Source organism: Cydia strobilella, chromosome 19 (assembly GCF_947568885.1).
Source record: "Cydia strobilella chromosome 19, ilCydStro3.1, whole genome shotgun sequence".
Lineage (NCBI taxonomy): Eukaryota > Metazoa > Arthropoda > Insecta > Lepidoptera > Tortricidae > Cydia > Cydia strobilella.
The window spans coordinates 390445-462533 of record NC_086059.1 but is presented as its reverse complement, the minus strand read 5'-3'; the positions used below and the strand labels follow the sequence as shown (position 1 = coordinate 462533).

The window sequence follows — 72089 nt, the reverse complement described above, 5'->3', positions numbered from 1 at the left end:
GATTAAACACAGCTTTGCCAATGGGCATTTTATTTCCTCCTTCGACCCTTGCCCTTGTACAGTAGCCCCAGTACCTTTACTTTTTTCAAGGAGAAAGGTCGTGGAAGTTTTCCGTGAGATGCGCACCAATCATCAAGACGATCATCTAGGTCGTGTCAAAACCATAAGAAATTATTATATTAATAATTATTTTATTTTTTATAATTAGTGTCAACCTTTCACTTTCACTTTTTGTCTTATAGTCTTTTTACACTCAATGTTCCAATATTTTCACCAAGGTTATCGGCCAGTATTTCTGGCTGGCGCAGCGCGCCGCCAGTGCAGCGCAAGACTGCACTGGCAGGGTCGCCATGTGATGTGGGACGTAAAGAACTCGTTCGTACCGAATATAGATTTATTCTGTCTTAAGTAACAAGTACAAGCCATTATATGCTAAACCATGCACGTGTGTGGGTAAGGCGTAGTACACACACAATAAAATCTAATTTGGGCTACTCGTGGACACTGCAGCCTATGGTCGGTTGCACCAAACCCTTAAAGCGTTCGGTAAATTTTATTGCATGAGAAGTTTCATATTTCACTGCTGAGTGACTTTGATCAGTCTGTCAAATGTGATTAATGCAACTGGCCTTTAGTGTATCTACTATGCAGCCGTTTAAATGTTTCTTTACAAAAAACGGTTTTAAGATAATAACAGATACAGATAATAACGTTCAGGTCAACATAGCCACTTGTGATATAATGTGTCCCGGTAATGGCGCGACAAATTAAGCTCCCAGAGTCCTGCTTATTGGATATTGTGATGTAGGCCGCTTCGAACTTATGAATTGAAGAATTTGATATCATTGTGACATCATTTATAGAGGCTTGTATTTGTAAATAAGTTTTTTGTCATAAACATCTTTTTTGGTGCATGCTTTTCTGGTTGATTGTACTTTTCGTTCAACAGGCGATTAATACTAATCGAGAGAATTCAAACAAACCAAACCATAATAAGGTTGCGTTGTTTTATCACTGAGTTCCTATGGGAACCTACTGCAAGATCACATCATCAGATCAGCTCGATAAACCACGATAGTGCATTTGACTTTCACCCAAATTACGTGTACACATGTAGGTATACGACTTTGGGAACAAAAAGTATTTTTTATGAAATATTTTGATTTGTGTTTTTGTAAATGGTCCACAGGTCACACATTTAAAAACTTAAATGGATGTTAAATACTAAAGGAAAAAATCGGGCAAGTGCGAGTCGGACTCGCCCACCGAGGGTTCCGTACAGTCGCCATCAGATATATCGGAGCGGCCGAGATGCTCAAAAATATCTGAACACGCACTCTAGCGCCTTGACAATAGAGGCGTGTTTAGATATTTGCGATCACCTTGGCCGCTCCGATATATCTGATGGCGACTGTACAAAATTAACTTATTTTTTTTTTTACTTTTTACAAATTTATAGTTTGAGATCTTTCCAATTGTAGACCTGAGTATATTACGGTTTTCATTTCAGCTCGATACCTACACGTGTTCCCGAGATAAAGGGTCTTGACAGACAGACGGACGGACGGACGGACAACAAAGTGATCTTATAAGGGTTCCGTATTTTCCTTTTGAGCTACGGAACCCTAAAAGTGACAAAGCCCTACGGTCATCCAGCCTTCGCCACTGGAGGGCTTTGTCTCTTTTTCTTCAGTTATATGATATGACATCTATTTCAATTTATGAATCAATATCAGATTTTTGAGATTCGAAAGACGCTTCCGCAGGTGACTGTTATTAGGAAAACTGACTCGCTATTAGCTATGGAAAGAGCCAATATTGTGCTATGAGCAAATGATCATAAATAGCGTAGTTTCCTTATGAAGCTCTATTGTGACCATTTCCTATTCTGATGAAGAAACCTAAATAAATACCTAAATATAATGTTACACCAAACCGTCTGTTATTGTAGACGTAGGTACCTATTTGGTTTATATTTTGTTACATACTTGTTCTAAAGTAACTCCCATAGTAAAAGCTGCTCAGTATAATCCCAAAACCTCCCTGGCAATGGAAATGCACTTATTTTTTTAGCCACCGTGTATAAAAATAAATCACAATGAATATACCTAATGGGTTGTCCAGAAAAAGTTTCATCAGCTGTTTCCGTTCTTATTTCTACAGATAATCACTCACCGACATACATGTCATAAGTAATAGTTGATCGAATACATTGACAAAGCTTTAGCACACAAGAACTATAATCATAATATTCTAAGAATCGATAATAATTTATTAAAATAAATTTAATTAAACAATCATTTATTTCAGGCATAATGTAACCACCCGCCAGTAACTTACATACCTAATAAAAATTTATGTTACCTACAATTACAAGACAAACTAACATGCAAATTAATTGACTAGGAGCTTACTTATCGCTAGGACAAAACCGGATGAGCCTTATAATTTAAATACAACACAACAAATAATAATATTATAATTAAGATATAAATTATCCTGATCGTTTAATGACCTTATCTTGATTAGGTTTATGATAAGTTTAGGTAGTAATACGGAATGATATGTATACCCAAAATAACCAGATAGGTACTTGAAATTTGAAATGACTGATAAATTTGAAAATTATGATAAGATAATTCATTATCGCATATTAATATGAATTTTTGAATTACTGATTCAGTATTGATTCAAAGGGTAATAGTGATATAGTTATTTTTATTAAATAAATTATTTTAAAATGCTTAATCCGACTGTGATCCTGTGTATAATGATATTCATGTCTGTATCTGCGATTGTAAGTTGCTTTTACATTTTTTTTTTGTAAAATTTAATTATGCACATTCTTTTAAAGACTACTAATACATAAATCTGCCACATTTATGTCCATGCCAATATGGGTTCAAAAATAAATGTTATGATGATATGCATAAATAAATATATTGCTGGCCCCTTTATTTTAGAAATTATTCCTGGGGGCCGATTTTTGAATTTCGAGCGCTCGATTTCGTCACTCAAAAATCTGTGGCAAACGGCGACAACAACAACAACAACACATTACATAAGTAATGTACCTTTTAGGTTGTTGTTATTGAAATAAAGAAATTTATTAAAAAAAAAAAATTATTAACTACTCGTTTTCAATTTTATTTGTAGCATTTAAATGCATTTCAGTGCAGATATATTGAAGGGAACCACGCGAAACCGAGAGCTCGAAATTCAGAAATCGGCCCCCTGATGTTTACAAAGTTCCATTAATTGGGACAAACACATTTAGAGTTAAAGTCTCACCCAAGGCAGTATTTTTTCCACTTTTAAATTTATTCTACGCTTAACTCATTTAGAAAAAGGACACTACAATAAAAGTTAACGACTCTGGTCGAGTTTCAAGTACGAACTGATGAAACTTATCCCGCGTAAGGGTGCAGCGTAAAAATTAGCTTAATTAGCCTCATGCATGAAGTTTATATTTGAACGAAATATGTTTTATTCGGATGTTTGTTACCGTTATATCATGTTACAAATGCATTTCCATTGAATTGCTTAAAATTATAAATAAAAAGTATAAAAATTTGCCCGCGAAAAGCTAGTGAGCGAAACTCTCGAAACGCCACGTGACGTCACGCGTTCGACAGATTAGTGTCATTAGTAGCAAACGTCAGTTGGGCCGCCCAACGTGTGACGTCATCACGCTCTGTCGAATTCGCGCCAAAAATTATGAGCGTTTCAACCGCTCAAAAATTTTCAACATTTTAAATATTTTTTAATAAAATAATGTTAAGGTTTACAAAAGTATTTTTATCATTTCCGGTGTTCCAACGATATAAATTATGAATCCAAAAATAGAAATAAATTCATGCATGGAGCTAATTCTCATAACTTTGCGATGTCTACAGAACGAGTTAACGATAGTATTATAAAATGTGTATGATCCAGTTAAGATATATTATTTTATTTATAAAAAAACTGTTGACTAATAGTTACAGTTATTATATGTTATTTTTTTTTTCTTTTTTATTGTGGGACGTACCACATTATTACAACCAACGGCAAGGTGGTCAAGGTTGTGAACCTTAATATGCAGATGTCTCTAGTGACGTCACAGTTGCAATGATTAAATTCGCGTTGATTGACGGATGGTCAGCTGGCGCAATTGGTAACGCATTGGACCGGCACGGCAATCCAAGGATGTGGATTCGAGTCCCACGTTGACCAGAGTTGATTGATCATCGTTGATTTTTTCATTGTGATTGATTAATATCTGTACAATTCATAGATCGTGTAATTATGCTTATTATGTAACATGCTTATTGTATTTTTGACCATTAAATTATTTTCTCAATTAAGTATATTTGTAAAAAATGTTGTAGATAGATTATAGTGCTAAATACAGTTTCATATTCTGTACAATATAAGCACAATTTCACAGCAGGTATGTTCTAAAAAATCTTCTTCTGATTCTCGAATCTCAATTAAAAATTACATACTTGCATTTCTTCGGGACAATTTTTGTTTTCGTATTAATTCCGTACAGAATGAGAAGCACTTATAACTTCATAGACAAATTTTATCCAAATCTAACGAAAAAATAAAAATCGTCCCATTAAGCTGCATCGAGACTATCGTTAAAGAAAAATACACAATTGAAATGAAAGCTTATATAATATTTCCCATTTCAGGTATTGTTTATAATCACATGCGTTAATTCAAAGAAAAAACCGAGACATTGTGAGAACGGGGACATTGAAGATATACCTGTTCCTAAAGAAGCACCTGTTTCAACTAAGATACCTGCTGAAAATATACCAAGTCTTACTGAAGATATAACTGTTCCTGTTGAAGAAATTCCTGATCCAACTGTAAAGATACCCCTTCCTACAGATACCTGTTCCCGTGGTGGTTGTGACTGACACACGCCATAAATCTGAAATGAATGTGGGTTAGAGTTAAGTGTTAAATTATTTACGATTGTCCCATAATACCGTTTAACAACCCAACACTGTAGTAGTCCAAAAGTTCCCAACTATGATCCAGAACGAACTCAAATACATTATTACCTTTTTTTTATACTACGTCGGTGGCAAACAAGCATACGGCCCGCCTGATGTTAAGCAGTCTCTTTATAGCCTATGTACGCCTGCAACTCCAGAGGAGTTACATGCGCGTTGCCGACCCTAACACTCTTCTCCCTCGAGCTCTGGCAACCTTACTCACCGGCAGGAACACAACACTATTAGTATGGTCTAGTGTTATTTGGCTGCGGTTTTCTGTAAGGTGGAGGTACCTCCTCAGTTGGGCTCTGCTCTAGATCTGGAATGACATCCGCGGTCCGGTGCCCTACCACACAAAGCGAGATGTCATTCACAGTGCCCATACCTCTCTTTTGGACGTAGTTTAAGGACATACCCGGGTCCACCTAATAATGAAGACAAATAATAATTTTAATCGAAATAAAACTATCGTGAGACATATTTCAAAATATTTAGATCAGTACGGTTTCGGTACGAATCCGAAACATGTCGCCAAAAGCGATTTAAAATAATAGTGAGCGAAACCGTACTGATCTAAATATTTTAATAATTTTATTATTCAGGTGTAAATATTTCTTAATTGTCACAGTTTTAAGGCGAAACATTTTCACAAAAGGAAGTAAAAACTCATTAAACACCAAAAAGTAGATTGACACCTAATTACCGTGTTGTACTTTTGACACATAGTTGTAGAACTGGACTATATTGGGTGGCTTAAAACTAATATCAAATCAAATTAAGATTTGAATCTAAAGGGGCCTGACTATTGACTATCAGTCCTCCGGACGATATCGGCCTGTCAGTTAGAACAAAAATTTGGCAGTTCCGAAAAACTGACAGGCCGATATCGTCCGGCGGACTGATAGTCAGTGGGCCCCTTTATACGGCTTCAGGCCTGATTTCTCAGAATGTATCGATCGAAGACAATATTAAATTTACTATTGGCCAAGCACATATGTCTTTGCTTTAAAGTTTCAGAACTAGGTCAATTCTGCAGCTCTGGACACGATCCTTAAATGTACACGAAGGTAAAGACATGTTAATAATAAAAACTTTCAATCACAAAGAGTTTCATTTCACGAACGACTTGGCTATGAAATGAACTTTAAATAATTTTACGGTTTAGACTCACTTATTTTAACATACCGCGCGAGTGACTAAAATAAGTGAGTCTAAACCGCGAAATTATTTAATGTTATGTCTCACAACAGTTTAAATTCGATGAAATTAACTCCCTGTCGAAGACACAATAGCTATTAGTAGATACTTCAAATGAAAGAGTTGACAGGCTTTTATAATAATAAGGTAATACGTTAAACTCTTTAACGATATCTAGGTATAGTGAGGTATTGCATATTAGATATTAGTGATTATATATTAGTATGTAAGACTTACAAGACAATCTGGACGTACTGACATCTGAATGATATTTAAATGATGTCATTCAGTTATCGTGCATTTCACTCGTATTTCTCCCTAGATGTTTTAGCGCGAACGAAGCACAATAACTGAATGACATCATTCAAATATCATTCTGACGTCGCGTCAGAGCACCGGACATCAAAAAGATATCTGAATGACGTCAGTTACCTGGTTATCTTTCGCACGCGCGCGATGAAATCCGAACGAAATGAACGCGCAAAATGATAACTGACATCACTTAGACCTCATTCTTAATATCAGGTGCACGTTCGAATTCAGACTGCACCAGCATTACTGCAGAAATATTACAACACTGCCGACTGCATTGCTGCCTCATATATCAAAAATCCGGGCAGCGACATCGATTTTGACATTTGCGGTAGTAATGTAGTCGGCAGTATTGTCGCGCTGCAATACTGCTGCAGTAATGCTGGTGTCGTCTGAATCCAAACGGTACCTTAAGACGAAAGGGGACGACCGCCTCGAAACGACCGGTTTTCCATACAAACGTAGTCAACATTATTGAGAATATTTTTTACAAATTTTGATGTATTTTAGTCATAGATCCGTTTGTTTGTTTTTTTTTATCAAATGGGGTTGGCAACTGTCAAAGGTTTGCAGAGATGGCGCCATTATAGCTTGCACCCTTTTCTATGAGATTTGGCTTAAAGGGCTGGCATCCAGAGCATTAAAAAAACAAAAATTTGACACAATAGGGTATTTGACTGTGTTTAAACTAAATTATTTTAAGCACCAAAAGATTAATAGAGAAACGTAGACAGCAGTTATATTTAGACACAATTTCCATTTTAAAACCCGTATAAAACTATAAAAAGTAGGTAATTTGATTGTGACGTCACATGCTAGTGTTTCATATAAATTCCATAGTAGCAAAATCGTTTTGACAGTTCGAAAAAAGAAACTGATTTGACTAGTAGTCAAATACCCTATTCTAGGGATTGACAGCGCAAGCTATACTGGCGCCATCTGCTAATTATCTCGACCGGCCAACCCCATTGTGTACAATTATTTTCCATAATGTCAATATCCAGGGAGGAAAATGAGGACTACGTTTGTATGGTGAATCGATAGTCCCCTATCCTCTTAATAGAGACGGAGACAACTAAATTTCAATTTTCAATATCCGCGGCACTCGTAATATGTAATATAAAATGTTTAATATAAAATTGAATATGAAAATATTTTAAATATAAATTACCAGTTTTTACCATTTACTAGTCTCTGCAACAAGGACAAGAACAATCCCGGCAACGAGTAAGAAAGAGATGCCAAACGAGATTCTGTTAAAGTTGGTGCAATTTAAAACTTCTCTGTAATATATAGTTGGGATAAGTTTATCGAAACGTGATGTATTGCACTCTAAAGAGATCTAAGACTTTGCTTGTGAGGAGTCTAAGGGCCACCCCACACTAGCGTCTCCCGAGCGTCGGGTCTAGTCAAATCTATGGCTGCTGCTTGACGCAACGTTGGCGCAACTGCGCAGTAACGCCATTTTCTATAGCGCTGACTACTGTCCGCGAGCCAATTCCGTGCATTCGTAGGTCGAGGAAGTGGGGGGGCGTACGTACAAAATGACACGTCACCATCACTCTGTCATGACGCCCAACATTCCTAACATTCCTCAGCCGTGCACGGAATTCGCGCTCTCACACTAAGTTTAGGCCTAAGAGCGTTTTCACATTGCCCGATCCGATACCGGATGTAGGATCTAAGAGCGTTTTCACATTGCCCGATCCGATATCGGATGTAGGATCCGACATCCGCGTGCACGTAGTCAGGCCGCGGGGGCGCGCCCGGGCGCCGTTCTTAGCGGTCACCCACACTACAACAAGCCTTATGCCTACACATAACGCACACAAAGAAATGTGCCATTTTCAACCAAAAGGGTACTTATTGTCGCTTGTCAGTAAGGCGCTACTTCCATATAGCTTCAATTAGAAATCAACCTTATCGACAAGCGACAATGTGGTACCTTTTGGGTGAAAACGTCACAAATATTATCGGTCCAACAGCCGACGGGGGCGAAATGGCAGAATTTATCGGAAATGCCTTTCCGATATCCGATGTCGGAAGGCGCCTATGACAAAAACAGCTGCAGGAGTGCCATTGGCATTAAGTCTGCCTTATTTGCGTTATTTATAGTTTTTTAATATACGATTTATTAAATGCATAAATATAATCGCACTTAAACTATCGTGAGACATATTTCAAAATATTTAGATCAGTACGGTTTTTACTCACTATGGTTTTTACGCGCTGATGGGGCGTGCGCAACGAGCGACGAGGCGGGCGGCGCGGGCAGTGCACGACGTACAACCGCCGCGGACACTCGTGCCTGAGGAAGGATTCCCAAAGAATCCGAAACTTGTCGCCAAAAGCGACTAAAAATAATAGTGAGTGATCTTACATTTTACTTACTTCCGACATCCGATATCGGATCGAACAATGTGAAACATGCGGTTCCTAAACACATCATAGACAGCTTATAAATTATAACATTGTGTATAATTAGGCATTATGTAGCAGTCACATAAACTACTATTAAATCTAATTTAACTTGACTAATCTAAACTGGGGATACCTTAAATAAAATAAAAAATAAAAATAAAATAAAATAAAATTCATTTAATTCGGACAATTCGGAATCCATATACAATTTACGTATCAAATATTAAATATTAAAATTAAAATTAGAATTAGAATTAAAATTAAAATACAATCAACTTTAAAAAAATTAGATATAAAATTCAAAATTAGAATTAAAATTATAGCATTGTTTAAATATAAAATTACAATTAAAATAGAATTAAAATATTTTTTTTTTTTTAAATTGATTGGATAAAATGCCAGTAATGCTAATGCTTAAGTTGCCAGCCATATATTTTATGAAACGTGCACATAAAAACCGCAAGTCGGTCATCTAAGAAATACCGTACGTTGGTAATGCTTAAAGTTTCTGGACCAAGCAATATTATCTCTAAGTTGCTTAGTTCAGAAATATTAAGCTAGCAATAAGTATCATAAATTACACTTGAATCCTAATGTTTGCACTAGGATACAATTATAATATTGGGCATTTTCTATGAAAAGGGACCTTATTGTCGATGGAGGTATTGTTTATAAGTAAATAATTTTTGCTTTTTTTTATAAATGAACAAAATCTTTATTTACATACAAGATATATACAGTAGTACTACGTAAACGAAATTAATAACTAGCTTAAATCTAAAATAGGCCCTTGAGGCATTGTACCAAGGATGCTGGCGGCATTTCCTCGCTGTATCGCAATGCTGATACGTTGTGCGAGGAAGCCGCCAGCTCTTCGGTCACCAGTTACGTCAACCAGACGCTTCGCGATTCCTACTTAGTTTGGGGTCAGATTAATCTGTGTAAGATAGCCACGAATCCTGAAACTTTCAGTATGCCCTAAGTACGTCGTCTCGGGTGAGCAAAATGGTCGCCCGCGGGCGCGCGTTACTGGCGCCGCCCGTGGGACATGTGATAAATGTCTTGGTTCGAGGATATTTCTAGAAAAACGTTTGGAAGACGGTTTATCACTGTAGCTACGTTTGTACCTGTACGTTTCGGGGTAATAATTCTTTAACCACACCCAGCTGGTAAAGGAATTTGCAGCTTCTGATTGTTCAAAAACTGATAAGAAAGTTGCATTTTATTTATTCACATGTGAGGCAAAGTGATCAAATGCAAATTTTGAGATGTTTTCTTACGTTTTCTGGTAGAATTAACTTTTAAATTATGATTTTGAATGATAAATATTTTTCCCCTCACTGGCTCGGAAAGTAGTTGTCTTTTATCCTTCAAAACAAGCGGGGAAAAACGCGTTTTATCCACTAGTGGGGAAAGTAATTTAACCTTGGATGGAGCTTGACAGATAACAAAACGTAAAGCGCTCATAATAATGGTTCGTTCGATATTTATTATCATTAAATAAATGGTTTGAGAATCTAATAAAAAATACCAGATTTAGCTTTATTTAATGATTTTAAGTCATAAACCTTAAAATTCTATAATAAACGTTTGTTTTTTAATAATTATGTTAAATATAATTCTGAACGCACAAGTTAAGTCGATGCAATTTCAAAACGCTCCATTGACATTTCATACGTCAGAAATGTCAAACCGTGTCCACCTTTAAAATTCACCTCCGTAAATTCATACTGGCTAAGCAAAAATGCAACACTTAGGCAACCGTGCACACTCAGTCACTCACACACAAATCGCATAGACGCTTACATACATACATACACACGAACATTCATAAGACTTAGGTATAGGCTAATTTTAATTAAGTAATTTGATTGTTATTTGTATTTAAGCTTTCCCTTATTTATTTTTTTACATTGTGTTTACTAGTCCATCTACTGGGCCTTACTGAAAATCAGCGTCGCGGAGTGTGCCATGTTGGCTCACACCGTGACACCAAGCTGAGTAAGGACCATTTAGCGCAACCTCATTCTGTTTAATTATTTCTAGTTTTAGTCTTGTTATGTTGTGCTAATAAATGCTTTTTCTTTCTTTCTTTCTTTTTTCTTTCAACATTGTCAACAAAAATTTTACTTAAAAACTTCTCACGTAAAAGTACAGAATTTCCAGAGTTTTTTTTATAATATCGTAAAAAAATGAGTGATTCCAGTTGATGAAGATGATCTAACGCCTGTGGATGTTGCACTTTCCTCGCTATAGTGAGGGGAAAAGTTTTGTGTTACACACGGGTGCAAATGTATTTTACTTCTCGTGTGTTAAAACACTCGCTACGCTCAGGATTCTATCTTAAACTCTACTATAGAATCCTTTCGCTTGCTCGTGTTTCAATTCCACACTCGCGGGTAAAATACAACTTTGCACCCTTGTATAACAAATAACTATTGCAGTTTCTGATTGTTCAAAAACTGATAAGAAAGTTGCATTTTATTTATTCACATGTGAGGCAAAGTTGTCAAATGCAAATTTTGAGTTGTTTTCTTACGTTTTCTGGTAGAATTAACTTTTAAATTATGATTTTGAATGATAAATTTTTTTATAACATTCATTTTGAATTGATTTGCTTTGATTTTGTTTGATATTTTGCAGTAAGCATTTTCCTTGTATTGGTGTGGTGAAAAATGTTGTGTCATTTGGTGGCGGTCCAACAGCTGACGGGGGGCTCCGACGGCTGAATTTATCGGAAGTGCCTTTCCGATATGGGATGTCGGAAGGCGCCTATGACAAAAACTGCTGCGGGAGAGTGCCATTGGCATTAAGTCCGACTTTTTTGCGTTATTTATCGTTTTTTTAGTAATAATGATTTATTAAATGTATAAATATATACGGAGAAACACATATGTCTTACATTTTACTTACTTCCGACATCCAATATCGGATCTCACTCAATAAGATTGTTCCCATCTCCCACTTCACTCACAGGCATCCATCAAAGTCATCTAAACTAAATGTTCTCACAATAACAAATAAAAACCGGCCAAGTGCGAGTCGGACTCGCGCACCGAGGGTTCCGTACATTACACAATTTAAACAACGTATTTTTATGTGAAACGTGAGTGAAAGGTAAATTGCGGTTTACGATTTATGACGATTTAAAAAAAACTACTTACTAAATCTCGTTCAAACCAATTCAATTCAATTCAATTCAAATAGTTCTCGTTCAATTTTTGGTGGAAGTTTGCATGGTAATGTACAGCATATATTTTTTTTCCAGTTTTATCATTCTCTTATTTTAGAAGTTAGAGGGGGGGACGGACACACATTTTACCACTTTGGAAGTGTCTCTCGCGCAAACTATTCAGTTTAGAAAAAAAAATTTATTAGAAACCTCAATATCATTTTTGAAGACCTATCCATAAATACCCTACACGTATGGGTTTGATGAAAAAAAAATTAGTTTTAGTTCTAAGTATGGGGAACCCCCAAAATTTATTGTTTTTTTTTTTCTATTTTTGAGTGAAAATCTTAATGCGGTTCACAGAATACATCTACTTACCAAGTTTCAACAGTATATAGTTCATATAGTTTCGGAAAAAAGTGGCTGTGACATACGGACGGACAGACAGACATGACAAATCCATCAGGGTTTCGTTTTTTGCCATTTGGCTACGGATCCCTAAAAATGACACTAATCTCAACCGAGTGTTTCCAAGACTATTGTTAAGGCCCGTTAACTCGGCCAGTGTATACATTGCCTGTAGGACCTCCATATATTACGACTCACAACGGGTTCAATAGAGGAAGAAAGCTAGGGTAGCCAGACGTTCCGGATAATTCAGGACGTCCTGATTTTCAATAAATGAAGGTATTGAATATAAATTCCGGAAAATTAGGGATAGAATATAGTCCCGAATTTTAATAATTATCACCAAAACTTATTTACTAAGCGTTTTTTTGAGTATCTACAAAGATAGATATAACTCCGTAATAAATGGATACAGTCTAAGGAAAAAACGTGCCTCGAAAATCGCGAAAATTTGATTCTCGATCAGATGGCGCCACTGGCTTTGGCCTACTCTCGTATAGAGGGCGTTGACGGTTTCAATCAATCAATCAATCAATCAAATGTTTTATTCGTGATAAACTTAAAACTAAAATTACATACAAAAGTATAACTAAAGCTATAGGAACTTATAAAATTGGTAGGATTGGTAGGATTGGTGGTTGGTAGGATTGGTAGGATTTGTGGTTGGTAGGATTGGTAGGATTGGTGGTTGGTAGGATTGGTAGGATTGGTGGTTGGTAGGATTGGTAGGATTGGTGGTTGGTAGGATTGGTAGGATTGGTGGTTGGTAGGATTGGTAGGATTGGTGGTTGGTAGGATTGGTTTCGTTTGTTATTTATAATTTTAACGCATATCCGTTAAAGAACATGGGTCAAAATCACACATCCCACATCTATATAAAATACTAGGTGTGTGGTCTAGGTACTTCGGTGTATGGTGGCGCCGCCTATTAACTGTTTTTTGATGGACACTTTTCATATACCTATAGAGATTTTCCTCCTTTTACTTCTACACTCCATACTTCTTACATTTAGTTTCGATTTCGACACTTGAAAAAGATGCCAATGAGTGGCATAAATGTCAAATAAAACAGTCGTCAACAGTTAAGAAGATTTAGTAATAATCCCTTATCTGAAATTCTGAACGAGAACTTTCTAAATGGAAACCTGCATGAGAATTTTCGTATTATAGTTTCCAGAAATTTCGGAAATTTTGATTATGTTCTGCAAGTTACACGTTGCTATTACAATACCTTTAACGATAAGTACCTTTTTACTATTATATTAAATATCAATCCCTTTTGAAATTAAGCCCGCCATTCGTATATTTTTTTTCGTTTTGCAATAAAATAGAAGTAAATTTTTTTACTCGTCCCGAATTCCGAAAATTCCTAAACTGGTAACCAACATGTAATCTGGCCATTATAAAAGCTGCCATTCCACAGAATTAAAAATGAGAGTTTCAATATCATTGCGTGTGTAAGGAGCGGTTGGCTATAACTTGGAGACCACGGACACGAGCGTTTTTTCAACGCGCGTTAAAAAAGCGCTTGAATCCAAAATTCGATTCGAACGCCTAAAGTCGAAAATCCAACTTGATAAAAATAAGCGCCACCGCCAGCGTGTGAATAAATTACACATGACATTTGTGTCATTCAAACGCTTTTTTAACGCGCGTCGAATGAGGCCTGACTCCTTAAAGTCGTCGTCAATAGAACTTGCAAATAATGTAATCAAATATGACAGATTTTGTTAGCGTTTGACACATAACCTAACATTTTTAAGAAGGTTATTTTTCCTGAAATATTAATAATTAACATTCAATTTAACTAAAAATGAATATAAGTAAAATATTTAAGTATATAGACTGTTAATAAGGTCATGGTTGTCCTTTTAAAGACTTCGATATTGTAGAAGTATTATGGAAACGCATTTTATATATAATTAACAATATTTATTGCACTTTTACATGAATGTATGTGACATTAGTCGTATTGTTTTGTAGCGAATGATTATAATGACATATATTTGAAATCATATTTTTATAAGTAGAATCCGCGCTAGACCACAAAGGTTGCAACAACATTATTTGCAAGATTTATTGACGACGACTTTATCGGTGCATCGTTTGAAATCTGTCTCATAAAATAGGTACAACCTGGTAACCCTACTAAGGGGTCAGGTTAGCTAGCCATATAAATATCATGGCGTGTGTAGGGAGCCGTTTGCTATAACTTATTGCCTGCGCTGTTCGCTGATCGAAAAGGTGTCGAATTTAAAAAGGGGCACATCTGAGCACTTATTTGAATAGGTTGTTATACTAATGTAAAAAGGTTATGTATGTAGCGCACATGCCAATTTTCTTTTTCTTTTGAGAAGAAGTATTTGAACATATATGTATACAATTACAAGTATTTACCTAAGTACCTACTATATTAATACTGGTCGTTAAGCGAAGATCGTGGGTTCGAACCTCAGCTCGTACCAAGGAGTTTTTGGATCTTATTCTTATTTAGATCCTTATGATATATCGTTTAAGACTGTGTGTTGCAATAGTCTATGCTGGGCGGCAGTATTTACTTGCTTACCATCAGATGATTCGTCTGCTTTATCTTTTATATCATGATCAAAATATTTTAGTATTATTTGCAGAATATGATTTGGAGAGTGTTGTATCGGCTGTATGGGTTTTACGGCCGGTTGCCACCTGACGCCAAGGTTGTGGCTACTGCTAGCCTGGGAGCCGCCGTTGGCTATGCTCTTCCGCCGCCTTCTGAGTGCTCCAACCTAAACGCCCAGCACGTCGCCAGCTTCTGCTTCGAGTATTCCAAAGAAGCCTGCCGACGGGGTTTGTTACGAAGTGTCCTTCTCCGGCCTTGTGGTCCGCGGGAGGTATTTAATTTCCCTCCTACCCTCCGGTGTGGGTACCTGCTACAGATACGCCCAACCGGTGAGCATTCCCCTATCCGCCACCCGGGGACGCGGTCTCTTGGGAATTAGGCTACCCCGAGACAGACGAATGTGGCAAACAAATGCAATCTCTACTACCCGGATGGAACACAAGTACCAAAAGTCAGCCAATTTAAATATCTGGGTTCGGTTATAATAAATGACGCGAAGGTAGAAGTAGACGTTTCCCATAGAATCAATGTCGCATGGCAAAAATGCCCATACGTACAAAGGGTAAGGTGTACAAAACTGCGGTGAGACCAGCAATACTGTATGGTGCTGAGTGCTGGCCGGTTAAGGAAACGCACGTCAAAAAGCTACATGTGGCCGAAATGAAAATGCTTAGATGGTCAGGTGGAGTTACAAGAATAGATAAGATACGAAGCGAGTTTATTAGAGGATTTAGAGGCAGCTTCAAAGACACTCCCATCTCCGAAAAACTTACGGAAACGCGACTAAGGTGGTCAGAGGAAGGCCCCCTCTGACGTGGTGGACGAGTATGGAAAAACTATTGGAAAAAGCCCAACTACTCAACCCGACAACTCAAGACAGATCGTCTTGGCGCCGAAGGATAAGGAGAGCCGACCCCACCCTAATGTGGGATAAGGCAAAGGAAAAGAAGAAGATTATTTTCAGAATATGCAGATTTTAATGACTTTCAAACTGAAGCTGAAGGGCTGCGCAGTAACTTGAAGGCGGTGCAGTGTTCTGTTCTCCTCTGTTCACGGAATACAATAATTAATATGGCATGTTCCTCTCTCACTGTTAACTTCGACAAGATCAAGATAACCCAAAAGATTAGGGTCACCCCATACTAGCGTCTTTTAAGCGGCGGCGCCTAGTCAACTAAAGCCTGACCAGTAATATATGATCATTGTCAAGAGGGCGCTGTTCATTCTCATGTATGGGGTGACAGTTCAGTACAGTATGAAAAAAATAGTTCCAGTGAAATTCCGCAACATGGCGCGTGATCATATATTCCTGGTCAGGCTTTACACTTGCCTGATGCTCGACGCAACGTTGGCGCAACTGCGCGGCGACGCCATTTTCCATAGCGCTGACTGTGTGGGGTGGCGAGCCGTAAACGGAGTTCCGAATGTCAGTTGCAATATATATTGTACAACTCCTAACGAACTCACATTGGACTTCGGTCGACCGAACCGACCGACCGACCGGTTCGTTAGGAGTTCGCCTCTACCTTTCTACAGCGGAAAATACCTACTATAGCTTCTACTTAGTTTAACCTGCATAACAATAAAGTGGTATCATATAACAGCTTGTACGAGTAGGGTAAACTTGCATTATTTGGTGACACGCCTAATTCGGTGATACAAGTTTTGAAGCATGACACCCAGAAAAGCTAGTGAATTAGGGCCTTTTAAATTGGACCTCACGGCTTCACGGCTTCGGCGGCTTTACCGTGAGGCCATTTAAAAGGCCCTAATTCACTAGCTTACCTCGGTGTCATGCTTCAAAACTTGTATCACCAAATTAGGCGTGTCACCAAATAATGCGCGTTTACCCTATGTTATATTAATTAACACGGGTAAACGTCAATCTTTTAGATTTACAACAGCAGCGTAAATAAACTGAAATAAATATCATATACGAAGGAAAAAATGATCAATGCCTCCAGTGTCCAGAGCTGGAATCGAACCAACCATGACGAACCAGCCGAGTGGTTCAGGCTCTGGACACCAGAGGCTTTGGTCATTTTGTCCTTCGTATATGACATACGGATGACATACGGATCTGAGACGTGGGCGCTAACGATGGGCCTCATAAGAAGGCTCAAGGTCACGCAAAGGGCAATGGAGAGAGCTATGCTCGGGGTTTCTCTGCGTGATAGAATCAGAAATGATGATATCCGCAGTAGAACTAGGGTCACCGACATATTTCGCAGAATTGCAAACCTTAAGTGGCAGTGGGTGGAGCGCATTGCTCGCAGAACTGATGGCCGGTGGGGCCGGGAGATTCTGGAGTGGCGTCCGTGTACTGGAAGACGAACTGCCGGTAGGCCTCCAACGAGGTGGAGCGACGACCTGGTGAAGGTCGCGGGAATTCGGTGGATGCGAGCGGCACAGGATCGGTCGGAGTGGCGAGCCTTGGGGGAGGCCTATGTCCAGCAGTGGACGTCTATCGGCTGACATGATGATGATGATGATGATGATGATGATGATATGACATTTATTTAGGTTTATAGTTTAAATACTTTAAATAGTAGTGTGTCTACTTGAAACAACACAAATTAATTTTTATTCATAGAAAGTAATTTCATTTGTTCTTAGCACCACACTTTGCTGTGTAGAGTAACAGCGTAGATAAAGTCGTCGTCAATAGAACTTGCAAATAATTTAAACAAATATGACAGATTTCGTTAGCGTTTGACACATAACCTAACATTTTTAAGAAGGTTATTTTCCCTGAAATATGAATAATTAACTATGGATGGTATAGAAAGGATGCCAATCTCTTAAGGCAGAATTGTTGCAAAAGTGATCGCTTTTAGCTTTAAATAATAGTTCCTAATCTCTCCGGTGGCGCTAGTTAGGCTCTGGGACATAAGGCAATAAATAACCCGACCAAATTACGTAGGTTGTTTTCGGTAGTATTTCGGTGTATGGTGGCGCCGCCTAATTACTGTTTTTTGATGGACACTTTTCATACATAGAGATTTGGCTCCTTTATATAGTCTCCATGTAATTAACATTTAATTTAACTAAAACTGTTGGAAATAGGCCACAAACGTAAGCGCCTGCTGTTTTACCACATGCAATACGTATGACGCAGCGCATGAAGTTTCTCGAGTTCTAGGGGATCTCTTGCCATACTTACACGACTAGCTACGTTTCATGTTAATCTTCATTTAAGTTTTTAAAATATATTCTTTTTGTTTTTCCCTCAAAACTCGTATTATTTCATTAGGTTATGGGCCCAGCACGCTTCCACTGCGCAAACTTTATATAAATAAAATATTTAAGTGTATAGACTGTTGATAAGGTTGTTGTCTTTTTAAAGAGCGAGAGATTACGAAGTAATCAAGGTAAAATGGTTTGTTTACAATATTTGCAAGTTTTATTGACGACGACTTTAATTATTCATACCTAATTTAATATTCCAGGAAACAATCAAGCCATATTTCAAACTCCGGATCTTAACCAGTCACTGTACATCTATTAAGGCTTTTGTTCTATCTTAGTTCCGGTGCCTGTCGGCAGAATTAAGCCATTAGTGAAACGCAGAATGCATCTCACTAGATTGAGTATTAAGGACGATTTATACATACATACATACATATAATCACGCCTATTTCCACGGATTTCCACTTGCTACGATCCTGACATACCTTTTTCGCTTCCTTCACTTTCATAACAATCCTCATACACGCTCGCCGGTTTAGGGTGCTCTTGACGTGGCCTTTCTTCAGGATTTTCCCGATCTGATCAGAGAAAGTCCGCCGAGGTCTGCCCCTTCCAACTTCCTCTTCGAACTTACGATTTATATTATCGTTAAATCATAAGAGCATAGGTATTTTGTGAAAAATGGTTCCTTAAAATTGGAAGCCATGTCTGTTGCCTAACAGACCAATTGAAACGTACACTAGCATCAAACCGATATTAGAATAATATTGGAGTCATATCAGTTAGCTGTCGTTCATGTGGTCGTATCGCTCGGCCGTATTGACTGTATTTAAAATAAATTATTTTACACCATGCATGAAATACCATAAGATTAATAGAGAAACGTAGACAGCAGTTATTTTTAGACACAATTTATATTTTAAAACCCGTATAAAATTATAAAGAGTAGGTAATTTGATTGTGACGTCACATGCTAGTGTTTCATATAAATTCCATAGTAGTAAAATTCTTTTGGCAGTTCGAAAAAAGAAACTGATTTACTAGTATTTGTTATAGTATTTCTGATAAGTCTGAGCGAAATCGATGCAAATTCTAATATCGGTATAAAGCCGGTGCACGTTCGAAATGCCCTATGACACGTTCTAACTGTATCTGCACAGTGTATATATATATGGCGATTTGCGCTAACCAGATATAATTGCATATTTACAAAAGCAAGTACGTTGAAGACCGCTCAGCTCTCTTACGTCAATCTAGTGGCAGCCTTAATAATATTAACAAATATTGCAATGAGTACGAAACATGTCGCCAAAAGCGACTAAAAATACCAGTGAGTGAAACCGTAGTGATCTAAATATTTCGACAAATATTGTGCTTCAAATACTGTGTATCAAATTTTACGGTATGGACATGCAACTGTACCGTCATACTTAAATAAAATAAAATAAAATAAAAATAGCCTTTATTTCTATTATTACTACCTTACAATAGCTTAACTTACAATTTAATTATGTAGTTACTTTATACTTAAACAATTAATTACTTATATTATATGATTGTTCTTCAACAATTACATATTAGTAATAGTAGTCGCCTCTGTGGCGTAGGCCTCCCCCATGCGTTTCCACATTTCTCTGTCGCGGGCCTTTTGCATCCAGTTGTCGCCAACTATTTGTTGAAATGTATCCCTCCATCTTTACCTCGGATGTCCAGGATTTCTATTTCCATCATACGGAAACCAAACCGTCATACTTAGGTAACATTAAATAATTTCACGGTTTAGACTCACTTGTTTTAGACACTCGCACGACATGTTTCGGAGACGCAGCATATGCAGATGCACATTGCACAGCATGCGCAGGAGATGCAGCTGGCGACGCGGCGCGCGGCAGTACGCAATACACGGTCGTCGTGAACGCTGCTTGCACTATTAGTGCTTGAGAAAGGAGACCTAGGCTCTCCGAAACATGTCGCGCGAGTGACTAAAATAAGTGAGTCTAAACCGTGAAATTATTTAATGTTAGTATGTCTCACAACAGTTTAAATTCGATACTTAGGTAAATTATTCGAGTCGATTTCTATAGTATAGTATATAGTATTTATAGGATGTTATCTGTGGCGACCGATGACTCGGCATTTCGTGGTCCTCGCTGCTTGCTGAATAGGCAACGTCTTAGCATGGGCGACAAGCGATTTAATGAAAATCCGGTCGTGCGAGTCAGACCCGCGTTTCAAGGGTTCCGTACATTACACAATTTTTGACAAAGTATTTTTTTATGTGAAACGTGAGTTAAATGTCTTTAAAAATCCGTAGGGGTCGGATCAAAAACTGAGTACTTACATAATTAGTCCAACTCACGCTTGACTGCACATTTCTAATAGTTTTCCTGTCATCTATAGGTAAAGAACTATTTTGTGTATTTTTTTCAAACTTTTAGAGTAATTCATGTTTAGTGCTGAATTGTAAGCTAATATTGTGATTTCTGCAATTATCTGTAGGTAACTTGTTTTGTGGGCCAAGTAAATAAAATAAATACGATGGTCATTTTGGCTACGGCCCGAGTTCCGCTTACGTCTAGCCACAGCCTTACTTCCCTAATATTTGCCCATTAACCTGACTTATGATGTTTATGAAAGGCTCGAATACGCAGTTTTACGGTAAAGGGGTGTTTTATTATTGCCTTTCAAACAGTGCTTATAATAATATTAATATATGTACAATATCGCAACGTACGAAAAACCCTGCGTCGATTAACAAAAAGTAGCACATATTCATATTCTATATATTTAAGATACTTACTGATAACATATCTACACATACATTCAGTTTTTGGGTTTGGGTTTTTGGGTTGGGTTAAGAATGTTAGGGATGATGATCATGACTTGTATCATGGCCCACATGTGAATTCTGATAACTATCACATCCGTGATGATGACATTCGTGATGTCTGTAGTCAATATAGCTGACCGGCAACCCAATGGCCCAATAGCCAAACTCAAGGTCGTTGTTACTTCTAGTCATTTGGATGCTTGGTTGGTTCTCTGATTCTATGTCTCCATGGAATTTCTTGCACCACCAGCAGCAATATACGATTGAGATGAATATGAACTGAAAGTATAAAAAAGGTGTTGTAATTTTTGAAGTTTTGAAACGAAATGAAATCTTTCTTTCAAAATATTTATAACACAAGCCTCCTTGGGCTTACCGTTGGACTTAGTCAATCTGTGTAAGAATGTCCTATAAAATTTATTTATTATTATATTTTTGTTAGTAGGTAACAATGCACTTTTTAATTAAACGACATATGTTAGTCGAGTATTGTAATTATATTTTAAAGAATTGTACCAACATTAACCCCCTTATTTATAAAACTTTACGGGCCTGATTTAGTTAAATCATGTTTTATCCCTTTCTTACAAATACAGTCAAAATTACAGATAAAGACAAACAATTCTTCTTCCCAGAACGTGCAGAATGTGGAATGAGTTGCCTCCTGAGGTATTTCCTTTGTGCTACGACATGGGATTCTTCAAGAAGCGGGTATTTAGGGTTCTCAAGGGTCGGCAATGCTTAAGTGGCTCCTGTGATGTTGCTTACGTCCATGGGCGACGATGACTGCTTCCCATCAGGCGGCTCGTCTGCTCGTTTGCTGAATATCACATTAAAAAATAAAATAAAACATAGCTGATTCAGGCCAGTAACGCGTTTATGAATAACGCCATAATAATTTAATGAGGGCCTTGACTAATGCCAACTTTTAAAAGTCTTTATTAAAATATTTTGATTAAGATAACAACATAAATATGAAATGCGTGTAATATTTAAGTGGATATTATAATAAGTACGGTATAGGAATAATAATGACTTCGTGTGAACATTGCACGAATGGATTAATTTAAAATTTAAATTCAGAACGGGAGTAACTTCTGTTCTGAATTTAAATTTTAAAGCCACAAAGATCAACTGTTGATCTCCTTCTGGCTCTTGGTGACAGCAAAAAAAAAAACATAAAATAGGCCCAGAATTCTAATTAAAAAACACCTGTACAACTCGAAGATATTAAAATTATTTTAAACGGTTAACTCGCGTTTTATCAAGCCGAATAAACGTTTGAAATGTTTCGATCCGTTTTCGAGGATCTTCTACTAGGAGCACCGGCTTCACCGTGTAAACGTTGCGCGCTCGATTATGCATATTCTTGGTAATTTTTACAAACGTTTGCGTATCAAAGCCAAAGGAGGATAGTTTGAAGATAATACTTTTGTCCGTTGTACAGTCGCCATCAGATATATCGGAGCGGCTAAGGCGCTCACAAATGTCTGAACACGCCTTTATTGTCTGGGCGTTAGAGTGCGTGTTCAGATATTGTGAACACCTCGGCCGCTCCGATATATCTGATGGCGACTGTATGAATGAAAATTTCATTTAACATTTTGACACTTTCGCCTTGAAAATTGAATCATTTTTAATTTGTATAATGAAAAATATGCCATGAAATAAAACTATGCAAACGGATTATATCGCGTATATTCGACGTTCCCGACGTTCGTCAGGATGTATTATAAATTAAATATACGCGATATAATCCGTTTTCATAGTTTTATTTCATGAATAACTATCGCGGTAACCGAAAACAATATTATGAAAATATGCCATTTTTTTATATATTTTCTTTTCTCTTTATTGCACAAAAACACATACTAAAAGTAACATACATTAGGAAAAGCTAAGTACAAAGCCGGACTTTATAGTACGTATCAAAGTTATCAATACGTGTAATAACCTATACCTATTTTTGAGCCAGTGTATTAAAAGTGGAACACCATCCCCATATAACCATATAACCTTATATAACCGCATATGGAAACATTTTCTGGATTAAATAATTTCATTCATTCATCATATGCGGCATTTTCTATAAAAAGGGACCTTATTGTCGATGGCGCTTACGCCCGCCGCACAGCTACTTGATATCATCTTACACTCCCCATTAGGGGTGTGAGGAGGCCATTTCTGGGCTTAGCCCAATTTGACTGCATCTATCGCGGACTGTTACGACAGCCCGGTCTGTTTGGCCAACGTTTATGTTGTTGGCCTTCTTCTTTCTTCTATCTATCTATATTTTTACACACACACACGCACACGCACAGCGTCTCGCGGCATTGTATTTATTTCGGAGCATCTTTTATAATGGCGTAAGCGCCATCGACAATAAGGTCCCTTTTATAGAAAATACCACATATTATGATTAGCGCCTAGGGTGTTCGTTGCTGTTTAATATTCTCCTCGCATAATGTAATCTGTGTATGAATGATAGAATGTTATGATAAAATTATATAGTCAGTTGGCAAACATACACTTTAGGTACTCTCCTATATTAGTGTAGGGAGCGGCACTTTAAGTCATCATCTTCCTCGCGTTGTCCCGGCATTTTTGCCACGGCTAATGGGAGCCTGGGGTCCGCTTGGCAACTAGTCCCAAGAATTGGCGTAGGCACTAGTTTTTACGAAAGCGACTGCCATCTGACCTTCCAACCCAGAGGGGAAACTAGGCCTTGTTGGGATTAATCCGGTTTCCTCACGATGTTTTCCTTCACCGAAAAGCGACTGGTAAATATTAATTGATATTTCGTACATAAGTTCTGAAAAACTCATTGGTACGAGCCGGGGTTTGAACCCGCGACCTCCGGATAGACCTGTACCAATAACTTCTGAGGTTATAAGAATATTAATGTTGCTTATTTTTTATATATAGTTTCCAGACCATATACTAAACCTAAAAATAATATTTTGTGTCATCCTAGGTATTTGCTTAGGTAGAAATTTAGGTATTTCTTTTTTCAATCAGCATTCTGTAAAAAAAATATTCGAGACGAAATTTTTTGTTTCCCTGTAAAGGCAAAGTGGCTTCCGACGTACACACGCATTTTGTGTCATTTTCATCCACGGGTATAATGGCATTTAATAAATACCTAATATTGATCCTAAAACGCCTAAAAAAATATTAGAGTCGGTAAGTGAAGTGTTGTACTTTACAGAACATTGTTATATGTTATTCAAACAAATCTGTGTCAAATTCATCCACCGCTTTTATTTAAAAAAAAATTTTTTCTAATTAACACCCTGTATCTGCCACAAAAAAAAATTCATATTATTAAGTTTACGTCTATAATATTATAATACCACATTGAGACATCATTCATAATTTGGGTCATTTTGATCCACGGTTTTTTTACTATCTGGCAAAATAAAACTCAATTGAGCAAGAAGGGCGTGCGCGGGGAAGGGTACCTACGCGGGTGGGGTGCTTATTATACTTGCCGCAATATCAGCTGGCGACTGAGATCTTAATACTATCTCCTTTACCCTTGTTAAGTTAAGACCAACCAAGAGATGGCATTATGAGCTGTCTCGCCACTTAGTTTTGCGATACAGTGTATTTATTTCATTCGGAGGCATAATTACATTGTCTTATCAATCTTACCGTAGTAGGTATATAAATATAATTAAAAATAAACTGTAGGCTGCACTCCTCATACTGACCAACATTTGTGACGTTCCTAATCAAAAGGTACCACTTTCTCTGACAGGTTATTTGTATAAAGATATAATCAAATTTCGTCTTTATGGTAAACGACAAAGTGGTACCTACCTTTTGATTGAGAATGTCACATCAGCGACTTAAAAATTACTTTTGTTTCGATTTTTAGTAGACTTTTTAAGTTTATTTTAAGACGCAATTTATTGTGATTTTTGTTATGTTTAAGCGTGGCAAGCAACATTAATTACATTGATGATGATGTTCATTAAATACAATATTTTTTCATACTATACTGAACTGTCACCCTATACATGAGAATGAACAGCGCCCTCTTGACAATGATCATATATTACTGGTCAGGCTTTAATGTGTCATAATTTAGTAAAGTCCCCTTTGTGGATTCTAAGTTTCCGAGTTACAGCAGTTTAGTGAAAGCGTTTTTTTTTTAAATATAAATTAAGGGTTGAATAAAGAGGAAAGAAAATTTGATAATTTTTGCGCTACGACGCACGGTTTAGGAGATACAGCCCTATAAAGTTTTTTTTATTGTTTTTTTCTTTTTTACATTGTGTTTTTTGTATATTACTTTGGGGTTTCATAAAGGGGAACGAAAATTTAATTATTTTTGCGCTACGACGCATGGTTTAGGAGATCAAGCCCTATAAAAAAAAACTTTTTTTTTGCGTTTTTTTTTGTATAAATTAATGGTTACATAAAGGGGACCGAAAAGTTGATTATTTTTGCGCTACGACGCACGGTTTAGGAGATACAGCCCGATATAGATTTTTTCTTTTTCTTTTTTACGTTTTTAAATCTTAATTAAGGGCTTCTTAAGGGGAACGAAAATTTGATTATTTTTCGCTACCATGCACGGTTTAGGAGATACATCCCTAAAGTTTTTTTTTTCTTTTTTTTGTCATTGCGTTTTTTGTTATTACTTTGGGGTTTCATAAAAGGGAACGAAAATTTTATTATTTTTGCGCTACGACGCACGGTTTAGGAGATACAGCCCTAAAATGATTTTTTTCTCTTTTTCTTTTTTGCGTTTTTAAATCATAATTAGGGGCTTCTTAAAGGGGAACGGATATTGATTATTTTTGCGCTACGATGCACGGTTTAGGAGATACAGCCCTATAAAGTTTTTTTGTTATTATTTTTTTATTTCTTTTTCTTGTGTTTTTGTATATTATTTTGGGGCTTCATAAAGGGGAACGAAAATTTTATTATTTTTGCGCTACGACGCATGGTTTAGGAGATACAGCCCTATAAAGATTTTTTTTTTAAATTTTGCGTTTTTTTAAATATAAATTATGAGTTGCATAAAGGGGAACGAAAATTTTATTGTTTTTGCGGTACCACGCACGGTTTAGGAGATACAGCTCTATAAAGTTTTTTTTCCTGGTTTTTTTTTTGTTTTTTTTTAAGTATTAAAGGGTTTCTTAAAGGGGTTTTTTAAATTATTTTTGCGCTACGACGCATGGTTTAAGAGATACAGCCCTATAATGATTTTTTTTTTAAATTTTGCTTTTTTTTTTTAAATATAAATTATGGGTTGCATAAAGGGGAACGAAAATTTTATTATTTTTGCGCTACGACGCATGGTTTAGGAGATAAAGCCCTATAAAGATTTTTTTATTGTTTTTTTTCTTTTTTTCTTTTTTACATTGTGTTTTTTGTATATTACTTTGGGGTTTCATAAAGGGGAACGAAAATTTTATTATTTTTGTGCTATGACACATGGTTTAGGAGATACAGCCCTATAAAGATTTTTTTGTTAAATTTTGCGTTTTTTTTAAATATAAATTATGGGTTGCATAAAGGGGAACGAAAATTTTATTGTTTTTGCGGTACCACGCACGGTTTAGGAGATACAGCTCTATAAAGTTTTTTTTCCTGGTTTTTTTTGTTTTTTTTAAAGTATTAATTACGGGTTTCTTAAAGGGGTTTTTTAAATTATTTTTGCGCTACGACGCATGGTTTAAGAGATACAGCCATAGCAGCAATGATTTTTTTTTTTTAATTTTGCGTTTTTTTTTTAAATATAAATTATGGGTTGCATAAAGGGGAACGAAAATTTTATTATTTTTGCGTTACGACGCATGGTTTAGGAGATACAGCCCTATAAAGATTTTTTTTTAAATTTTGCGTTTTTTTTTAAATATAAATTATGGGTTGCATAAAGGGGAACGAAAATTTTATTGTTTTTGCGGTACCACGCACGGTTTAGGAGATACAGCTCTATAAAGTTTTTTTTCCTGGTTTTTGTTTGTTTTTTTTTTAAGTATTAATTACGGGTTTCTTAAAGGGGTTTTTTAAATTATTTTTGCGCTACGACGCATGGTTTAAGAGATACAGCCCTATAATGATTTTTTTTTTAAATTTTGCGTTTCTTTTTTATATAAATTATGGGTTGCATAAAGGGGAACGAAAATTTTATTATTTTTCTCCTATGACACATGGTTTAGGAGATACAGCCCTATAAAGATTTTTTTTTAAATTTTGCGTTTTTTTAAATATAAATTATGGGTTGCATAAAGGGGAACGAAAATTTTATTGTTTTTGCGGTACCACGCACGGTTTAGGAGATACAGCTCTATAAAGTTTTTTTTCCTGGTTTTTTTTTTTTGTTTTTTTTTAAGTATTAATTACGGGTTTCTTAAAGGGGTTTTTTAAATTATTTTTGCGCTACGACGCATGGTTTAAGAGATACAGCCCTATAATGATTTTTTTTTTTAATTTTGCGTTTTTTTTTAAATATAAATTATGGGTTGCATAAAGGGGAACGAAAATTTTATTATTTTTGCGCCACCACGCACGGTTTAGGAGATATTATATCTATATATATATAGCTATAATAGCTCTATAAAGTTTTTTTCTTGGTTTTTTTTTAAGTTTTAACTAAGGGTTTCTTAAAGGGGAACGAAAATTTGATTATTTTTGTGCTACGATGCACGGTTTAGGAGATGCAGCCCTATAAAGATTTTTTTTGTTGTTTTTTTTTTCATTGTGTTTTTTGTATATTATTTTGGGGTTCCGTAAAGGGGAACGAAAATTTTGTTCTTTTTGCGCTACCACGCACGGTTTAGGAGATATAGCTCTATAAAGATTTTTTCCTGTTTTTTTTTTGTTTTTTTTTTAAGTATTAATTAAGGGATCCTTAAAGGGGAACGAAATATTGATTATTTTTGCGCTACGATGCACGATTTAGGAGATGCAGCCCTATAAAGATTTTTTTTTTGTTTTTTTTTTCATTGTGTTTTCTGTATATTAGTTTGGGGTTCCACAAAGGGGAACGAAAATTTGATTATTTTTGCGCTACGACGGTTTAGGAGATACAGCCCTATAAAGTTTTTTTGTTTTTCTTTTTCATTGTGTTTTCTGTATATTACTTTGGGGTTCCGTAAAGGGGAACGAAAATTTTATTATTTTTGCGCTACAACGCACGGTTTAGGAGATACAGCCCTAAAATGATTTTTTTTCCTCTTTCTTTTTTGCGTTTTTCAATCTTAATTAGGGGTTTCTTAAAGGGATTTTTTTAATTATTTTTGCGCTACGATGCACGGTGTAGGAGATACAGCCCTATAAAGTTTTTTTGTTATTTTTTTTCTTTTTTTTCATTGTGTTTTTAGTATATTACTTTGGGGCTTCATAAAGGGGAACGAAATTTTTATTATTTTTGCGCCACCACGCACGGTTTAGGAGATATTATATCTATATATATAGCTATAATAGCTCTATAAAGTTTTTTCCTGGTTTTTTTTAAAGTTTTAATTAAGGGTTTCTTAAGGGGAGCGAAAATTTGATTATTTTTGCGCTACGATGCACGATATAGGAGATACAGCTAATACAGCCCTATAAAGATTTTGTTTCTTTTTTTTCATTGTATTTTTCATGTATTACTTTTGGGTTACATAAAGGGGAACGAAAATTTTATTATTTTTGCGCTACGACGCATGGTTTAGGAGATACAGTCCTATATATTTTTTTACAATGCATGTGCTCGAAAAGTGCGTTTCCTACGGAGCCATATCGTGCGGAAAGTACTGCTTTTCCGCACTAGTGCTTTTTGTTTTCAATTTTTTTTTACAGTACATATGGTGCTACTTTCTCGCACTAGTGCGGAAAAGAGCACTTACCGTGCATATGTCGAAAGTTTAAAGGGCCATATGTACTGTAAAACGTACGATACACGTGCGAATAAGTAATTCGCAACTCGTGTCGATTTAAAACACTCCTTTTAATAATTAAACTTATTTGCCATGACATGTTTTTTTATTTACTCTCACAATGGATAGTAAAACATTGTATGATACACGTGCGTAAAGATGACTTCCGCACTTGTTGCATAAATAGCAATTTTTTTTATCAAAGAATGAAAGAAAGTCACGGTATTAATAACCAAATTTTACTTTAGTGGTACCTTTTCCCTATCACTGTCACAAATGTATGTGGCGTTCACGTAAACGCGATATTTTTAAGATTTCCCTGCGCAATGTTGCCAGCTCGCTCGCAAATCAAACATGTACTTACAGTTCTTTTGCATAATGGTGACATTGTACAATATCTATGAGTTTTAAATAGGTAAAAGATAATTCGACGCATTCTTTGCTTGCTTGTTGCTTGTTGTTGTGTTGTTTGCGTAACTTCTTTGAATAAGTTGCGTTAATTTGGCGCACAGGCGAAGTAAACATGCGTTGCGTACGGCAAGGTCACGCCGCGGCCCCACCCTGCACGGCCTCCGTTGCCCATTCAGACCGCCCGCTAGCTTCGTTTGAACGCAAATAATATTTTTGTAATATTTGTTTATGCAGTGGATGGAAGTGACACAAATTCATACATCTTATTTATCTTGCATTTCAAATTAATAAGATGTGAACTCTAATATCTTTAATATTCTTTTGTAACGGTGACAGCCTGTTACAACAAAATCATCAAATATCTTATGAAGCTATGCCTTAATAAGACACAAAATCATTTAATGGACCTATTTAAACGACTAAATTCGACCTAAGTAATTTTTTTTAACTCTAATTTTTTTTTTGTGTCATTTAGAATATTATGACATAGTATCAGATTGCAGTGGAGGTAATTGACACAAACTATGTTTTCACACTAAAAACACTATCCTAAATGCAACACAGTTACATGTGTTCTCTCGAATATTTTTTTCTCCAAGATAATTCAAAATAAAAAATAATTACCACAAAATAACAAATTACTAGAAAAGCAAATTATATATATGACACAAAACAAAATGTAAGATTTACATCTTAACAAAGTATTCATAAGCGAAAACAGAATTGACTTTAATATTTTTATAACCTAGGGGTCAAAATATAGCCAGCGGTACAGGTCTAGGATTGCAAGTCGCACGCTCATACCGCTAGGCCACCAGCGCTTCCTTACCGGAAGGAACGAGCGGCACTTTAAGTGATCCAAAAATATATTTAATTTTTTTTTCCGCCTACCCGTAGGTTTTTTCCTTTGTATATGATATTTATTTCGTTTATAGTTTAAATAGTAGTGTGACTAATTGTAAAAACACAAATTAAAATATTTTCATGAGAAAGTAATTTAATTTGTTCTTAGGGCAATTTAACTGTTAAAGTGCTTACAGCCCGATTCGAACAATGCTTGTAAGATACTGACACCGATATGATACTGATTTGTTAGCGTCAAAGTAACATTTTTTCAACCAAAAACGTCAAACGACCGTTGGTACTAAACATATTATTACCTATCATACATTCATTTCTGGCACAACACTAATGCCTTGGTCATCGGTTCTGTCTTGTGCTTCAATACGTCTGTATATATCTGTTGATCGTATCGGCGGCACCAGCAGCAGATACTACTAGAATGAGTACAACCTGAAATCAATAGAAAAAAAACTCTTGATTAGATTAGATTAGATTAGATTAGATTACATGTTTTAAGATTTAACACGCAAGAGGCACGTGGACGGTTCATATCTCCTTAACTACATACTTACTTAAGTCTATCTACCGTGTTTTAGGGTTTCGTACCTCAAAAGGAAAAAACGGAACCCTTATAGGATCACTCGTGCGTCTGTCTGTCTGTCTGTCTGTCTTTTGTCTAATTTTCTCCAAAACTACTGGACCAATTAAGTTGAAATTTGGTACACATATGTAAGTTTGTGATCCAAAGATGGACATGTAACGTAAACAAATTAATTTTAAACACGGGGGCCACTTTTGGGGGTTAAATGAGAAAATTAAAAAATAAAGTGTGTCAAACTATATCGTGTTACATATTATATGTAAGAGCTCATTGAGAGAATCTCAAATATATTTTTTCTATAATTTTAGGACAAACATTTTAGAAGTTATTCAAGAAAATAGGCAAAAAATGACCATTCCCCCCCTTTATCTCCGAAACTACTGGCCCAAAAATTTTGAAAAAAAATACACAAAATAGATCTTTACCTATACCGATAGGTATCACCGGAAAACCTATTAGAAATGTGCAGTCAAGCGTGAGTCGGACTTAATTACTTAGTTTTTGATCCGACCCCTACGGATTTTTAAAAACATTTCGCATAAAAAATACATTGTTTAAATTGTGTAATGTACGGAACCCTTGGAACGCGAGTCCGACTCGCACTTGGCCGGTTTTTTGATCCTAGACAGCAATGTTGGTTTCAGCACAGATTCATATTTATCATAATCTTTGTGGGACTGCTTTTCTATTTTTAATATTATTTAAAGCGCTAGAGCTTTTCAAACGAGACGCACTTTCGAATCACAATATTGCGATACACGAAGACAATAATAGATTTTTTACATGTTATTAGAATAATGGTTTCGTCTCCTCGTAAGGCCCTAATTTTTTTATTTTTTTATATTGAACCTTTTTTATGTTAAACTGAAATAAATGTCATATACTAAGAAAAAATGACCAAGGCCTCCAGTGCCCCAGGCTGGAATCGAACCAGCGTCCTCTGCTATCGCGGCAGGTGCCTGTGCCATTCGGCCACTGGGCCACACTGGGCACTTTTTTATGTTGTTAGTAAATTTGGATGAGAAAATAATAAAACAAAAGAAATGGTACTTTATTAGGTTACTGAATGGTTATAATTAGATTGAAACGGAGTGTTTATTGTCATGCACACTGAGCTACGCGGTTAAATAAATAGGCACCGTATATTATTAGCTTAGTAAAAAATAAATATATATGAAAACGAAACTTACCAACAATGCAATCAACACAAAATAAATAGAATACATAATTTAAAAACAGAAACACATGAGCAACTTACAACACAAACTGTAGCACTGATCTGTCGATATCATATGATGCTGGTTTGTGCGATGGCTGACACAGCTGACCGAACCTAAACCTTATTGAGAAGAGATAAGGTGCATCATTAACTAATGGCCAAATAAATGTGTTGCTCTTACTAAGTTACGTCATAATTGAAGGGGCAGTCCCGGATAATTTTATAATATTATTTTTCACATCACCTATTCGAAAAAGGACTTATTCTTCCCCGCTAGGAGGGATCAGTTGCACTTTTCTTCCCTGCTAGGAGGGATCAAAATGGCACTTTTCTTTTCTAGGACACAATTTATTTTCTTTTTTGCATACTTTTTTTTAGATAATTAATATTTTGGAACATAATAATTTCCTCATAGGTGATGTGAAAAACAGTATGTGTCACATGGTAGCAAAATTATTTCCACCTTGGGCGTTATCACTTGCCTCACTTCGCTCAAGATTCTATTTTAGAATCCCTCGCTACGCTCAGGATTCAATTATAGAATCATTCGCTTCGTTCAGGATTCAATGTACGCCCTCACCGTAAATATGTCATTTTGCTCCCTTGTGACACAATCTACTAATGCATGTTTCAATCTGCGACCGAAAAAGTTTATACTGTTATTAATATACCTATGACAACTTCATACCAACATAAGGCCAATACGGATAAGTGTGGCAACGGAATATGTGACAAATGTATAAACTCTCAATAAATAAACACTAAATCAATGAATCAATTTCGATCCATGTCACAGTGACCGGATAGCCGAGTGGTTCAGGCACCTGTCGGGAAAACGGGGGACGCTGGCTCGATTCCAGCTCTGGACACTGGAGGTTTTGGTAATTTTTTCCTTCGTATATAACATTTATTTCGGTTTACTAATCAACACCACAACAACAACGTAGATGTCTTAACATCTTGTAGGCCGCTATTCATAAACCTGAATTTATTAACTGTGCCAGGTATCTATATATATGAAGTTTGTTTATTCGTTAAGGCCCACCCAGAACTCTACAAAACATTTAAAGATATATGCAACTTTCCTACAAGGTACCCAGATCGTCTCGCTGGCCCTGGCCGTAAGACACAATTGGGTAGGTAAAGTTTTTTGAAGATAGGCAAATTATGTTTTTATCCGATAGTATTCGTCATAACGATCACGGAAATGCAGCTCTTTTATTTTTATTTCGTATTATTTATTAAATATTTTTTTTAAGTGACCGAGATGACGTTTGTGAAATTTAATAGCAGATCAGGCACTAATGCCTGTGCACGTGATTTAATTGATGAGATAGAAAAAAAAACGATGTCAACTGTCAGTGTCACTTAGCTGTCATTGCCGAAAACTAACAGACACAACGGCCCAACCCTTTCTGTTACCTTGCGATTTAGTGTTATCATATGGTTATCATTGAGATTTTTGACGACCTCAGCACGACCCAAGGACTTCTGATTCCCCACGACATCTGCGAGTATTTGGACAAAGATTGAATCTACTTTCGACAACTTGGCACTGCTTATTGGACAACGTTTTCTTCCCTTACGACGACCCGACCCCTGCGCTGACCCTTGGACTGAGTTTTGCAAGAAGGATGAGCGAGTTTATGCAAGCAGATTCTACAAACTTGCCCCACATGGACCTAGTTATGATTTTAAATTATTATCATAACAGTGATAAGCACAATGCCGCCGAAATTAGAGGGCCCTCCTGTACGTGTCCGTGAAATACAGACATTAAACATTTTGTTATTAACATTTTTCGGCAATGACAGCTAAGTGACACTGACAGTTGACATCGTTTTTTTTTCTATCTCATCAATTAAATCACGTGCACAGGCATTAGTGCCTGATCTGCTATTAAATTTCACAAACGTCATCTCGGTCACTTAAAAAAATATATTTAATAAATAATACGAAATAAAACTAAAAGAGCTGCATTTCCGTGATCGTTATGACGAATACTATCGGATAAAAATATAATTTGCTTATCTTCAAAAAACTTTACCTACCCAATTGTACAGCAATAACGCATACTGTAAGTCCATTGACATTTTTAATCGCCTGCATGATGATATTAAAGATCTGCCTATTAGTTTATTTAAGCGTAAACTTAAGAACTGTCTCATTCAAGAATGTTTTTACTCTGTTGAAGAATATTTCGATTACTTTAGACATCAAACTTGAGATTTTATGATATAATTAGTTATTGAATCTGTATTGTAGTTATGACATATTGGTAATATAATTGTAATTTTGACATTTTAGTAATACGCTAGATTTAAGAGCACTAGAATATTAGTTGTAAGTACTCTAAATGCGTACCGTTGCATGCTTTCTTTTAATATTTAGGTACTTTAAATTTTGCATGCCTGTTTCTGGTGGAATGTGTGTGACCACGATATATTTTTTATAACATCTCTTGTACCACATTTTTAAGCAAAATAAAAAATATTCTATTCTATTCTATTCTATTCTAACAACAACAAACCAACAACAATAACAACAGGCACCAATGTAAAGGCCAACCACACTCATTCCGCAGTCACTTACCCATAGTCACCAATCCATACTTAATATTATAAATGCGAAAGTATGTCTGTCTTTCTGTCTGTGTGTCACGGTTAAACCGCTGAATCGATTTAGATGAAATTTGGCATAGAGATAGGTTGAGTCCCTGAGAAGGACATAGGATAGTTTTTAACCCGAAAATCATCCCTTAAGAAAGTAAAAAGCGGGGTGGAATTGAGATAATTAATGAAGTGTCTGCTAATTTGTGTGCAAAATATGCTCAAATTAAATGATTGTTATGAGAATTATTCCAGGCACTATCCACGCAGTCGAAGTCGCGGGCAAAAGCTAGTTTTAAATATATTTTCTAAACTGGCCATTAAATCAAACCTTTGCATACACAAAGCCATATGAACTTGAAACTTACCTAAACATTTTAATACGTGCTGAAAGTTTGGTGCTGCTGCGGTCCTGACAATGCGCGCAGCGCCCTTTGAAGTTCTGAAGCTCCAAATTGCTTTACTAAATTATGCAATACTTCGTTTAAAGTATCAAAATGGAAAAATCAAATCGAATATCATTTATTTTCAGGCAACTAAGGCCCATACCTTACAAACTAGCAAACATATATTCATTCATAATTTAAGAGCACGGCTCTTGTCGGTGGAGTATGCGCCAGTTTTCTCGGTCCTCGGCCAGGTTCTTTAGGTCCCTGTAAGACACGACATTTGCTTTCGCTTTCAGTTGTTGTGTGTAGCTTGCTCGTGGTTTTCCGCGGCCTCTTCTCGCTTCTATCTTGCCTTCTAATATAGTGTTAAAGAAAGTGTCGTGTCTTATCAAGTGACCTATCATTCTGCCTCGTCTATTTTCTATAGTTCTCAGCAGGTTTCTCTTCTCTCCCACAATTCGAAGCACTTCCTCGTTCGTTTTTTTCTCCGTCCAACTTATTCTCTCCATTCTTCTCCACAACCACATCTCAAAAGCCTCTAATCGCTTCCTATCTTTCTGCCGCATTGTCCACGTCTCACACCCATACAAACATATATTATTGATTACTAAATTACCTAATTATTATTAATAGGGAATTGAGTAATCATTTTATTAAGACACATTTATATAATAAAAAAAACAAAACATTTACCTATATAACCTATTTACCTATATACTATAATGCCGTTTGAATTATACCTATATGGGATATAACTGTTAGTATTACACATTAGGTAACCCAGCCATCCGTTTCTGTCACAACACCCTTGGTCGTCTGTTCTGTCTTCTGCTTCAGTATGTCTGTATACACCTGTATCTGACATTTCTCGATCAAATCGGCGGCACCAGCAGCAGAAATATACTACAAGGGTGAAGATAACCTGAAATCAAGAGGAAAATATCCTTTTATCAGCTTTAACACGCTTTTATACTTTTTTGCAAGGTACAAACTTAATACCAAAATATGACTTTGCTCATCCGCGAAAAGATAACGCTAGTCAAACAGTGCTAACCCGTTAAGGGGCCCACTGACTATCAGTCCGCTGGACGATATCGGCGTGATATCGGCCTGTCAGTTGTTCGGAACTGTCAAATTTTTGTTCTAACTGACAGGCCGATATCGTCCGGCGGACTGATAGTCAGTGGGCCTCTTTATACTCACTTGCGTATTTTTTACATGCAATTACTCATAAAGTCCCCTCCCACCGCAAAAATACAAACTTGTAAAACACGTGCCTAATTGCATTTTGTTATGTAAATAAAACACATAGGTAATTTACATTCGGATATACTCGCTTATTCTAAGTAAGTGTTAAAAATTACCATCATTCATAATTAGTTTGATTTATAGGTACGTAGTTTATTAGATATCAGATAAATATTTAACGAACTTTTAACATTAAGATTTAAAATTGTATGACATTGTAATAAGCCAATAATTTGTAAAAGGTTATTTGCATAATAATATAGAAAGATGACTTCTTGTATAACTATGCGCCGAATATTCTTAGCTTGGTAAAAATATGGATAAAAATAAAACTTACCAACAATGCAATCAACAAATAATACTTAGAATCCATATTTAAAACGATAAACACATAATGAGTCACTACACAACCTGTTGCACTGGTCTATAGCTAACAAATAATAAGCAGGAGCCAAATTTAACTGTACCGTCGTTGGTACAGTTGACTAATTCTAAACCTTATTATAACGAGATAAGGCCTACTTTAACAAATTGTCAACTAAGTATTGCTTTATTATGTTATGGATGTAGGCATCCAATGTTATGGATGTTATAAATGTGGTATTTCAATCGGCGGGCGGATGGAGGTTATAGCCAGCAAAAAGTTCCACTTCTGGCTCATCAGATTAGTTCGGTAAATCATAATAATGTAAATTAAAAACTGTAATAGATGTCATATATTAAAGAAAAAGTGACGAATCCCTCCACTAAACCACTACTCCACTAGCTGAAGACGCCGGTTCGAATCCGGCCTTAACCACTGGAGGGCTTCGTCACTTTTTCTTTAATATATGACATCTATTACAGTTTTTAATTTATATATAGTAGTGTGACTACTTTAAAAAAACACAAATCAAAATATTTCTTGGATCACCTAAATTCCATCCATAGCAAAATAAAATTTACTATGGAGTTGGAAAAAGACTGTTCTCTCCCCTTCTTAGATGTATTGGTAAAAAGAAATCCTGATAACACCCTAGGTCGCACTGTGTATAGGAAACCTACTCATACTGATAGGTACTTAAATGGCAAATCGCATCACCATCCCAGTCAACTTGTTACAGTAGGCAAATCTTTGTTTCAGAGAGCCCAGAGGATATGTGATGACCAGCATCTGGCCGCGGAGCTCCAGCATGCCAGGCGCGCGCTCCAGGCAAACGAGCTCAGGATACCGCGGGTCAACCAGAGGTCCCACATTAAGATCCCCACAGTCGAGCGCAGGCCTGCCATTCTGCCTTTTGTCAGGGGGGTCACGGACAGGATCAGCCACATCTTGAAGCGTGCTTCTATAAAAACATATTTCAAGCCAATGAAGAAGATGTCACAATTCCTGAGGCCTGTAAAATGCAATACCCCTCTACAGACTGCAGGAGTGTACAGGCTGGACTGTGAGTGTGGCCTATCATATGTCGGGCAGACGAAACGGAGCATTTCCACTCGGGTGAAGGAACACATAGCTGATGTCAAGCACCGTCGACCTAGGTCTGCTGTCTGTGAGCATGTCATGGATAAAGCCAATCACTCAATCAAGTTTGATAAGCCTCTGGTTCTTGCCAAGGAGAAGCGTTACATACCCAGAATGCTGCGCGAGGCCATTGAGATTAAGAAATATCCAAACTTTAATAGGGAAGATGGCTTTTCTCTACCACCAGCTTGGGATCCTGTAGTCCACCTGATAAAGGAGCAAGCGAGACATAGACTGTGAGACCGTAGTGTTGGATGATGCTGGACATTCTGATGTTTTGAAAAGATGTGTCCCGCCGAGTTTGTTGCCGGTCCCATATTGGGATACCCTCCTACAATTTAGGAGGGAATTAAATCTTCTCGGGTCCGTGGTGTAGGGTTGGAGCCGGCATAGTTTATTTTTATCGCGTATATATATATATCTTTACTTGAAAAATAATTATAGTGTATAACTAGCCTTATGAACCGATTTTGCATGTACAACCAGCCTTAAAGTTTGTAGTCTATGATTGTTCATTATTTTAGTATGTGGGTATTTTTGCATTTTGTAATTTTTCCTCAGTCACCCGTTGACCACGAACGCTGTAAAGAGTTCGAAACGTCGGGATGTATTATAAATTCAATATACGCGATATAATCCGTTTTCATAGTTTTATTTCACAAATCAAAATATTTAATAAAATAATTTGATTTGTTCTCAAACTTGTTCATAGATGGCAGCACCAGTCTCTCTCGCTACAACGTAAATCCGTAAGGAGTTCGTTTAGGAGGTGCAAGCGCGCACTGCTTGCCCTTAGAGCTGGTCAAAGACGCCTAGTCTTACTAAGATGGCATATAGTCGAGAAATTCGGACGGGCACCGCCGTGGCGGGGTGGCCTAGGGGTTCATGGCGTTAGCCGCGATAGCTAAAGACGCCGGTTCGAATCCGGCCTTCACCGCTGGAGGGCTTCGTCACTTTTTCTTTAATATATGACATCTATTACAGTTTATAATTTATATATAGTAGTGTGACTACTTTAAAAAAACACAAATCAAAATATTTAATAAAATAATTTGATTTGGTCTCAAACTTGTTCATAGATGGCAGCACCAGTCTCTCTCGCTACAACGTAAATCCGTAAGGAGTTCGTTTAGGAGGTGCAAGCGCGCACTGCTTGCCCTTAGAGCTGGTCAAAGACGCCTAGTCTTACTAAGATGGCATATAGTCGAGAAATTCGGACGGGCACCGCCGTGGCGGGGTGGCCTAGGGGTTCATGGCGTTAGCCGCGATAGCTAAAGACGCCGGTTCGAATCCGGCCTTCACCGCTGGAGGCCTTCGTCACTTTTTCTTTAATATATGACATCTATTACAGTTTTTAATTTATATATAGTAGTATGACTACTTTAAAAAAACACAAATCAAAATATTTAATAAAATAATTTGATTTGTTCTTAAACTTGTTCATAATAATGTAGTTATAGTTATCTTGATTAAATAATACTCATGAAGAGAAATTGATTGATTACCAAGTTTGTTATTAACTGGCCCCGATCAAACCGCTTACCTTTACATGCTCATCGCCACCTAACCTGAAACTTTCCTAAAACGTTTATACCGAGAAAGTTAGAACTACCCCACACTAGGGGCTTTTGAGCAGGCCTGCTCAAAAGCCGGGTCTCTATTGTTTCCCATATAGTTTTAAGTCATAATGTATTGTTTGTCCACATTTTCGTTAGTCATAATTTTTATTTTTCTCAGAAATGCGTAACTTTTCAGGATTGCCATAAAAAAAACCTAACCTAACCTATCTATAGGATAACCTGAGGAAAATCCGGAAAAGTTAACGGTTTCAGAATTATGACTATTGATAATATGACAATCATTACATTATGACTTTCAATATTTATGTCAGACAAAGGGACCCCTTTTGGGCGTCGTCTAGTCAGCGGTATGGAAAATATGGAAAATGGCGTCGCTGCGCAGTTGCGACAACGTTGCGTCGAGCAGCAGACAAAGAGTTGACTGGACGCGGACGCTAGTTTGGAGCGCTTAGTATTGCTGCTGCGGTTCTGACAATCGCCTCTCGCCGTTTGTCTCTGTGAAAGTTCTGAATCTAGCTCCAGTTTGCTTTGTTTGGCTTCAGTGATAAACAATGAGGGCAATTCGAACTTACATTTTAATATGATTCCATTTTGTTATCATTCGCGTGCATTTCGTTCGTACTTCGTGCATGAGGCTTAATTATTCTTATGGTATATATCTTACGGTTATGAATTGGATCTGGATTTGTTTTTGATATGACCTGTCAGCTGACAGAATAAAAAACTTTTTATATCCAAATTTTAATTAGAATTGGCCTAAATATTTGCTAGACATGAACACAGATTTCGTAAATACCTATATACATTTTTTTTGATAAAAAAAACTCAGAAGCTGGTAATCCTTGTCAAGGCTCGGAACCGGTTTATAAGATACCGGTATTTACCGGTTCATTTCGGATTTCCTACGAACTTTCATAAAAACGCGAACGCTTTAAGAACTTTATTGTAACCTAAATAAACTTTATATGGTAAGAAAAAGAATATGTCTGTAAAACTTACATAATAATATATACTTACATACACCTAGAGGCTGGAAATTTATGAAAATGTATTTTAACAAAAACCATTTATTTACATAATTATATTTTAATAAACAGAGGTACTCCAATACAAACACTTGGGCCCTTGAGGCATTGTACCAAGGATGCTGGCGGTATTTCCTCGCTGTATAGCAATGCTGGTCACCAGTTACGTCAACCAGACGCTTCACGATTTCTGCAATAAAATTTTGCGCGCTGGGACCCCATGGACCTAGTTTCAACTTTCAAATTTATTTTTACATTTTGACATCATCTGTGTCGTCATTGTGAGATCACGATTTTGCTTATTACACCACACACGTACATACCTACGAATAGAACAATATCTACCTTCATCTAATAGTTTTAATTGTTTACACTTGATTAACACAATCAAATCACTAAAATCATATTTTTTCAGTCCTTATTAGCGAATGAGCGCGCTATTTCTCACACACTTCTTTAAGTTCCTGTTTATCCCCCGTTGCGGGACCATCATACAGCAGTCCTTATTAGCGAATGAGCCCGCTATAAATAATATCTCAAACACTTCTTTAACCTCATGTTTATCCCCGTTGCGGGACCATCATACAGCAGTCCTTATTAGCCAATGTGCCCGCTATTTCTCAAACACTTCTTTAAGCTCATTATTATCCCCCGTTGCAGGGCCATCATACAGCAGCACCGCCATCATTCTATTGTGATCATTTTGTTGTTCTCTGACACGCATTTGACGCAGTTTATGCCACGCCCAGCACTGCCATAATGAGGAACTTATCATCTGAAAAATAAACAGGTTAAAAAATGTTTAGATCATAAACAGCCATCCCACGTCCTGTAGACACACTAAAATTAAAGGACTGTCAAATGAACTATAAAATCTGTTACATGCACAGAATATGTTATTATGGCATTCATAAATATTCATATACGTCTGTCAAATTTAACAAACCGTTGATAATCGTTTGTCCCTATCCGTCATTTGGACATTTATGTTTGTTAGAATGAGAAAAAAATAACAAATGTTAGCAATAAGTTGCTAAATTAGTAGTAGTAGTAGTAGTAAAACACTTTATTGTACAAAAAAGAAAACAAAACAGGAAAAACAAGACTCGTCATTACAACAAAGGCGAAGTTATTCCTTTAAGGGATCTCTTCCAGTTAATCTTTGATCAATTGAGAGATAATTATTATGATTTTTTCTAGCCTATCTGAGTGACCCTCTGCTGGGCAAAGGCCTCTCCCCTTGATTTCCACGACTCCCGATTTGATGTTTTCGTTGTTATGAATATAGGGGAATAATATCTACAGGAAAAACAACTTGTTTTATAATCTGTGTTTGATCCGAATGTCGCTCAGGCTACTAATGTACTGTGAATCCTACTTAGATCCTAAAAAAACTTTTAAGTTATTTACAAAAAAAATGAGTCCGAAAAAGCAGTATATCACTGATTAAAAAACAAAAAATACTTACAACCATAGCAATGAGGGCTAATAATATATATATCACAATCATAAAACCCATAATAAATTAAACACAATTCTTGCACTAGAAGGAAAACAGAACCGGCAAGGATGAACGCATTTGAGGAATAAACATGGCTGATGACATCAAGGCTTACCTCAAGATATTAGTTTATTCGTTTTTTAATTAGTAACAGGTCGAAATGATACCTTCAAGGATATCAAGTTGATACAGTCTGAACACGAAGTCTGCAGGGAAATATGCAGTGATTTTGTTACGTTTGACCGTATTGACAGGTCAATATGAAGCCTAAGTAGGTCATAATGAACAATTTTTACTATGGGGCCAAACACGAAAACGTAAAAAAGGTATGAAACATTTCGGCGAATCATTTGATTGTCTGTTGCAAATCATTGAGAGCAGAAGAGGGAAGATGGTTGGGCACCTGTTACGACCCGATGAATTCATAAAAAATATTCTGGAAAGGAAAGTAGAAGGAAGGCGGAAGAGAGGGAGACCAAGAAGAACATACATGGACCAACTTAAGGAAAAGATAAACGTCGTGTCGTATCAGTCGGTCAAACGAAAGGCTCAAGAAAGAGATACATGGAAATTGCTCCACCGACAAGAGCTAGGCTCTTAAATTAATTATGATGATTTGATTGTCTGTGTTTTCTATGGAACACCAAATTTTTTTCATCATTTCGGGTTTTTACCCATAGTAAAAGTTGTTCAATATGACATACATATTCGCCCCTCATATAAGGTCAGACATATCAACCCCCCCCCCCCCCTTGTATTTGACAACATCACAATAAACATTGAAGTTTTGTTCAAGTTTTTATTCATTTCTTATTACAAAGCCAATGTGTCTACATTGGCTGCTCTATTGTATTGAATGTATTGTACATTATTACTTACCCAAGCTGATTCGCGATTTGTTGATATTGCCACGACAGAACCTCAATTGATGAAATTTTACTACACACTATATATCCATCCATAAACTATAAATAACCAATAAGCTTAGGTAATAGGTATATCAAAATAATTAATTTCTCAGTACACAATTATTTTACCCAACTTTTTAGATCTCAAAGGATTGGTCAAACAGAACTGATTCTTGTTTTATGAATATGTACCTACTCTTGCTTTATCGTTAGTGAATTGATCTAAACAATCAGATTTAAAAATAATATAGAGTTCCCTTTGCTCTCTTTACTTTATTTGCTTCAATAATTCGCAAAAGAAACAAAGCCGTAATTCAAAAAAGGAATAACTACCAAAAATTTATTAACGGCAATCAATAATACAAAAAGCGAAAAACAACAAAGGAAAGACCAAGAAAATAATTGTTTGAGTAGCCTGCCATTTATAATTGCACCGGCATTGCATTTTGTTTCATATTCCATGATAAATAAGTAAAATTTATCATTTCGGGAGGGAAATCAAGATTGCAAAAATTTTAGGGCCCCGTAGTCATCACAATTCATTTTTAGCTTCTCAAGTTATTCAAATTGTTAAATAAATATAAGGCCAATGAGGTGAAGACCGTCTATCAGGTAAGATTGTCTACAAGCTCTTTCGGTGCTTCTAACTTGCGTTTGTGCACATCCTCCACTTACAGAGGGTCGGTAGAGTAGAAGGAGCTAATCTCTTCCTTAAATTTTGGTCAAGTGTCTGAGCGAAATACGTATACGAGAGTTCTTTTGACTTCTTTTGACAGTTCAAATACGAGAGTTCGCTATGACGGGCATTCCAAACAAATATGTTATATGCCGGTTTTCCCCATATTGACGTGGCGAAAATCAAAGCCCGGGAATTTCCCTGACAGACGAGTAATCTGGTCATGATAGTTAGCAATTTACCGTTGATTAACAGGCTTTTGACAGTTTGTTGTGAACATCTTTAAGTTGGTAACGTGTTCCGGTTAATATGATCATCCTAATAATATGGTGGGAGTGGGCCCAGCGTACAGGATTCCCTTCTCCCTATATGATATGGAAGGAGTCACGGCAGAATCTCAGACATCACAAGGCTCCTTACAAACGGTAAGACGGGTGACGCCGGAGTGTCTTTTAGTGGGTATGCCTCCTCTCCTCCTCTCTACAGGAGATGTTGGCTGCAGGAGGGAGTCCCACATATCCCCCAATGGCTCCCCAGGCCGGAGGAATGCGTAACGCATTTTACCACTCCGTCAACAAAAAATAGGGTAGTGCTGCAACGAATTCCGGTCGATAATTTCACTCTAGTAGTACGGTGGTGGTGGGACCATCGTACAACACTGTAACCATCTGATTGTCATCGCATTGCCGTTGTCTGCGGATTTTCCGCTGTTTGCACCAGTCCCAACATAGCCATATCGATGTGCACATTTACTGAAAAAATATAGATGGCACATAGAATAATATACCTATAATTTCATACCTAATTTTAAAGAAAATATAACTGAAACCAAAACTAAAATGGTGTATTCCCATTTGTCCCCGCGGGGCAAAGATGGGAATGGTTGCATTCATATAAATCATTCCCATCTGTCCTCATGTAGGTATGGCGGGCGTCACGTAGGGCGGGGACAAATGGGAACCTAACCTATAGATCACCGGAAATCTCAATAATGGGTTCCCTCAGGGAGTTATAAAATTCTCCAAAAAGATCCAACATGAAATAATTATAGTTTTGTATCTAAAACGAAATTGTTGACATAAGCTTTTAATCATTGCTTTGTTTGGCAACTGAATTTTGTGTCAGCAAAAACACAAGAATAATGCTATTTATTAAATGGCCTATTTCCAAACACGTGGGGTTCTTTTTACGTAGTGTGCTAATACTAATAATACTATTGTTATTAGGTAAGTTACTAATCAGATAATGTTTAATGAGCATTCTATTAGTGTCTTATGTAATGATGCTAAACCCAGGTAGCATTTATGCGTCATTATGACGTCGTAATGACGTCGCTGACGTCACTTTGCTACCTGGGAAGTTCTGAAAATTACACAAACCCGAGTTTTAGTCTGTGAAATGTACATTGAGTCTCGGTCTAGGTAAATAGATTTGTTGTAACCAAAACCGCTAAATATCGCCATAGGCTACGGTAACTGCTTACCATCAGGCGGGCCGTATGCTTGATTGCCACCGACGTGGTATAAAAAAAAAACCTTAAAATTGACAAAAGATAATATACTTACAAGTTACAACAGCTGCAATAATACCCAGAAAAATATAAATCACTAACATGGCTAATATCCCAGGTAGCAAAGTGACGTCGGCGACATCATAATGACGTAATAATGACAGCATTATTACATCATAATGACGTCGCTGACGTCATAATGACGTATAAATGCTACCTGGGTAGCTTACGAGCATTTGAAAACAATTATGATTTTAGCACAAGAAGGAAAATACGTCTGACAAAACGAGCGCAGATTTAAGAATAAAACAATTAAAATGTGATTCAAAGCAATTAGTCTGTTCATGTTATTGTTAAAAACGGAAAACTACTAATCGGTTTTCAACTTAGTTGTATTATGTACGTATATAAGTACTATATAATTAAAGTGTAACGTTACCTATAATTATGTATGTCGGCACTAGTCCTTTAAGTACCGTAAAATGGGGTGAGTAGGGTTCGCGGGGAGAGTTGGGTTATGAATGGGGAGAGAAGGTTTGAAAGGGGGGTGTTTAGTCTATAAGGTTCATTTTGGAGTGAAGGTGTTAGAAGAAATTAAAACAGGTCTATACGCTTATGACTATTTATTGAAACTAAAACAGCGGCGGGCCGGCTCATCATAGGTACATATAGATATGCAGTATGCATGTATAGATGCGTATAGGTAAGTAATCAAATTTCGCCTTAACATACCGCCCACCAAAAACAACAGTTTTTAAACCAAGCTCTAGAATGAGTACAAAAACATTCGGTAACATAAAACCACAAAGTAACACTAGGTAACTAGGTACATTGTAAACTATAACCGAAAAACATAAGTTACATAAGGCACAAAAATCTAAAGTCGATTAAGTTTACATTAAGCGTTAAGTTAATCGTTATACAAACTTGAAACCAAACAATAACAGAAACTGTAGGTACTCACTCAGTACAATAGGTACAATCTTAAACTCTGCGCTAATTATTTTATACTAAAATATGTAGGTACATTTTATTCGTTAGAAACACAATATCTATCTATGGTCGGGCCTTAGAGAATATTATAATCTCACAAACAAGTTAGCCTGGTACTAATTACGTGCTACATAACTAGTCAAGCTAGGTACCCACAAATGTATACCAACTATTAATAATATTAAAGAAGTAAACAAAATCCCATCACCCAGCTGCTGCTCGTTTACATTTAAGAAATATACGTACATATGTTATCAACCATAAGCAAACTACTTTGAATCTTACATTCATACATATTAAGTGTAATTTTCCATAGTTCATGTTTCCTAGTTATATCGTTTCACTTCTAAATAATGTAAACTGAGCAATTTAACAATTAATTAAAGCAAATAGATGAAATAATGATTGCTTAATAACAATTTGTAATCTTACATAGTAGCATGTAACATGTAGGTAAAACATCTAACACATTTTTTACGTATGTAATTACAACTATAAATTATTTTACCCTACAAAATAACTATTTGTTTGTTCGCGTGATTTAGCTTCAATATAAATGGACTGTATGGATTGTTTAGGTACTAAATACAAAACTCAATGTTAGCTAAACAAACAATGTCTTTAGTAAATAAGTTTAGTTTAAGTACTAACAGAAATTCGTTACATTCTTACTATTTTAAATATATCTAATGAACACACTCAAGTATGATTCTTATGCTAACATAATAAAGTCTCTTTTTAAATCATGTTTGATGTTGGCGAAATAATACCGGAGTGGTTTATTTATTAACAATGTTTACCAGTTAGGTTTAGGTTTTACTTGATAAGCGAGTAGGTATTTACTTTAATACTTTACTAAGGTATATTTTATTTTAAAAGCTGACCGCCCACCCTTCTATACTCAGGTTTTAAGATCACGATGGTGACGTACAAGTGTACGGCCTGTAAGTAAAGTAATTTTAAGCAGCTACTGCAACTGCGTGTAACTTGTCTGACAGCTATTTTTAAAATAATAATAAAAATAATCCAATATTTTCTTCAAATGTAGGTCATCCTTGCCAGTATGTCTCCGTGCAATGTTCTGAGCTGAGCTTCCTTTATCAACAGTTTTGAAATATGTTGCTTACTGGGAATGATGATAGGGTGATTTGCTTCTTCTGCTATGGACGAGTTGTTGAGGCGGCCACCGACCCTCAACAGACCGTGTTCATCTAAGTATGGGGTCAGTGCGATTAAAAAACTCTTTGCCTTAATTTTACCCTTCTTTTTCAGATACTTAATTTCATCTTCATACATCAAGTATTGGTAGTATCTTATACATCTCATTTCTATTTCTTCCATTACAGGAGCTGTCAAATAATCTTCTCGATTTGTCTTGTTTTTCCAGTTTATAAATCTTCGCCACCTTCGGCGTTGAACTTGTACTCTCTTCAACTTTATTAAGGATGAGAACCTTTCCCAGATAGGAGTGTCACCTAGGTTAACGTGGAACGTCTTCTTCATTTTTAAACTTGTTGGTAAAATGTCAACTCCAGTGAACTCTGTATCTTTGTATTTCAGCTGCTCTGATGCAGTCCACCATAACCCATTTTCTACTATTTCTCTTGCTCTGCTTTTTGCTGTGATTTTCATCCACCGTGGGATTCTGATCATTTGCAGCTCTTTCAGCTCATCTCGGTAAGTAACCCATTTGTTAACCAATTCAGAGCGCAGTTCTTCATCCCGTCCTTGGTTGCGAAGCCATAATTTCTGTGTCATGACCTTCGCTGTTATGACGACTGGAGCCAGCCACGCTAAGGGATCGAAGAGACTCGTCACATCTGATAACACTAACCCTTTTGTTACAGGGTTCCTGAGTTCCGGTAAGTTCACAGTAATTTTAAAGGTGTCTTCGTTCCTGTCCCAGGTAAGTCCTAGTATCTTTATTTCCTTATCTAGCTTTATTTCCAGACTGTTTACTGTGTCTTTACTGTCACTAACCTCTCGTATGTACTGTAACAACTTGCTTGACCATTCCTGCATGTGATCACCTGCCTTTACTAACTTGTTAACTTCATTGCGTATTAACTTCATTTCAGACAAGTCTTCAGTGCCGGTCATCGCGTCGGTCATGTAGAACGAGGCCTTAACCACTGCTGCGCCTCGTGGATACTTTTCAAAGTCATCGTCAGCGAGTTGAAGTAGCGTTCGTACTGCTAACCGAGGTGCCGTCGTGGTTCTAAAAGTGACTGTTAACAGCTGATAACTCTCTAATTTGCCAGAAGCTTCATCTCGCCACACTATCCGCTGTAAATCTGTATGGTTGTTTGTCCTTCCTTCTTGACGATATATCTTAACTATATCGCCTACCACACAGATTTTGTGACGTGAGCCCTTCGACGAAGCGTCGTTTACTATCCACACTTTTGTGGTGTCCTTATCTTCACGACTTACTGGTTGCGGGGCTAGGTGAATAGCTTCCCTTTCATCTTCTTGTTCTACTTTCTTCATGTGACCTAAATTCCAATATTCATTAATGACTTTCGTGCATTCTTCTTTCAGTTTGTCATTTCTCTGGAACTTCCTTTCTAATGATTGGAACCTAGTCATTGCTTGCTGCTTTGTTTCACCCCAAAGCCTAATTGTTTCTTCTTTTGTTTCTTTCAGAGGAAGATGTACTTCATATCTTCCTGTTTCATCTCTTACCTTTATATTTTTGTAGATTTCTTCAGAACTTTCTTCCTCTTTAGACCAAGCTTTCTTGGTTGCGTAAAGTTCTGTTTCAACTTCCTTTACCTTTCTTAGTAGATTGTTATCTTCCTTGACCTGTCTGGTGATGTGAAAGCTCCTGACATTGTGAGACCTGTTTGAACTTTCTTCCTCTTTAGACCAAGCTTTCTTGGTTGTGTAAAGTTCTGTTTCAACTTCCTTTACCTTTCTTAGTAGATTGTTATCTTCCTTGACCCGTCTGGTGATGTGAAAGCTCCTGACATTATGAGACCTGTTTGAATTGACCTCAATATCACCTGACAAGATCCACCCGAGACGAGAGTGCTGCGCGATTACGTCACCTGGCCCCCTAATCAAACCATTATCTATTATCTTAGCATAGATTTTCGTACTAAGTAAAATATCTATCCTACCTGGTACGTTGAAGGTGGGGTCAGCCAGTTGTATATCCTTAAGTTGTGGCCAAACATAACCACTAATTTCTCTTTCAGGTAACAAACGCGTTATAGACCTCAATACATATGCATTGTTAACATTAAATGAGAAATTTGTATCATATCTAGACGTAATCTGTAAATCTACTAAGTGCTTAAGACCTGTGCGATTACCTTCACCAACACCAAACATGACGCCGCTGATTTCATTTTTCTTTAAACCTAATAAATCGACGACTCTTGATGTTACTAGTGACACCTCTGAACCTGGATCAATGAGAGCACGGAAGACGTGTGACTGACCTGAGCTCGATGTGACGTCTACCAGTGCTGTTGGTAACCATATATTCTCACCAGGCTGTTCTCCGCTTGCCACATGCGCTGTGACCTTGGTGACAAACTTTTCTTCGTTTGTGTGTGCAGGCGGATCCTCTTTCGTTGTAACCTGTTTATCTTCACTTACTGGCTTCTTCTCTCTATGTAATAAGGAGTGGTGTTTTCTCTTGCAGATTTGACATGTCGTGCGTTGTTTGCATTTAAACACGGTGTGATTGGGTGTAAGACAATTGTAGCACAAGTTGTTGTCTTGAACGCAGCTGTATCTCTCTTCAATAGGTAGCTTGCTAAACTGTTCACAATTATGTATGTAGTGCTTTTCTTTGCAGAGGGTACATTGCAGATCGTCGTTGCTAGCCGTTGTGTGAAATGACTTCGGTTTGACACTCGGTGGTTGTTTGTAACTTCTAATTGCAGGTTCTACCATCTCTAATGTGCGAAACCGTGTTTCCAAGAACTGCTTCAGTCTTTCAAATGCAGGTAAGTCATCGGAGCTATCTTCACTAATTGTCTCTTCCCATTGTTTATGACTGCTGACATCTAGCTTAGATATGACGACAAACGTGACGATTGCATCCCACTGATCGGTGAATTCTTCAGCGCGTTCATACATTCAACAGTACTATCTAACAGCTGTTTAATCGCAGAGGCCGATTCTTGAGATAACGCTCGTTGCCCAAAAAACTTCTTAAAAACTGTATTCGCGATATATCTCATGTTATTATATCTTCTTTTTAGAATCGCCCATGCCTCAGTATAATTTTCTCCGGTCATAGAAAACTGCCGTAATAATACTTCAGCCTCGCCCGTCAAACTACTTTTCAAATAGTGTAATTTCTGTACATTTTCTAATGACGAGTTGTTATGAATTAATGCCACAAAAAGGTCGTGAAATGATTGCCACTCTGTATAATTCCCATTAAAAGTCGGTATGGAAATTCTAGGCAAACGGACTTCACTATTGGATGTACTTGCGTTACTTACAGTTTGTTTGGATGTGTCCACCTTTTCGATTTCAGAACTAAGCTTCAATAACGCCGTCTTCAACTCTCCTTTGTATGTATACACCAACTCCTCAAACTGGTCAAACATATCATCGACAAAGTACGGAAGTAATTGTCTATCTTCTACAGAAATCGATAAAAGTAACTTCTCGTGAACTATCTTAAATTCCTTCCAATATGTATCTAAAGTATCCAATCTCCCTTCTACATATCCAATAGTTATCCTCTCTTTAGGCGACTTTTTGTAGTTTTTATAAGCCTTTTCTATCTTTTCATAGGTATCTTTCTGAAGTAAAGTACGTTTTTCTATCTGCTCCATTGTGTAATTTCACTGCTACAATATCACAAAATTAAATACCGAATCACCAAGTTCTAGAATGTTCCAACGCGGCACTCACTTTTTTACCGTGTAGGTAAGCGCATAAATCCGTAGGTAAGTCTAAGTTCGCGCTGCATATAAGTAGTTAATGTCCACTGCTATCTTATTTTGCCGCTATATACGTATAAATGCACTATTTAACTGTCCTTTGAAACATGCCAAATCACTCAGTTCAATTTAGTTCGAACAATAGCGGTTGTAGAAACATTTGCTTGTAAATCCGAAAATTACCAGTCTATATCGTTCTTTTCACTTTAATTCACTTAAACACTTTTTAATCCGTACTGTTGTCCACTTTTTTGCACTGATTTGTCCATATTTAACTCCAAATTACATTTAATTCACTCCGCGAAATAGGTCACCGTAAATGATATCCGTGGTCGATGGACCATAATGTTTAGTCTATAAGGTTCATTTTGGAGTGAAGGTGTTAGAAGAAATTAAAACAGGTCTATACGCTTATGACTATTTATTGAAACTAAAACAGCGGCGGGCCGGCTCATCATAGGTACATATAGATATGCAGTATGCATGTATAGATGCGTATAGGTAAGTAATCAAATTTCGCCTTAACAGGGGGTGAGATGGGTTTTTAGGGCTACTGCTACAAAAATAATGTAGGCACAATTTAAAATGGAGCTATAGTAATAATCATTTTAAAAAAACTGATCCAACAATCTTCCAAAATCACCTTTGTATGAAACCCATATCACCCCAATTACGAGGGACTACGGGGTGAGGTGATTTTTCCTGTTTATCGTCAAAGTTATGAAATGTGTAAGCATCACAGTAGTGATTGTAGTGGATATCATGTATGTGGCCTTATACCATGTGGCGTGCACCCGGCTTTATAATCTCTGGTTGTTGTGTTTATGACTTTTCTTAGTTTTTATTATGGAGAACTGTCAGATATGTTTCTGGAGGGAATACGATTTGTGATTGTTAACAAGATACATTAATTTAATTAGTAAAAACAATAAAACGAAGTTAAATCGAAGTTTGAAGTTTGATTCTACATCTCAGAAGTGAGATTCATGAAATTCACTTGCCTTCGCTCGGAAAAGGTCATTCTATCTGATAAATCTGACGACAATACGACGGACGTAACTTGGAGAGAAAAGATGAATAAAAACAACTTAGATAAAGGCGACACTGTCAATAAAAGGAAGTCGCGATCGCGTACAAGAAAACGCAATGACCGGATTAAGAAAAATCATTCAGATCGTGAAAGAAGTTCTACGAAAAGAACTCGTCGTTCTAGCGGTGTACGTACGCCATGTTTACTTCGCCAACGTACTGATAATGATGACAATACGCCGCAACAACAGGATGGTGATGGTGACAACGCAAGGCAGAGCAGTTCGCGTGATCGACGGCGGCATCGTTCGGATCGTAGGCATGTAAGAAGCCGGAGCCCTCGCCGACGCAGGTTATCAAGTGATGACGCGAGGAGTAGCAGGTCGTGCGAACGTCGGCAGCGCCATTCTCGTCGCGGACGTAAAAGGAGCTGGAGTCATGGGCGGTGCGTCTCAAGTGAAAGTGAACGGAGTTATGAATCGCGAGAGTATCAGCCGCACCACACGAAACGCGTTGTTAGGACGAGGAGTCCTGATGGTGGTGAAGCAATTAATATGGTCAACATATTGACCGACTTAGTTAAGACATTAGCTAGTAAAAAGCCAGAGGGGAACAAATTCCCACTTTTAGGTAATGTGATTCCTGAATTTGACCCTATGGTAAAGGGGCAAACAATACATATTTGGCTGAAAAAGGTTGAGGAATGTGCAAAATTGTATCAGTGGAGAGATGAACAAATTATACATTATTCTTTGCCCAAGTTGGCAGGTGTTGCTCGCACTTGGTATCAAGCTCTTCCTACTATGTCATTTTCTTGGTGTGAATGGAAAAAGAAACTAATTGATTCATTTCCCAGTAGCGATGACTATGCAGAACTATTAACTGAAATGTTGTCCAAAAATGTGAAATGTAATGAGTCTTTAGAGTTGTATTATTATGAGAAAATTAATTTATTGCATCGCTGTGAAATCACAGGTAAACAAGCTGTTGACTGTTTGTTGCATGGAATAGAGGACCGGTCCCTGAGACTTGGGGCAAAAGCTTTAAGGTGTGAAGAACCCCAAGAACTTCTTGAGTATTTTCAATCTGTTAAACAACAATCCAATGAATCTTCAGAAGATAGTCAGATTCAGAACAAAAGGTCTACTATTCCAGGCGCCAACCAGATAATAGCTAATGATAAAACCAAACCACTAACTAGTGTAAGTACAACTAAGGTTTGCTATAATTGCAAGGAACAGGGACATTTCAGTTATAATTGCACAAAGAAATTGATGAGATGTACAACTTGTAATTTACTGGGACACATTAGCACTAATTGCCATAAACAAAATAATGAAGCGATTAGTAAAAATAATAACAATGATATAATTCATGGCACAAAATTAAGTGAGTAACTTATTTCATTGGTTTAAATTTACATATAAATTGGAAGAAGTGTTTGATTTGGTAACTTTTTAGGCAGTATGTGACTTTCTTCGAGGACTAAAAAAAAAACAAAGATGATATACAAATAGTATTGCAATTGTTTTAATAAAAATAAATGACTACTTGTTAGTGTGTACAAAAAAATGTTCCCACTTATGTCCCATAATAATAAGTAGCGATGTGAAAGAATTGTTACAGCGATGCCCTTTATATAGGTTTTGACTTATCTAGAACTGCCGTTATAAAAAAATATTACTTATTTTGAGCTGTAAAAATGAATGGCCTAAAATATAGCAATTTTATGATGTGCAAATTTTACGGAAAATAGGTACTTGTTAAATTACAAAGCATTGGTCGGGCGCACTAGTGATGATAAGTGAGTTCAGGTTACAGCAGACAAGGTTTTGGCAAATTTTATGAAAATAGGCTATGAATGTTTGATTTGAGTTGGCAGACTGCCTAGCACAGGCCTTTGTGGCAGACTGTCTAGAGCAGGCCAAGATTGTTTGTTAGTTTATAGTTTGGCAGACTGTCTAGCGCAGGCCTTTGTGGCAGACTGTCTAGAGCAGGCCAAAATTGTTAATGTTAGTTTATAGTTTGGCAGACTGCCTAGCGCAGGCCTTTGTGGCAGACTGTCTAGAACAGGCCAAAATTGTTAATGTTAGTTTATAGTTTGGCAGACTGCCTAGCGCAGGCCTTTGTGGCAGACTGTCTAGAGCAGGCCAAAATTGATGTTAGATTATAGTTTGGCAGACTGCCTAGCGCAGGCCTTTGTGGCAGACTGTCTAGAGCAGGCCAAAATTGGTAATGTTAGTTTATAGTTTGGCAGACTGCCTAGCGCAGGCCTTTGTGGCAGACTGTCTAGAGCAGGCCAAGATTGTTAATGTTAGTTTATAGTTTGGCGTGGTTTGGCAGACTGCCTAGTGCAGGCCTCTATGGCAGACTGTCTAGAGCAGGCCAAGATTGTTAATGTTAGTTTATAGTTTGGCAGACTGCTTAGCGCAGGCCTTTGTGGCAGACTGTCTAGAGCAGGCCAAAATTGTTAATGTTAGTTTATAGTTTGGCAGACTGCCTAGCGCAGGCCTTTGTGGCAGACTGTCTAGAGCAGGCCAAGATTGTTAATGTTAGTTTATAGTTTGGCGTGGTTTGGCAGACTGCCTAGTGCAGGCCTCTATGGCAGACTGTCTAGAGCAGGCCAAGATTGTTAATGTTAGTTTATAGTTTGGCAGACTGCTTAGCGCAGGCCTTTGTGGCAGACTGTCTAGAGCAGGCCAAGATTGTTTGTTAGTTTATAGTTTGGCACACTGCCTAGCGCAGGCCTTTGTGGCAGACTGTCTAGAGCAGGCCAAGATTGTTAATGATAGTTTATAGTTTGGCAGATTGTCTAAAGAAGGCTGATAATGCTACCAGGTGCTGATTATTTATAAAAAAAAACTAATTAGGTGTATGATTTTAGATTGAAACCTGTGAAGTGTGAGGATTGATTTCTCAATAAGGTTGATATACATATTTTCACTTGCTGTGATTGATTAATAAGGGACTGCATTGCCATAAGGTTAAAATAATGTTGATAAGTATGTTTATCTTTTGTTAGTGTTAAGGTGGATGACATGTTATGATATATTGTTGTTGATATAAATGTTTAATTACTTTTAGTGAGAGGATTCACTAAAATAAAAAGGATGGCCGAGCTGTAAGCATCACAGTAGTGATTGTAGTGGATATCATGTATGTGGCCTTATACCATGTGGCGTGCACCCGGCTTTATAATCTCTGGTTGTTGTGTTTATGACTTTTCTTAGTTTTTATTATGGAGAACTGTCAGATATGTTTCTGGAGGGAATACGATTTGTGATTGTTAACAAGATACATTAATTTAATTAGTAAAAACAATAAAACGAAGTTAAATCGAAGTTTGAAGTTTGATTCTACAAATGGAACTACCCAGAATAAAATAAAAACTAAAATAAACTAAATTATATACACCCTTTAGTTTGCATATGTAAAAATAAAATGTTATCGAGGTTTGAATGTCAGTTTTGCTCCTACTCACCCCATTTTACTTAGTTTTCTACTACCCAAAGGTCGTCTATGTCTAGAAGAGATCCCTTTTTAGCGATAAGACTTGCCGGAGTAGAATCCGATGCGTATAGATGCGTAGTATCTCTATACAGTTTGTGATACCCCCTTATTCACAAAATTTTACGGGCCTGATTTGGTTAAATTATATTTTATCCCTTTCTTACAAATACATAAGTCAACATGACAGATAAAGACAAACAATTCATATCTAATTCAAGCCAGTAACGCATTTTTGAATAACACCGTTTATTTACAACAAAAACATACTTAAAAAATTAATTAACAAAATGTTCTTACAAATACTAATCAACGCCACCTCCTTCCCCACTGTCACAACCACCGCCACTATCACCACCTCCAGTGTCACAACCGCCGCCACTATGACCATCTCCAGTGTAATAACCGCCGCCACTATGACCACCTCCAGTGTCACAACCTCCGCCACTATGACCACCTCCAGTGTGACTACCGCCGCCACTATGGCCACCTCCAGTGTCACAACCGCCGCTATCACCGCCTCCCCAGCTGTTACCTTCACCGGAGAACATGACGTCGTCGTAGGATGGCGGCGCGTCGAAACCGGGGCTCCAACCATTCTCCATGTCTGAAGTTCTGTTGGTCACGTAACGGCCCCTACGGGTCTGGTTCACGTGAGGCTTAGGTTGGTCGCTGCAGCAGACTTGGCACGCTCGAATTATTGCCATGAGGAACTGTAAAATGAGATTGGTTTTATTTTACAAATTCTTAGGTATTGCAAAATAAAGGTAGATGATTAATGTTAATATATTTTACCTTTTTTATTGTGGGACGTACCACATTATTACAATTTATAAATTGTATATACAGATGTCAATCACAATGGAAAAATCAACGATGATCAACTCTGGTCAACGTGGCAAACCAAGGATGTGGGTTCGAGTTCCACGTTGACCAGAGTTGATCATCGTTGATTTTTTCATTGTGATTGACATCTGTATATACAATTTATAAATTGTAGATGATTAATGTTCAAGGAAATGTTATACACTAATTTTTTTTTCGCATTAAATGAGTTGTGAGGGGACTTAAAGCTGTTATCAGGTTATCAGGCTGGACTTAAATAAAAACTTTCAATGACATCTTTTTGGTAGAGAATGTCATAATTATGATGTTATAGTAATAGATAAAATACTACTAAAAACAAAAAAATCAATACTCGAGTAAAACGTATAATCAATCATATGATATATGTTTATCAATTAACAGTAAGTATTCAATAATTATGACGATAAATGATGTAGGTATGTAGTACCGTATGCTTGGTTACCACCGACGTGGTATTAAGAGCCAACAGGAGCCGAGACCAAACTCAATTTTGAGATTTGAAAGAGAATATCGTCGTCGCGCTGACGGGGGCGGTACCGCGTACCGAGGGACTATCCCAGTGTGTGTGGTGCACGCACACCGACGCGCACGTTATTTGCGCTCCTCGCCGGCCTCACGCCGCTCGCGTTTTTAGTAACTGAATTCAATATCCTTCTACAACCTGCAATCTAATTAACATTTCGAGCTACAGAATAGTAAAAAAACATAACATAACATGGACATACAAGAAAACATTGTTGTATAAAAACATACAAGATAACGGCTGTTAAATTAATCCAATTAAATATTTTTAAATATGATAAACAAAAATATTAAATTATAGTCGTGAGTATTTTAAAAGTAAAACTCCCTTATACCTTGATTTTAAACAAAGTATTTTACTTATAACTTACTTGGTTCGTATGAATTAGTGACATACCTAATTAAAAAAGAAAGCTATAACTCCCGCGGGAACAATATAGGCCTTTTCCCTTCAGTACACCTGCATGAAATAAGATCTTTTCGAGCAAGCATCTTGAAAAACAAATTTGCCGCTCTCCGGCTCCGTTGAATAGAAAAAAAGAAAGCCTCAGGTTAGATAAAATTATCATAATAAAGAAACATGTGACATGTGATATTTCTTACTTTGATGTAATTATACAGTTTTATTGATGGTCCGTTTTTTTATTTATGTGTCAGATTTTGATAAAAATAGGTATAAATTGAAGAGCTCCTAATTCTGATCGGAATAAATATGAAACCCAATAAATAAATAAATAATAATAAATATTAAATCAATATTATAGGACATTCTTACACAGATTGACTAAGTCCCACGGTAAGCCCAAGGAGGCTTGTGTTATGGGTACTCAGACAACGATATACATAATATATAAATACTTAAATACAAATAGAAAACACCCATGACTCAGGAACAAATATCTGTGCTCATCATATCATATCATCGAACCCAGGACCATCGGCTTCACAGGCAGGGTCACTACCTCCTAGGCCAGACGACCGGTCGTCGCCCAATATTTTGGGACAATAGTCTAGTCTACAAAAGGTTCAAGGTGGTGAAAAAAATAGTGCAAGCTGTTCGCATAAAAAAACCGCAAATCGATGTACAGGTTAGCCGTTTGGTACACGTATATACTAGTCAAAACAAAAATTTTGACCCGCAGTTCCTAAAAAAAATTCCCTTAGGAGGGGAGTGCTGAAACCTTTTTTTGTATAAAAAAAAACTTTTTTTTTAAACCTATCGTATACTTCTCATCTATCATACGAAAGGGCTTTTTGAAGCGATTCTGAAAATATACCACATCATTGCATTTTAGCCATTTTTAGGGTTCCGTAGCCAAATGGCAAAAAACGGAACCCTTATGGATTCGTCATGTCTGTCTGTCTGTCGTCCGTCCGTATGTCACAGCCACTTCTTTCCGAAACTATAAGAACTGTTGAAACTTGGTAAGTAGATGTATTCTGTGAACCGCATTAAGATTTTCACTCAAAAATAGGAAAAAAAAAATTTAGGGGTTCCCCATACTTAGAACTGAAACCCAAAAATTTTTTTTTTTCATCAAACCCATACGACCGTGTGTGGTATCTATGGATAGGTCTTCAAAAATGATATTGAGGTTTCTCATATATTTTTTTTCTAAACTGAATAGTTTGCGCGAGACCGAGAGACACTTCCAAAGTGGTAAAATGTGTAACCCCCCCTCTAACTTCTAAAATAAGAGAATGATAAAACTGAAAAAATATATGATGTAGTACATTACCTTGCCAACTTTTACCGAGAACTGGTTTGAACGAGATCTAGTTAGTAGTTTTTTTTTAATACGTTATAAATCGTAAACCGCAATTTACCTTTCACTCACGTTTCACATAAAATACATTGTTTAAATTGTGTAATGTACGGAACCCTCGGCGCCCGATTCCGATTCGCACTTGGCCGGTTTTTTCTTAAATTGAAAGAAAAAGAATTTTCAAAACATTCCAAGTTTGGGCTCCTCCAGATACGATATGGCTGATTTTTTTTTGTACAAATGATACGTGATATCCTCATATGTAACCCCAAAAAAGCAATAAAAAATTTATTTAGTTTTTTTTTTCAATACAAAGTGACACAGTTCTACTTAACCCTTTAACTTGACCCCAAACTTGGTGTGTTTTGAAAATTCTATTTGTTTTAATTTACAAAAAAATGGCTAAAATGTAATGATGTGGTATAATTTTAGAATCGCCTCAAAAAGCCCTTTCGTATGATACCACACACGATAGGTTTTTGGAAAAAAAATATTTTTTTTTTCATACAAAAAAAATGTTTCAGCATACCCCTCCTAAGGGATTTTTTTTAGAAACTGCGGGTCAAAAATTTTGTTTTGACCTCTTAGTATGCGTGTGCCAAACGGCTAACCTGTACATCGATTTGCGGTTTTTCTTTGAAATTGGGCTTGTACGGCTGCCACTAATAGAGATACTAACTCCTAAAAATACGTATGATACCTCATTGGATTCAGAATGATGTCTAGAAAAATGTATTCGAAGCGTTTATTCCCACATAAAAAAAGTTCAAAGCTATTAACAAAAAACGGCCAAGTGCGAGTCGGTTCCGTACCATTATACGCAAAAAACGGCAAAAAATCCCGTTTGTTGTTTGGGAGCCCCACTTAAAAAAAAAATTATTCTGTTTTTAGTATTTGTTGTTATAGCGGCAACAGAAATACATCATCCGTAAATATTGCAACTTTTTAGCTATCACGGTTCACGAGATACAGCCTGGTGACAGACGGACAGGCAGATTGACAGACAGATAGACAGATATTATTTTAAAAGTATTAAATATTCTTTTAAAAATTAGGAAATAATATGGTGTATTTAAAACATATCATGGAATATACTACGGTTATAAATTGATATTATGTAAAGTAATTTTTTCAACAAGTTAGGCAATTATTAAGTAACCACATTTTTTTCGAACTTTCGTCTTTGTTGTAAATTAAAAAAAAAAGGAAATAATTGGCGTAAAAAGTATTTCGCCTCGTGGAGCCCCTTTCATGAGATCACGTCACAAAAGTTTTAATAAAATTAATACTTTGTTTAAAATAAATTTTTGAATAATAGTGAAAATTGTAAAATATAAAGCAATATAATAATACGTACTTAGAACTGATACTTTTCTAAATAAAGAATGAATAAACTAAATTGTGTAATTAATTTTTAGTGCAAATCACCACAATTTGCTTCTAAAGAGCAAATCTGTGACCAAAAATTATATATAGTTTTAATTTTTCGTTCGTATATTCAGATTTGTGTATGAAAATGTGAAACTATTATTTCTAAAATAAATTATTCGTCCCTAATTTACACAAAATTTATACCAAATTTGATCTCATATCAAGAGATAGGTAGAAATAGAGGCAAACTGAACCGCAGAAGCCGACTTTTCCCCTCCCTTTTTGGGGGGTAGCCAGGACTTAATCTCGTAGCTAGTGCGTCAGCTCAGCTTTGTATGAACCAAGGAATAATAAATAGTGTTAAACGATATCCCCTGAGGCCAAAGTGCATACTCACTTTACTTACTTCGCCTACTAAGAGGCAAATCGCGACTTTGTTATGGTTTATCGATAACTTATCACATCACTAGATTATCGACTTTCAATGTCGACTATTGCCCATCACTTTTCTGTCCGTGTACGTATTTAGAAACTTGACCCCGCCCCTAAAATTAGTGCGATAAGGACAACTGCAGCTTAGGCGAAAAATCCTGCGTAAAAATCTCAAAAATCGAGGTTTCGTACTCGACTGTTTCCTCCTCCAAAACTTAAGCAATCGTAACCAAACTTGGAAATCTAAATGATTATGAAATTGTCTGTGTCGGACTGTTTTGATTTTTTGGCTAATTGATACCAGTTTTGAATACCACGCCTCTCATTGCGGCATAGTCAGTGAGGCCATTTTTGGCCATGTTTGAAGGGCTCTAGCGCCTTAAAAAACAAAAATATCAAAAAAAGCAAAACACACCGACACAGATATTGACAATATTAATCTGTGTTGAAAAAATCATTCCTCTAGCTTCAAAAACCAGGGAGGAAACAGTCGAGTACGTTTGTATGGAGAAATGACCACTCCTGTTGGCTCTTAAAAAAAAGGTTTAAAATTTAATTTCTTAACTCCCAGGCATACCTACAGTCGCCATCAGATATATCGGAGCGGCCGAGGTGCTCAAAAAATCTGAACACGCACTCTAACGCCTTGACAATAGAGGCGTGTTCAGATATTTGTGAGCACCTTGACCACTCCGATATATCTGATGGCGGCTGTACAAGAAAGATGTCCAAAATTTGCCAGTGAAGTTTGAACCTTTTAAGAAATATACCTAATTAATTTTGTTTTGAAACAAAATAAATACAACTCGGGTCCAATTTCACATATGATTTAAATTTCATCGAACTTAATAAGTAGTATTAGGAGGGTATAGGTAATTATTACACTTATATTAAAACAACTTACAATTCCAAATCCAACCGAAGCAATAAATGCCACAAATAACCAAAAAAACCAGGGGGGACCCAGAGGGCCATCCATTTTTCACGATATCTTAACACGCTTTTGCACAAAAATTAAACATATTTCGTTAAAACACTTTGTACTGCTTTTTATAAAGGAAGAGTTTCTTTAAATCCATAATTAAGTTATAAGTTATAGTATCGCGGACATATCCTTTACTCAACAACTTCTGAGACTGAATGAAACAAACACTAGCATACTGTCTGGGCTTAATAACATTGGATTTCCCCCATAAACAATAATTTTGCATTTAAATTCAAATCTTACCCCACCGACATAAAGTCTAAAATCACAGAAATACTAATAACGTCAGGTCAAACCAACGCACGTGGATAAACCGTTCTTCGTAAATCCAGTGACTCGCCGAGAGTGCTTTATGTCAAACACTGAAGTGTGATATTCCTATGGCTAGTTTATAAGCAATTGAATTTATTGACATGCTCGTTAAGTCAATCGGCTAAGATCTATTTTCGCGTAGCAGGGAACATTTTCCTGTTATTATTGCACCACTGTAACGAACTCTATCTATCTCTTACGGTTCTATGGAATATACAAGGAAGGAAGCAGTAGGTATTAGATTATTTTGCGTCGTGTTTTGTTATTCCCAACGGTCATCTATAAATAAATGCGGTGACCTTGATAAATAACAAACCCGTTATCAATGTTGTAAGTAGTTCATTGAAAACAAAATACGTGCTTACTCCTTACAGGCCAATTAGAACGTGCACTGACATCAAGCCGATATAAGAATGATATTAGAATCATATCAGTAAGCTGTTTTTTTTTCGCTCAGACTTGTCCGCTAAAGAAAAACTAAGAGACGCCGGGAGAGAGTGAGAGCGAGAAACTGATATGATACCAATATATCATTCTAATATTGAATTGGCATGTCACAGTGACAGGACAATATAGTATAGTTTTTTGGTATGGCAAGTAAGTCATTAGTGTAGCAACATGCCTATGACATTAAATTAGCCAATGGGAAACATGAGTGACACTATTGTATTTGTACTATTGCTAATTGCTAACTTCCAGTAATCCGAAGTACCAGTAATCCGGCTCTCTTGTGTCAGTATATTAGTGCCGGATTGGTGAGATTGTACTGTACATCTGGGGGCACGGTAGTACCCCCGCCAAGTCGAGTTACTACTTTACATAAAAGCTACAAAGCTATTTGTAGCTATTATATAATACAAAAATATTTTTCAGTTTTTATCACAAATTATATTATTTTTTGGAACCGAGCTGTAGTTACTTATAATACAGTAACTTTATACATCTTGCGTTTGCGTCAAATCCGGTAGTTCTGATATTTCGCAGACATGTCATGATTTGGCTCAATGAATAATCCAAGTTTATGACTTCGAGCGCCGAACGCAACTTTGTCAAAAATCAAAGAAACAACGAAAATTTCGGATTTTTAAATCATCAAAATTATAAATTTTGAAAGGCTTTATCTCGGAAACTATTAGATTTACAGAAACAATTTTAGTCTCGTATTGTACAAAATTTTGTCTACTTTAAAAACGTTTTGAAAAGCTACTATCAAAAACTATTCCTATAAGGTTATAATCGCCGAAATCTAAAAAAAACGTGTTTTTTCGTTTTTAGACAATGTTGCGTTCGGTGCTCGGAGTCACAAACTTGGATTATTCATTAAGCCAACGTCATAAACAAGTCTGAAATATAAGAACTACCGGATTTGACACAAACGAACCCCCTTACACTGACAGTACTTGACATTATAACGATATCTAACTGATGTCAGTTACTTATCATTCGCGCGTTCATTTTGCTTGAACTTGTTCACACATATCATATGTAAGCTCGAGCGAGACGCACGGGCGAGTGATACGTTCGAATTGGCCTGTCCAGTTTATTTCTATGACTGTACATCACAGTGTTGTGCCTATATACTTACAATTTATATCATAAATAAAGTTACAAAATATGTTCTTAAGAAAACTAATCAACACCACCTCCTCCTCCTCCCCCACTGTCACAACCACCACCTCCCCCACTGTCACAACCACCGCCTCCCCCACTATCACAACCACCGCCACTAGCACCACCTCCAGTGTCACAAACGCCGCCACTAGCACCACCTCCAGTGTCACAAACGCCGCCACTATCACCAGCTCCAGTGTCACAACCGCCGCCACTATCACCAGCTCCAGTGTCACAACCGCCGCCACTAGCACCACCGCCAGTGTGACTACCGCCGCCACTATCCCTAGCTCCAGTGTCACAACCGCCACTAGCACCACCTTCAGTGTGACTACGGTCGCCACTATCAGCTCCAGTGTCACAACCGCCACTTGCACCACCTCCAGTGTGACTACGGCCGCCACTATCAGCTCCAGTGTCACAACCGACGTCGTGGCCGCCTCCCCAACTGTGTAGTTAATCGGTAAGCATAATGTCATCGATGGCCGGTGGCACGGGCGCGTCAAATCCCGGGCGAAAACCACTCTCCGTGTCTGAAGTTCTGCTTGCCACGTAATGACTGGGTTTCTGGTTCACACGAGGCTTAAGCTTGTCGCGGCAACAGTACTGGCACGCTCGAATTATTATATTGAGGAACTGTAAAATGAGGTTTTATATTTACAAACACGTATTGTAATAGTACATTGTGATATAAATTATTATAGTCTGTATCTTTAGATATTTAAAATAATGTAAACAAACCGCAATTAGGTATTTTATTGAGCAAGAAAATTCTTCAAGTCAATTAATTTAACTCGAAATGCTATAATCGTGCTAGTTTGTTAATATCGGAATGATTTGATTAATCAATAGTAATTTAGTTGTGTAATATACGCTATTACTTCGCCCTAGTTATAGCGTATATTTTGCCATTTGAGGGTAGATGAAAACATTACACGATTAAATGAAATAGGTTAAAGCCAGAACGATGAGGAACAGATCCAGGCAGTTTTATATTTGGTTGGTTAACTGATAAATGTTTCAAGTACCCGAAATGTAACACATTGTTTACATTTATGTAACTACTTAAAGATACAGACTTTAGATATATATAAAAAGAAACTTACGACTCCGAATGCACACGAAGAAATCAAGGCCACTAAAAACCAAAAAAACCAGGGGGGACCTGGAATGACATCCATTTTTCACGATCTGTACCTACACCTTAGCACATAAATTATAGAAGTATATATAACCACTTTGTGTACTGTTTTTTAGGATAGAAGTATTTCCTTAAATACGTTATAGCTTTAAGAGTTTAAGTTAATATCACAGACGTGGTCTTTATTCAAGAACATCTGAGACAGAATGAAACTAAACACGCGAGCATGCCGTCTGGGTTTAATAGCAATAACATTGGATGTCCCCCACAAGATAATGTTTTGCATTTAAATTTAAATCTTATCCCACTGACATAAAATCTAAAATCGCAAAAAATACTAATGTCTAGACAGGCCAACGCACGTGGATAAACCAACGGGTTGTAAACATGGTGACTCATCGAGAGGGCTTGGTCGGTTCGGTTATCACTATCATATTTGATGCGATTCGCATGTCGCTCCGATGTGCGAGCGGGATGTCGCTATAATACGCGCATAGCGTTGTCTCGGTCAAACATCGGAGCGGTTGCGCACCAGAGATAGAGCTGCATTGGGATGGCCAAGGATGCTATGACTCGCCTAAATATAGAGATATGGAGGAAGATATCATCATCATCATATCAGCCAGAGGAGCAACTGCTGGACATAGACCACCCCCAAAGAGTGCCACAATGACCGTTCTAGCGCCACCCGCATTCAGCGGACTCGAAAGATATCTATTGGCACCAAAATTCAGTTGATGTGGGTCCTGGTATTTCACATCCTCCTTTATGATGCAAAGACGTGGACCAATATGCAGTGGCGGGGCAAGACCAAAATTTGATGCGGGCAAGGTACATTTAAATAAATAAATATTAGGGCATATCTTACACAAATCAACCTAGCCCCAAGCTAAGCAAAGCTTGTACTATGGGTGCTAGGCGACGATATACAAATACTTATACACGATGGCTAAAAAATAAGTGCATTCCCGTTGCCAAGGAGGTGAAAGTTGCTCAGTATAATCCCAAAACCTCCCTGGCAACGTGAAGGCACTTATTTTTTAGCCACCCTGTATAGATAAATACATACTTATATACATAGAAAGCAGCCAGGACTCGGGAACAAATATTTGTATTCATCACACAAAGGCTCTACATGAGATTTGATAACTTGGAAACATTTTACATCAAAATGTTTTTGGTGGGATTTCACTTCTTTTTGTAAGTTGCTTAATGACAATCTTCCATCCCCTAATTTAAAGGGTTGGAGGTAATTTGCTATTAATTATTTTGAAATACGTATCTGGAAGCATCTTTTACACAATCTGCTTTTTACTGATTCCCCATACAAACTTCAACCCCTTTTTTCCCCTAACGCTCTTTTCCACCCCCTTACGGAATGATTTTAGGGTTAAAAACTATTCTATATCCTTCCCTATAACAAAAATAATTAGATTACTTAGTATAGTCAGAATATCCTGTAAAGTACTTCAAACAGAATTACTTAACTTAACAACAATTTGCAGAATTACAAGATTTCCAAATAAACAAAGTAATTTTCAAACGGAAACTCGTGTAATCATTACAACAATGTCATATTCCATACACATAATTAAATTTTAGCACAGTTTATGAAATATGGCATAAAATGGAAGGAAACATGCCAACTTCTGGCATTAAGTCAACTCCAAGTCGGTAATAGAATGCTAAAACTTGCTACATTTACATTTTAGGGAGTGTTTAGATTTGGGGAAAAACGCGCGGCGTGGAAAGGCTGCTGCAGTGGGACGTGGGACCATTTTTTTTATACAGGGGAAATGCGTTGGATGGTTATGTGGGACTCACCATGTAAGTCCGGTATACCCACTAAAACCACCTGTCTGTCGCCTCGGTGCTGTAAGGCGAGGCCATGGGAGGGACGTGGGACCATGCAGAGTTCTGCGCGTGGCATTTGCATAGACAAAGTGTGGCAATGTCATACATAGACTGCTGAAATCACAAACCTTTCTGTTGTCGATGATGTGAAAAGATGATATAGGTAGATTTTTTTGGTGGAATCAGTCTGGACATTTTTTACATTCAAGGAAAAAGGAAACAAATCACCGTTGGGACAAGACTCGAACTTGCGACTCGTCGGAACACCGGTCCGATCGCCGACCGATTATCTTAACCGAGCTACCGAAGCTTTATCAGAAGCGTGTGGTAGCTCAGTTGGTTAAGAGCGATCGGATCGTGTTTCGAGAGGTCGTAAGTTCGAGTCTTTATCCAATTTTCCTTTAATATAAAAATTTGTAGTATTACTCTCAGACGTATCGGTATCCCTAGTGTAAATTGTAGTATCACTCTCAGACCTATCGGTATCCCTAGTGTAAATTGTATTATCACTCTCAGACGTATTGGTATCCCTAGTGTAAATTGTAGTATCACTCTCAGACGTATCGGTATCCCTAGTGTAAATTGTAGTATCACTCTCAGACGTATCGGTATCCCTAGTGTAAATTGTAATATCACTCTCAGACGTATCGGTATCCCTAGTGTAAATTGTAGTATCACTCTCAGACGTATCGGTATCCCTAGTGTAAATTGTAGTATCACTCTTAGACGTATCGGTATCCCTAGTGTAAATTGTAGTATCACTCTCAGACGTATCGGTATCCCTAGTGTAAATTGTAGTATCACTCTCAGACGTATCGGTATCCCTAGTGTAAATTGTAGTATCACTCTCAGACGTATCGGTATCCCTAGTGTAAATTGTAGTATCACTCTCAGACGTATCGGTATCCCTAGTGTAAATTTCATTTGATAACGTGACGTGACGTACGTGTTTGCGTTAAGTGTACATTTTGTATGGGATTTTGAGTTTCCAAAACATCCCGCTTGGCGCGCTGTTCGAAATCCCACACAAAAATACGGTGCCCTATTGATTTTCCGAAAAAAAGGTACGCCGATTTTTGTTTCGCCGACAACGATTCGTCAACGGGTTCTTTGGCCGAGTAACGACTGGCAGAATCTCATTACGCATTATAGTCGTTTCGAATAAGCAGAGTTTTACTATTCGTAGAATATTGAATGTTTAGAAACTGTCACAATTACCCGAGAAACTATTGATCGAAGCACAATAGGTTCCGCTTAATAAAGAATAGAACAGTTCACTGCGTCGATTCGGCTAGTGTGTACCTTCTTAACATTCTGGCAGTTTAAAACGCAGTAAGGCGAGCATTAGAAGTTTCAGACAAAAACATTTGGACCGCTTCAGTTAAAAGTTGGACAGAGACAGTCTACATGCGCCGGTTTTTACCCTCATCTGTTATTCCAAAGGAATTATAGGAAGCGTTTTTTGCAAGCCTTGGGCTGTAGAGGAAAGAGGCTTGGGCACCTGATACGACACGATGATTTTATCAAAAACATCATAGAAGGGAAAGTTGAAGCAAAGAGGAAGGAGGGAAGACCAAGGAGAGCGCACATGCATCAAATAAAGGAAAAACTCAACGTCGTGTCGTATCAGGCTGTCAAAGAGAAGGCAGAGGACGCGGAACATGGAAATTGCTCCACGGACAAGAGACTAAGGTTAGGGTCGGTTGCACCAAATCGCCTGTCACTGTTAAAGCGTTCGCTAAATTTTATTGTATTGGAATTTTCATAGTTGAGTGATGTTGATCAGTCTGTCAAATGTGGTTGGTGCAACTGGCCCTTACTCTTAAATATATGATGACGATGGGGCTGTAGGTACAAATCATCACTAAGAATAAAACAAAGTCGCTTCCTGCTGTCTGGATGGATGTCTTTTATGCTTATTAGATCTTTAAAACTACGCAACGGATTTTGATGCGGTTTTTTTAATAGATAGTGATTCAAGAGGAAAGTTTATATGTATAATAACATTAGCATCCCGAGCGAAGCCGAGGCGGGTCGTTATTACTCTATATTTATTCATTTGTATTTCTATGTTACACACCTTAATTCAAGATTCAAGCATTTATTCATAAAACATAGTATTTTACATGTCAAGTTTCATGAGTATATACAATTTGATACAATTCATTCACAAAATTGTGTAGGTACATAATAGGTACACACATAGTTATAATTAATAATATCGTACAAGGTTTAGATTTTCAATTTAGTCACTACACACAATGACCTTTCATTACACACGCTTCGACAAATTCGTCAATGGTATAGCAAGCGAGGTTTGTTAGTAACGTTTTTAGATGTTTTGCAAAAGCGATATCGCTTTGTACTAGTTTTAACTCCGTAGGTAGTGAGTTATATAATCTTGCACCCGTGACACCGAGCGACCCTCGAGTTTTTGCGAATCTGCAACGCGGCACGACTAAAAGATTACTTCGACGGGTACTGCAATGAGTGGTGTATGTGTTCAGGTTTGCTCTCACATATTTGCAGGCGTTTAGTATGTATGCGCTAGGCAGGGTGATAATCTTCGACTCCTTAAAAAGACCCTTAGCGGGATAGTCGTGTGCCTTTCTCATTATTATTTAATGGAAGAAAATAAAACAGTAACACAACTAAAGCAAGTGGATGAGGATCGGAACGTGAAAAGAGCATACCGGGGCCGCCCAGCAAGAAGACGTTCTATCTAGACTCCCCTGGCTGATGCGACAGGGTGGAGGCGGATCTGCGAACTTCGAGTCACCAATTGGCGAGAGGTCGCACAGATCGAGAAAAGTGGCGATGTCTTGTGTCGGAGGCCAAGTCTCATTTTGGGTCGCTGAGCCAACGGAGTAAGTAACACAATTAAAGGTAAAACTGCCGGTCTTATCACTAAAAAGCGATCTCTTCCAATTTAATTCGATAGCGTGACGTGACGTTCGCTTTTAAGTGTCATTTTGTATGGGATTTTGAGTTTCCAAAACGTCCCGATTGGCGCGCTGTTCAAAATTCCATACAAAAATGGACATAAAAATGTATGTAGGGGTTCAGATAAAAGTATCATGGAGGAGATAAAAAGTTTAGTTAGTCTTTTGAAATAGTTAGGAGACTGAGCGCACTTTAAGTCAACAGTCACTTTAAGGCAGAGAAAAGTATGCGATCAAAACTATATTAGAAATAATACTATGTTTTTTATCTTGATTGCGAAAACCAAACTAGCGGTTTCACTCACGTATTTTTAGTCACTCGCGCGCGCTTGTGGCGCCCCCTCTCTTTTTCCTCTCTTCTGTCAACACTGGATGCCTTGGTAAGGTGTCTCACGATTAACTAAAAATACGTGGTTAAACCGCTAAGTTAGTTAAGTCAATATGTCTCACGATAGTTTAAATTAGACATGTTATTATTTAAGACTTTAATTCTTAACCAATTTCTACCAGACTGAAACTAAACGGCGATGTTTTAAGTGTTACGGGTAAACGTTTGGAAGATTGTATTTTAGCCAAACTTTCTTTGTATCTCAGCTTATGAAAACTTTGCTCTTTATCGGGTTGCGTGGAATTAAACTTTCCGAGTAAACTTGAGATTTTCCGTCACAATATTAACTTGGCGTGATTATGTGTAATATAATAGAGGTTGTCTTTCGAATACTTGAAGCTTTAGACGCAGAGTTTATGGGACATTTTATTCAAAGTTATGTACACTATACTAGAGATAAGTTCGCCTTTGTACTATTGATGTAACCTTGATTCCTTTCTTTTTCGTACAATTCTTGAAGGCCTGTGGCGCCCCCTCTCTTTCTGCTCTGGACAATGGATGCCTTGGTAATTTTTTCCTTCGTATATGCAATTTATTTCGGCTGTCTACTTGAAATAACACAAATCAAAATTACATAGAAAGTAATTTCATTTGTTCTTAGAGAACAATAGAAGCCTTAAATTGATATAAAGTAGATTTATTATAAATGTCTGAGCTGTCGCCTGTTTTGAAGGAACTTATCTCTTAAGTAAAACTTTTCTCGCTCGCGGCGACGCTCAGTAAGTACGTGTAAGGTGTCAAAATCAACCAAGATAACAAGTACTTAACAAGTATGTATATGGAGCAAGAATTCTACTTACTGTTTTCTTATAAATTTTATATAGGGTTTTGAATGATTCACGGTTAGTTTCACTAGACTTATATTGACCGGGATATAGACCGTGATTACCTTTTGTATTATTTGTGAGCTCCCGATATTTCGACGCAGTTACATGCATCATGTTCACGGGTGACTGAAGATAGCGGGTGGGTGTCAAAGTTGTGTAGACAGCGCTCAATCGTGAAGATGGGTTTAAACTGTCAAATGTGTGGAATCCTGTGATTTGTTTGTGTAAAAAACCAGTGATATTTATTTATTTAATAATTTTAATCAGGCAACAAGGCCCATATTACGGCTACCTTACAGACTATATTATTACAATAACTTAAATAAATAAAACTACTACTTAAATAACTAACTTAGCCCAACAGCACTCCTGTTATCCATGTGCATGGCATTCCATTTGTTTACTATTGGACAATCTAACCTGTCCAAAACAGTATTCAGAAGGCTGCTGGGGCTGTCCCTAACACGGCGCATCAGGGAGGCCACTCTCTTGCGCATTATGGCTTGGAAGCCGTCCACGCGAGCTTCGGCAAACATCCCCGACGCACTGCAAAATCGAGGCAACCCCAACAACATTCTGAAACCGTTATTATACTGAATGCGTAAAGCATTAAGGGATCTCTGCGTACACTTGACCCACAGGCTGCACGCATAAAAAGACTGACAAAATGCCCTAAAAACAGTTATTTTGACACTCCCCGTACAACGATGCAAACCTGCAAGCCAACATGTTGCTTCTCACCGCTAATGCCCTACGCTCCCGCTCCACGTCAAGGTCATCAGAGAGGTCCTCAGTGACCCAGTGCCCCAGATACTTGAACTGAGTGACAGTTTAAGTATCTGGGGTATATCCGAATCAAACACGCGTAGTGACACCGTGAGTGTAGTGTGTTTGGACAGACCAACGAGTGTGAACGCGACCGGACCAACAAGTGTGAATGCGACCGTTGGTAACGTTGAAAGTGAACGCAGCCGACGCGCAAGAATGAGGATAGACAGAGCGTCTACACAACTTTGACACCCACCCGCTATCTTCAGTCACCCGTGTACATGATGCATGTAACTGCGTCGAAATATCGGGAGCTCACAAATAATACAAAATGTAATCACGGTCTATATCCCGGTCAATATAAGTCTAGTGATTTTATATAGGATCAAAAATCTGGACAACAACATCAATTTTGACTTTCACGGCAGCAATGCAGTCGGCAGTTAATGTCGCGCTAAAATACTGCAGTAGTACGCTTTAATTTAAACATAACAAAATTTGCAATACGTTGCCTCTTAAGGAGCCCACTGATTATCAGTCCGCCGGACGATATTAGTCTCTCAGAATTTGACAGTTTCGAACAACTGACAGGCCGATATCGTCCGGCGGACTGGTAATCGGTGGTACCTTGAGAATAAACTTTAGTGCAAAAGCGACTAAAAACAATAGTGAGTGAAACCGTACTGATCTAAAGGGGCCCACAGACTATCAGTCCGCCGGACGATATCGGCCTGTCAGTTGTTCCGAACTGTCAAATTTTTGTTCTAACTGACAGGCCGATATCGTCCGGCGAACTGATAGTCAGTGGGCCCCTTAAATACTTTATAATATGTCTCACGATAGT

The 72089-nt window shown here is 37.2% G+C and overlaps 2 protein-coding genes across 2 annotated transcripts; both read right to left on the bottom strand.

Annotated features, from left to right (window-relative positions):
* Window positions 1-45600: 45600 nt before the first annotated feature.
* Window positions 45601-61990, bottom strand: LOC134750209 (uncharacterized). Its single transcript, XM_063685340.1, has 3 exons — window positions 61322-61990; window positions 48994-56172; window positions 45601-48855 (listed from the first exon to the last, which is right to left on the bottom strand). Exons 2-3 carry the CDS (start codon window positions 50103-50105, stop codon window positions 47052-47054), a joined length of 2916 nt encoding a protein of 971 aa, XP_063541410.1. The 5' UTR covers window positions 50106-56172; window positions 61322-61990; the 3' UTR covers window positions 45601-47051.
* Window positions 55765-64645, bottom strand: LOC134750320 (uncharacterized). The gene is made up of 3 exons (XM_063685484.1): window positions 64432-64645; window positions 63358-63961; window positions 55765-56172 (listed from the first exon to the last, which is right to left on the bottom strand). The coding sequence occupies exons 2-3, from the start codon at window positions 63802-63804 to the stop codon at window positions 55765-55767; spliced, it is 855 nt and encodes a 284-aa protein (XP_063541554.1). The 5' UTR covers window positions 63805-63961; window positions 64432-64645.
* Window positions 64646-72089: the final 7444 nt, after the last annotated feature.

What these genes read in the sequence shown, in the direction of transcription:
- LOC134750209 (XM_063685340.1), bottom strand. Translation starts at nt 50,105, where the DNA reads ATGTATGAACGCGCTGAAGAATTCACCGATCAGTGGGATGCAATCGTC. An exon ending in ATTGAGGTCAATTCAAACAG is followed by an intron (nt 48,856 to 48,993) that starts GTCTCATAATGT and finishes AAGTTCAAACAG; the next exon opens with GTCTCACAATGTCAGGAGCT.
- LOC134750320 (XM_063685484.1), bottom strand. Translation starts at nt 63,804, where the DNA reads ATGACATTATGCTTACCGATTAACTACACAGTTGGGGAGGCGGCCACG. An exon ending in CAGTGGGGGAGGAGGAGGAG is followed by an intron (nt 56,173 to 63,357) that starts GTGGTGTTGATT and finishes CTCATTTTACAG; the next exon opens with TTCCTCATGGCAATAATTCG.